Source organism: Tachyglossus aculeatus, chromosome 5 (genome assembly GCF_015852505.1).
Source record: "Tachyglossus aculeatus isolate mTacAcu1 chromosome 5, mTacAcu1.pri, whole genome shotgun sequence".
Taxonomy (NCBI): Eukaryota; Metazoa; Chordata; class Mammalia; order Monotremata; family Tachyglossidae; genus Tachyglossus; species Tachyglossus aculeatus.
Window position 1 is genome coordinate 88,299,910 of NC_052070.1, and position 72,089 is coordinate 88,371,998.

Consider the following 72,089-nt stretch of genomic DNA (forward strand, 5'->3'; position numbering starts at 1 on the left):
AGAGCTCTAAGGCAAGAAGCTTAAGACAGAAACCCTATGATGAGCAAGCTGATTTCATTAAAAAATAAACTCATAGGTGGAAAGTAGCCCTAAACCAGGAGAACAAAAACTCTGTTTGCACAGGTGGAGAGTGAAATGAATGTGTTAGACACAAGCACTTTGGAGATGTGTATGTCAAGCTAAGCTAATAGCTTAGAGCACTCAGAACTTAAAACCTGAAATAAAGAGGCAAATAGAAGTAGGGCAAGATTTCCAATGACTGTACTTCTACCTGTCCATACACACACACACATTCAACCACTCAAAGCGGCTTTGTCCTCCCACCAAATCTGCATTTGTAAGGATTTTTGGAAGTCCACACGGAACCTGAAATGATGAGCACGGATGAACTGGGGAACACATGGCAGAACTGTGGCCTGATGGGTTTTTATTCTATGGTAGGCAAAGCCCTAGACAAAACGACCCAATCTTCAGAAACAAGAGGTTGCCATGTTGCAAAAGAGGAGGAAGTTTCAAGCAGTTTTCTTTTGTGATAACCTAATGGTTTAGGAGTAAATGGTTGGAGAATATATTGGGTCACTTGCAGAGAAAACAGCACATCGGAGTTCTGGCTCCAAGGCAGGAGGCTGGATCCAGTCACCAGCTTGGCCCTAATTGACTAGTGTATTTTTTTCTTCCAGGGACTCGCTTTCCTCATCTCCAAAATGGCTTGAGTAACCCGAGCCCTCTCCCGACCTTTCCCCCACCACCCTGGCCCCACCCCTCTTCCCCTAGCAGCCTTGATGATGCTCATGAATGGGTCTACAAAGTTACTGTAGACCTGTTACAAGCCTTGGTATAGATAAAAGTCCCATGTGGGACTCACAGTCTAAGTAGGAGAAAGAACCGGTACTGAATTCCTGTTTTACAGATGAGGGGACTAAGGCACAGAGAAGTTAGGCAATGAGATCTTAGTAATAAAAGGTGTTCCATGGTGATTGAATATTTCAGTCCAGAGAAGGAGTGAGACCAAGCCCTATGCACATTGGCTAAATTCCAAGTGCCTTGAAACGGGGTGTGGATGGTTTTAAGAACCCCACAGAAAGAATCTGAGGACAGGAGAAAGGGGTCCCATCCTTCTGTCCCTGAATGCTAGTCTCTTCTATGCAGTCTCCTCTGCCCAGACAAGCTGGCAAATGGTGCCCAATTTAATCCTTGCTAATTACGTGCTCCGGGCACGTACTTCACAGCTCTTCTGCAGAGGAGTGAGCTAAAAACACAGTAGGATTGGTTGTTTTTCTTCTGGAGAAAGTGAGGGTGTCATTGGGAACCACAGAGGATTATTTAATACCTAAGAAGGAAAAGTATCAGTTAATCTATCAACAGTATTTATAGAGCGCTTCCTGTGTGCAGAGCATTATAGCGGAGCTTGGGAGAGTACAATAGAGTTTGTAGACATGGACCCTGCCCTCAAGGAATTTGTAATCTAGTGAATAATAATTAAAATGGCATTTGTTAAGTGATTACTATGTAGAAGCACTGTTCTAAGTGCTGGGGAGGATACAAGGTGATCATGTTGTCCCACGTGGGGCTCACAGTCTTAATCCCCATTTTATAGATGAGGTAACTGAGGCTCAGAGAAGTTAATTGACTAGCCCAAGGTCACACAGCAGGCGTGTGGGGGAGCCAGGATTAGAACCCATGACCTCTGACTCCCAAGCCCGTGCTCTTTCCTCTGAGCCACGCTGCTTCTCTAGTGAAGGAAACAAATATTAAAATAAATTACAGGAAGGGGAGATAACAGAGTATAAGGATATGTACGTAAGTGCTGGGAGAGTACGGATCCAAATGCACAGGTGATGCTGCAGAGAGAAAGAATGGGGTGGGAAGATGATAGCAGCATCATGGCTCAGTGGAAAGAGCCTGGGCTTTGGAGTCAGAGGTCATGGGTTCAAACCCCGGCTCCGCCAATTGTCAGCTTTGTGACTTTGGGCAAGTCACTTAACTTCTCTGTGCCTCAATACCTCATCTGTAAAATGGGGATTAAGACTGTGAGCCCCCCGTGGGACAACCTGATCACCTTGTAACCTCCTCAGTACTTAGAACAGTGCTTTGCACATAGCGCTCAATAAATGCCATCATTATTATTATTATTACGATAGATTAGCCAGGGAAGGCTTCCTGCAGGAGATGTGATCTTAGAAAGGCTTTGTAAATATGGAGAGCTGTGGGATGATGGATGTGAAGAGGGAGGGAGGGAGTTCCGGGCAAGAGGAAGGACTTTTACCTTCCATCCTCTGATCAGGCAGTAGGGCCCACTTTCAGAAGTCAAGTACTCCATACCAAAGACAGCTTTCAAATTACCCCACCATTTCTGGAGAGGCTGGGGCTGCCAAACTTCCATCTTTGGGATTTTTATACCCTGTGTCACTTATTAATCCAGGATCTAAACAACCAAAATCCTGTATTTACTCACTGGAGGTGATTATTATCTGGTTTGTGTGAATCCTTTGTTTCTCATCAAATATTACTCCTGCTTTATAGGGAATTGAACATAAAAGCAAACATCTTGGCCCTCTAAATTTCATTAAGCCGGGTGTTTACCTTGGATGTCAAGATATAGCACACCGAATCTGCCTCTGAAAAGCTTCCTAGCCACACCCACTCCATGCTGTCTTGTTCTGCCTTGCTGGTCAACGGAGCAAAACAGAAAATACTTATTTGTCTACATGGCTTGGTTCTTTTTTTATAGAAGATTAAGGGCGAGCTTGCAGACCAGTTACGTTCAACACTCTTCTAGGAAAGCATTTCTTCTCTTCTCCCTGAACCTCCTTTAGCAGGGAATGAAACTTCCCTTCTCAAGGGAGGCTTTCCCCCTACGTAAATCTGTTTCTTTACAGTGTGTGTTTATTGTTATTACTATTATCCTTATTCTCATTCTTATCATCATTATTAATATTTTTAAGTGCTTACTAATGTGCCAAGCACTGTTATAAGCGTTGGGATAGATATAAGTAAATCAGGTCAGATCCAGTCCCTGTCCCACATGGAGCTTACATTGTAGGAGAACAGGTATTTTATCCTCTTCATTTTACAGATGAAGAAACAGTCGCACAGAGAAGTTAAGTAACTTGTCCAAGGTCACACAGCAGGCAAATGGCAGAGTCAGGATTAGAATCCAGGTCCTCCCAGACCTATGCTCTTTCCACTAGACTTTGTTGCTCCTCACCAGGCTGTGCTGCTCCTGTTCAAAATGATTTGTTCACTTCCAAAGTGTGGTTGTGCCCTGGAGATCTCTGGGCATGTGTACTAGATAGCCTGCAAGTTGGTGCATGTTTAGTCCCAAGACACCAATAAAAGACCCCACTGAATAAGGAATGCCAGGGGACAGAGGTGGCTGAAGCACCTAGCCCTGGCCCTGAATACCTTTCCATTTAGACTTCATCTACTCCCAAAAAGAGGAATTCTAGATCTTGGCATTCAGCCTTGGAAATTGCTCAACTTCTGGGCTCCTCTGAGACTCCTGAGAAGGGCAAGGTTGTTTGGTTGGTGTAGAAGGAGGGATGGTCCTGAGCCTTGGAAGAAAAACTTTATTGACTGCAGTTACCATCTTGAATTGCCCTTGGACATGAACTGAAAGGCCAAAGAGCATTCAGAACATTGGTGTAATCTGTCTCGTAGGAACAGAACCCTACAGCAGAATGGTTGCTGCCTTCTTTAACAGATGACCGACTAAAAGGAAATTCATTTATTCATTCATTCAATTATATTTACTGAGCGCTTACTGTGTGCAGAGCACTGTACTAAGCATTTGGGAAGTACAATTTGGCAACAGATAGAGACAATCCCTACCCAACAACGGGCTCACCGTGTAGAAGGGAGAGACAGAAAACAAAGCAAACATTCATTCATTCATTCAATCGTATTTATTGAGCGCTTACTGTGTGCAGAGCACTGTACTAAGCGCTTGGAAAGTACAAGTTGGCAACATATGGAGACGGTCCCTACCCAAAAGTGGGCTCACAGTCTAGAAGGGGGAGACAGACAACAAAACAAACCATATTAACAAAATAAAATAAATAGAATACATATGTACAAATAAAATAAATAGAGTAATAAATACGTACAAACATATATACAGGTGCTGTGGGGAGGGGAAGGAGGTAACGTGGAGAGGATGGGGAGGGGGAGGAGGGGGAGAGGAAGGAGGAGGCTCAGTCTGGGAAGGTCTCCTGGAGGAGGTGAGCTCTCAGTAGGGCTTTGAAGGGATCTCAGTAGGGCTTTGAAGGGACAAGGGACAGGAAGACAGGCATCAATAGCATCAAAATAGTTAACTAGAATTATATATATATCATTAATAAAATAAATAGAATGACAAATACGTACAAATATGCACAAGTGCTGTGGGGTGGGGAAGGGGGTAGAGCAGAAGGAGGGAGTCAGGTCGATGGGGAGGATTATCTTTTGTTCCCAGGTGATTCTCTTTTCCATGTTGTTGTTATTATTATTATTTGGCAAAAGAAGCTGGGAGCAACTTTAAAACAGGCTTTCTGCTCAGGAGGCTCAGATTTGCTATGATGGAGTGAGAATACATCCCATCTTCTGGCCTGCTGCACCAACACACTTATCTCACTCTCACCATCAGCTAACATTTATTGAGTGTCTCCTGTGTGTACTGCACTTATCAAGAACTATGCAGGTTTACATAAAAGTTTACATCTAGAGGGAGAGATTAAATGACTTAAATATTAATTTAAACAAGAACACACATGTGAGTAAATACATAAACCTAGATTATTTATATGTACCTATCATTGTGTAGGACGTTAGAACAAGATAACATTATGAGGAAGAGAAAGATTGGGAGAAGAATCTCACTGTTGGGCTGTAAACCCAATTAAGCACTAAGTAATAATAATGATATTTGTTAAGCATTTGCTATGTGTCAAGCACTGTTCTAAGCACTGGGGTAGACACAAGGTAGCCAGGTTGTCCCATGTGGGGCTCACAGACTTAATCCTCATTTTATAGATGAGGTAACTGAGGCACAGAGAAGTTAAGTGACTTGCCCAAGGTCACACAGCTGATAAGTGGTGGAGCCGGGATTAGAACCCCCGACCTCTGACTCCTTAGCCGGTGCTCTCTGCATTAAGCCACACTGCTTCTACAGCACGAAGAAACATGAATTAGAGAAGCATACAAGAGAGTGGTATATTGGATAGAGCACTGGGCTGGAAGTCAGAAGGACCTGGGTTCTAATCGTGGCTCTGCCACATGTCTGCTGTGTGACCTTGGACAAGTCACTTAAAACAATAAGTGCTCAATAAATATGATTGATTGAGACTCTACCCACAGGTGTGTCCAATTTTCAAAAGGCCCCTGAGCAGATAACCAATATGTTGTTGAACAGAGGAGGCAATGTCGATTGTGAGTTCATTTCAACTCATTCAGAGGAATCTTGGTCCAACTGAACTTTGACTGTCCAATGCATTATGGCAAGATGCCAAAACAGATGAAGAAATTATGGTCTGTCTGCCACCAACTGGGATTTGGGAATTAAGAAATCTAGCATCAATTTTCAAGAAAGCAGATGAATATGTAAAACTGATTGAAGAATGAGATCCTGAGAGAGGAACTTAAAGGTATACAGAAGTGTTCGGGAATTAGTCTGCTACAAGATATTTTATCTATCAGTCAGAGGTATTTGTAGTACACTTACTGTATACAGAGCACTGAACTACGGTTTTGGGAGTGTACAATATAACAGAGTTGATAGACACATTCCCTGACCACAACAAACTTACAGTCTAGAGGCTATTGATCATCTCAAGCTGGGCAAATCCTTCACTGAAGCTGAAAAATCACAACCTCGGTCAGCAAATCAAGCTTCTACTTTGGTAGCTCCTGTAAAGACTCACATTATAAAAGCCTCATTAAGCTTTTATGCTTTGAATTACTGTAATAAAGATTAAACAATAGGGAAGTGATGTTTAATGTTACCGTACATAGCAATTTCACATTACTTTTCCAAACACTTTGGATTGGATTTTAATTTACAATATGTATGTTACTGCAAAAACATACTTCATGAATCAACCATTCAAAAAACCACATTTATAAGCCTGGTGCATCACGGGATATGCCTGTACTTGTCTCATTTTGTCCTTAAAACCTCAGTGTCAGGTAAGGAGAGGCAGACTTTATTATTCCCGATTTAGAGATGATGAATTTGAAGCCCAGAGAGGTTAGGTTACCTGCTCAGGACCACATGGGCAAGTGGTAGGGCTAGGACTAGAAATCCAGGTTCTCTCAACCACAGACTCAAGCCATTTCCACTAAACTATCCTGCCTCTCCAAGTTCCGTTCTGCAGGGTCCAGAGCATCTCTCTTTGGAGGTCAAAAACAGTGGTTTTCTAGTTCTGTTTACAACCCACCCCAGAATCCTCTAAGGGCTCGGGCTGCCCAATAATATAACAGAGAAGAAGCAGTGTTGCTTAGTAGATAGAACCCAGACCTAATTCTAACTCTGCCACTTGTCTGCTTTGTGTGACCTTGGGCAAGTCACTTCACTTCCCTGAGCCTCAGTTCCCTCATCTGTAAAATGAGGATTAATACTGTGAACCCCATGTGGAACAATGACTGTGTTCAACCTAATTAGCTTGTACCTACACCAATGCTTAGTACAGTGCCTGGCATATAGTAAGTGCTTAACAAAGACCATGAAAAAAAAGGAAGCCTAATGTTGGATGTGGGTCATATCTCTTTATTTCCACCCCTCGCCCTGGGCCAGCCCCATTGCACTTATATATATATATATCTGTAATTTGTATTTATTTATTTATATGTGTATATTAACATCTATCTCCCCCTTTAAACTGTGAGTTCATTATAGGCAGGGAATGTGTCTGTTGTTGTATTTTACTCTCTCAAGTGCTTAGTACAGTGATTTGCACACAGTAAGCACTCAATAAATATGACTGAATTAAATTGAATAGGTATTTTATCTCCATTATACAGGTAAGAAAACTGAGGCACAGATAAATTGTGACTTGTCCAAGGTCACAAAGGGGGCAAGAGGTAAAACTGGGATTAGAACCCAGGTATTCTGACTCCTAGGTTCTTGCTTTTTCCATTGGGCCATGCTGCAAGAAGTAGCCCTCTGGAAGCTCACTAATTTTAGGCCAAACCACCTGCAGGGAAGCACTACCGCAGCCAACCCCAAATTCTAAAGATTGGAAAGATGGTTTCTACCAACTGTTTGCTCCTGTGGAGTAGGGAGGAAGGCAGTGGTTGACTGGTCCCAGTAATAATAATAGTAATATTTGCTTAGCCCTTACTATGTGGAAAACACTGTACTAAGGGTCGGGATAGATATGATATAAGCATACTGGGCACAGCCCCGTCCCGTATGCAGCTCATACCCTAAGAGGGAGGGAAAACAGCTATTTTAACTCCCTTTCACAAATGAGGACATGGAAGCACAGAGAAGTTAAGTGACTTGCCCAAGTTCAACAGGCAGACAAGTGGCAGAGCTGGGATTAGAGCCCAGGTCTCCTGCCTCTCATACCACAGAGTGCAGATCTCAGAGCCCTTTAGGGTGCGGCACTTATGGGGCACCTTTCACTGCTTTGGAGACTTTGCCTCTTTGAAGCTGGTAAAGGGGCAATCTACGTGACAATTGAAACAAAGAGGAGGGAAGAGAAGAATCTCCCTATGTTGCCCTTCCACATTCCCTGGTCTGGGGTTGCTACTGGCAGCACTGGAGAATAGTGAGCTTCTTCAGGGCAGCAGGTGGGAGAGGAGCTCTGCTGTTCCCACTTAGCTGCCATCATCTTTGGTCTGTAGAACTTCAAGGAGGTTAGGGCATTTCTAGAGTCAACCAGGGGACTCACATGGGGTTGACAAAGGAGGCTGGGAGAAGAGGGACTCCAGTTTGGATCTGGAGTCCTCCAACACCATCTATTCTGGGTTGACTGCAATTCAATACCAGTCACTTGGATTAGAAGAGGCCTGGAAACATCCATACTGGGCCTTCTCCTGAACGCAGTGGAATGCCTGGACTGGACTGATACCTGTTTTGCTGGTCAGGAGTAAGATTGGCCTCTGAAGACTCAGCCCAGTATTTTTGCCATGGGACATTAGAAGATTTGCTCTTGTTGCTTGGTTAGAGGAGTGTGTGTGTCCTTAAGGTGAACAGCATATTGGTGGAGCTGCTCAGCTGAATTGGGTAGATACCCAGCAAAGCTTCATCAGGGGCAAGTCTCCAACCAGCACCTGTACTAATCAAGTTGGGGAGAACAGCTCGGGCCAGACAGAGGAAGCTATTCAGATCCTTTCTGGGGGTGCTGGGGTAAGAGAGAGGAGGTGAACTGAATCCGCAACTGCCTCAGCAGGTCTGAGGGAGGACAGGAAGCTGGAGAAGGGTGGACAAGATGAAGGTAGGTGCGTGTTATTCTTGAATCCTTTGGAGTTAGAAATGGAGAGATTCAAAGCTTTGCTGGGGAGTTCAGGGCTTTTGGACCCTGTGGACCCAAATTGGTGTGTCTCGTCTCAGACTCGATGCTTTTTTATTCTTGGGCTGTGGAATTGATTGGAAATCTAGGGCAGTGAAATGTCCTTTCTCGGCCACCAATTCAATGATAGGCTTTAAAAACATTGTTTAACTTGGTGGTGTTTCATGTTTTCCTCCTCTTGGGTTTTGGAATTGATTGGAAATCTAGGGCAACGAATCTAGGTTTAATCACATTTAACCACCTGGAGGTACTTCAGATTTCCTGTATAAAATACAGGTGATTACTGACTCTACCAGAGGTCTGCTGGGAAGAGCAAAGAAAAAGGACTGTAAAGTTCTTTGTGGAACATCAAGTGCTATTAACTAAGTCTAATGATTTGTGTCTTTGTTAAAGCAAAGTGATGGTTAGAAAAGTCTCCCTGTTCACTTTTAAAAATTTTTATAAAGCACAGTATTGCCCAATTTGTCTTAGCAGCTTGTATGCCTGCCAAGTCACACTGTGTCTCCTTAGTTTACTGACAGAGAGAACACAAGGGGTTTTTTTGGTGTGGGTTTTTTCTTTTCTTTTTTAACTGCTGTTTATCCTGTTGAGCTGATATAAGTTACTGAAGAGGGAGCTTGTTCCTCTTCTGCCTTGCACATCACAGACTTTGCTGCCAAGTCACACTGGACCTGGCAGACTCTATTGTTGAGGGTGATGTACAGAGCCGGAAGAGAGCAGCTTGGGATTCTAGGTGAGCAAATTGACTGCAACGTTGGCTGGTTCAAAAGGGCATCCTCGGATTGTGTGAGCTGAGTAAGTTTGCCCAGGAAATGATTGCAAGAGAGAATAAACAGAGAGTGAGATGACACTGATAGGGTGAAATAGTCCAACTCTCTCACGGAGCCTTTGGCGATCTCTGGGGCTTGGTAGAGTGGATGACTCTGACCACGGAGCAGCCCCAACAGGCCAGAAATCAGGATAATGTAGCATCCTTCCTCCACTTCTGGCTTGCTGAGATTCCCACTGTTTCAGAATGTGGACTTTTTCCTTGTGGCATATGGATCTGAGGGCATGGTGGGATACAGGGAATTCTCTCAAGCCCTGTTTAAGAAGGGGTCATCTGGCTGATCCAAAGCTAAGAAACTATGTTTCCTACCCCTAGCTCTGCCTATGTGACCGGGCAAGTTATTTCAGCATTGCTGGGCCTCAGCTTCCAGATTGCGCATTCACTACATGGAAATCAATGAGTGATATTTATTACTGTGATGCGCTATGGCCTAGTGGAAATGACACAGGCCTGAAAATCAGAGGACCTGGGTTCTAATCCCAGCTCCGCCACTTGTCTGCTGTGAACGTGGGCCAGTCACTTAACCTCTCTGTACCCCAGTTCCCTCATCTGCAAAATGAAGATTTCACTACCTGTCTTTGCTCCTATTTAGCTGCGAGCCCCATGTGGAACCTGATCATTTTGTAGCTCCCCCAGCATTAATCACATAAGTGATTAACAAATAACACAATTATTATTATTATTACTGTCCACAGAGCACCGTACTAAGTGCTTGGGAAGAACAACATTAAGCTATTTGTGAGAAATCCTGTGTAGAATTGATTGTGAAATGCTTCTTTTTTATGGCATTGTTTAAGCACTTACGTGCCAGGTGCTGTACTAAGTGCTGGGGTAGATAGAAGCTAATTGTGTTGGACACAGTCTATATTCCACATGGGGCTCATAATCTTAATCCCCATTTTACAGATGGGGTAACTGAGGCACAGACAAGTGAAGTGACTTGCCCTAGGTGTCACAGCAGACAAGTGATGGAGTTGGGATTAGAACCCATGTCCTGACTCCTGGGCCCATTCTCTATCTACTAGGTCATGCTACTATGCAAACCGTGTCCCAGAAAAGCTAAATGACCTTAAACTTAAAATTCTGCTTGACACTTTGATTAAATCTTTGAACACGAATACAATGATATGTGCTAGGCCCAGGATGCTTGAACCAGGAGAGTGTTTGAAGCTTCGGTTGAGTTGCCAACTTTCAAAACAGAGAGGTGGGAACAATATCAGCAACCTAAAATATTAGGTTTGGGGTGAGGGAGTGACTGAGGCAATACATTAAAGACCTCCTGCTGAGTGTACATGTGCAGACCCCCAATAATGATTGATAGAATTCCACATACTGGTTTAATGTAAAACGATTCTCAATGGAGCCTCTATCTTGAGCCACCACACTCAACATTCACTGTATTTACTGAACACTTTCTGGGTGCCAGAGGTGGGTTTAGGTGCAGAGGGAGTTTTCAGGAAGATGTAAGAGAATTATTCAACCACCAGGAGGTTCTTCAGATTCTCTGTCTGAAAATAGGGTTGAATGATAACTCTACCAGAGATCTGCTGGGAAGAGCCAAAAAAAAAAAGGATTATAAACTTACTTTTGCTCAAGGACTGAGGGAGATACCACGTGAGAAGTGATATTACAATTAGATGAGTTAACAAACATAAAATGTGGCTTTCCTAAATCTGTTGGTAAGGGTTAAGGTGGCTGAAAGGACATATAATCATTTGGTTAGTGTCATAGCTGGTAACATTGGTAAATTGAAGACATGCAAGATGAAGGCTTTGGATCATATCTCTCTTAAATTGTATTCCTATTCTTACTAACCCCCAGATCAAGTTCTTCCAGATTGAACCCATGGGTCCCATCATGCATTAGTTTATCCACTGCAAAGATGTCATGTAGGATTGGGGAGACTCCCTGAATGTAGGACAGCTAGAAATTCAGTCTCAGACTTGATATCAGATGTAGTACTTCTGAATCCAGAGTGAATTTTAGATTCCCTCCAGCTCAGTGATGGCAGGGAATGTTTTCAACTCTTGTTCTGTCTGGTCGGAAACAAATACACAACGCGCCATTCAATGTCTCTGAGGAAATCCCGTAGCTCACAGGACTGGGGCCAACTGCATATTCCTGTTGCTGACATTTCTTATTTTAGGTTTGTTCTCTGTATTTTAAAAACCCTTCTTTAGGTGGCTTAGGCATGTACAGTAGCTTACTGCTTCTCAGTGCCTCAGGCCCATCTTGCAAATGAGATACTCCATTTCAGTGTGTTCACCTGGAGGAGGACATAAGTAAATAAAGCAGAAAGCCACTTTTCAGCAGAACAAATAGAAGAATGCGAGACCTTTTGTCAGTCCCCAAGAAGGGCAATTCTCCAGTCACCTTTTTGAGTTGCCTTTAATTCTAGTTCCCAAGAGTGTGGCTTGATGCATGGGGTGTGAGTTTTGGAGAAAGTGATTTGCGTTCAAATACTGAGCCTGGGAAATATCACTTTCCAGCTTAGTGCCTCAGTTTCCTCATTGGTAAAATGGCCACGCTAGATGGGATTGTCCCTGCATAATCTATCACCCAAGCTGTGAAAGTGAATCTAGAACTGACCTAGATGGCCTGTTTTGGTGTCCATTCTAAGTGCTTAGATTTTTACATTTGGAAAGTGCTACGAGCACTTTAGAAGAAAGGGAAGCTGGCCTTGAGCTTACTGCTTGACTAAGGAAGTTTTGCAGGAGGAGAAGATGGCTTTATTACTAGTAATATCTCACACTCCAGTCAAGTTGTTGACCTTCATTTGAGAGCATAGTAGTTGTTGAAAGAAATCAACTTTAAGGCCATCACTCTGAAATTAGGCAGTGATTCCCACAAAGTCAAGAGAACTCTGGACTCAACCAGGATTTTTGATAGCCGAGACTTTAGCGTCCTCTCCAAGCAGAGGAAAAGAGATACAAATATATAAATTACTGGTTTACCTAGAGTTCTTTTCTCACCAAGGAAGTTCATTTGCCTAGCCTTTGTTCTCAAAGAGCAAACAAGATTAATCCCCTCTTCCTCACTGACTAGAGAGAGCTGCAGCTATTGAGGAAGGATTAGGGCACAGGGACTTGCCGTCCCCAAAGCAAGGCCAGTAACCTGATTTAGCCTTGTGGGGCTCTTTTGCCAACATTCCTAAAGAATAAGAGGAGCTTGCGTACTGAGGAACTGCCAGCCAGGAGGTACTGGATCTGACTTCCCAGCTCTCTGCTCCCTCCTCTTCTTTCAAAGACACTAAAACCAGTGACCTAGTGGGGTGAGGAAGAACCTGGTTGGTATAGGAAGAACCATGCATTCGGTTCCATTCCCTGCTGCTCCAGATGGGGAAAATGAAATGGATTCACAATTTGGGAGAGAAGACTGGACTGCTCTGTTACAACCCAAGCTTGAACTGAGCAAGTTGGGTGTGTGCAGGGGCAGGAGGAAGGAGAAACAAGGCAGAAACTCCATTCCAACACAGCGCTCATCTCTGAAATTAAGATTCCACATTCTTTACTCCTTGAATGGGACAACACCACTGAAATACACAAACTCACATTGCCACAGTTGCTGTGTTTGACGCTTCTAAGGAAGGATTACAAATACCTGACACTAATAGAGGGGGTCACTGGGCATTTTGAGAATTGACTGTTTGGTTACCTCAAAACTGTGCTTTTGGGAACACCTCTCTGAGAACTTTATTTTCAATGGTGTCACTAAGGGCAATTCAACCCATGAACTCCAGGAGAGAGAGAGGAAGGGAATTTTCCTTTTACATGCCCCGGGTGGGACAGAGAGTTATGAGAAGGGTATTACTAAGTTGGCTCTTGTACTCCTCCAGTATTCTTAGCTCTAGAAACACAAGAAGACAAGAAGTTATTTTGTAGAAGGACAGGAATACTACCTTGAAAATTAATTCCTTAAAGATCTTGGTGCCCTTTGCTCACCTGAGAATGTACAGGGGGACAGATCATTTCTGAGGAGGTGGGTTGAGGGGTACTGTCCCTTTATAGTTAGCTGCTTCCACTAACCCTAAAATTCAACTTTGAAACTACCAACTTTAACAGGAGGGAAGTAGGAATTTGTATCATTGACATTCATTGATCAAACAAATAGATCCTCAAGTAACTAGGACTGTATCAGATCTCTCTCCCCTCTGCCTGATATCTTTTCTTGAAGGGGGAGGGCTTAAACTAAGTGGCTATCCTTTCCCCTGTGATTTCTTCATTTCTGGATTAATTCTTGCTGAACTGATTGTTGCAATTGGATTAGTTTGGTCCTGGCTTGGTTTATGCAGTTTCTTAGATGATTGACCTTTTAAACCATAGCTCTTAAGATTTAAAAGTTGTTAGTGCTTCTAGAAGGCTTTTGGCCTTCTAGTTGAATAAGCAAAATGGGCATATTTATTCTGGTGGAAATTGAATCTCTCGTCTGAAAAGGTGGGGAGCTTAAAGAGTTTGAAACTGTCCCAGGAATTAATACTGTTGATGAGAAAATGGTAGCACAGAGTCTATGTTATTGTCCTGCTGCAACATTCCCTGATTTGGAAAAGAGCAAGACAGTAACAGCTGCAATGCCAGTAACGTCAGAATACATCTCTGGTCTCCTTGCCATTGCTGAAGTTAATGTTTCTGTTGGTTATGCTGTTTCTGCTTTTTCAAGCTAAATAAGTTACACTGTAAAGAACCAAGGGCACAGAAGCTGATGGCTCTTGACCTGAACTGTAACCAGAAAGGAGATACAAGAATGCCTTCCTTGTGGACTGGGAACATATCTTCCAACTCTGATATATTGTACTGTCCCAAGGGCTTAGTGCAGCCCTCTGCACATAGTAAGCACTCAAATATGATTAATTGCTGTGCTAAAAGTAGAGAACATCTTTGACCAAATAGTCATTTTTCTAGGGGCCACGGAATGTTTGTTTTTTTGGTGTTTAAGCATTTACTACGTGCCAAACACTACTAAGTGCTGGAGTACAAGATAATCAGGTTAGGCACAGTCCATGTCCCACATGGGGCTCACAGTCTTAATCCCCATTTTACAGATGAGGTAGCAGACACAGAGAAATTAAGTGAATTGCTCAAGGTCACACAGCTGGTCAGTGGCAGAGCTGGGATTACAACCCAGGAACTCTACTCCCAAGCTCATGCTCTTTCCACTAGGTTGGAATTTGCTACTTCACAATTACAGGGGTTTGGTGTCTGCTGGGATAGTGGGAGGCAAAGTGGTGAGGCAAATGCAGAGCTGAGTGGGAGCCAGAGCTTCTGGCTCAGAGGAGTCTGTCTAAAATCCACAGGAAATAATGTGAGTCCTTGGTCGCGCTCTCCCACCCAGGGATGTGGGAGATTTACTGGATAATTTCTGTAGGTAAAATGCTCTAAATGTGGCACTACATGTGTCAGTTACCATTAACCTAGATTTATATACCGGGAGTTTGAGCAGGGCACATTACATTGACTTGTGAAATGGAAAATCAATCAATCATATTTATTGAGCACTTACTGTGTGCAGAACACTGTACTAAGAGCTTGGGAAGTACAAGTTGGCAACATACAGAGACAGTCCCTACCCAACAATGGGCTCGCAGTCTAGAAGGGGGAGACAGAGAACAAAACCAAACATATTAACAAAATGAAATAGAATAGATATGTACAAGTAAAATAAATAGAGTAATAAATATGTACAAACATATATACATATATTCAGTCTGGACACACTAGACTGAAATGGAATCTCCTTAGCATGGGCCACCTCTTACTGAAGAAAGCTATTGAAAACTCTGAGTTTTAAAAATGTATTTTTGTTTTTCTATATTTTTTCTTTAATTTTTTAAGAACTGTGGAATAAATAGGAATCACAACCACAGGGTCTCTATAGCAATAAATTGCTGACCTCTAGACTGCCTTACTATCCCACTGAAATCCAGAATTTTTGGCTTAAAAGATCTTGCACTGACAAAGTGCAGAGGGCCCTGAAAGGCTTTTTCCACTCTGCTTTTCTCCTTGGACTGGGGATTGTCAACCAAAAACCAATCAATATAAGTTTCATTTTTGTTTTCTGTAAAAATAGTTGTCTTATCTGAAACTGCCTTTTCCAAGAGCTAATAGCCATAAATTCTTGCAGCTGGACATGTTTAGGAATGCCTCCTAGCTATTTTTGTTGATTTATTCTCTTTGTCTGCATTTGTGCAACCAAGCTTTGGCTATGTAGGCAGCCTTGGTCTCCACCGCTGCAATGAAAAAGATCCATTTCCAAGGATTTTGCACAGAGATGTAGCCTCCTGTTCAGCTGATAGGTCCTGGGACAACCTCAAGGGCCCTACAATTTGAGAAGCAAAGAAGTCTTTAGGGGTCTCAGAGGATCTTCTAGATTTCCAGAGGAGTGGAGCTTTTCATATTTACTCTCCTCTGAGTCTGATTTGTGCTCTTAAGCATTCACAGCTTGCCCCCTGAGGTTACCGTGTCTCAAAGAGAAGTCAGTCACTAAGGTCTTAGGAGAGTCTGGAAAGCCCAGAACTCCTGTTTGAGCACAGTTTGTGGTGCCTTAGTTTCCCCTGGTGTGGCAGGATAAACCTTTTCTCTAGATCTCATTTGTCAGTGCTCTGTGATTGTTGCCTGAAACTTTCAGAAAAAGGACTATTATTTTAGGTTCTGAAAAGAAGGCAGAGGGGGGAAGCTGTCAATCTCATTTGACTGGTATGGCAAGCCATTCGTGTGTGTGTGTGTGTGTGTGTGTGTGTGTGTGTGTGTGTGATTCTGTCTGCAGTCACTAGTTACCAAACCTATTTTGGTTGCAGCAAGAAGTCTTTCCCACCCTATTTTGAAGCTGACATAGTCTCTAAACAGTCTCTCTCCCTCTAAAAATGTCTAAGGGACTAACAGTGTGAGACTGTGCCTTCATCCTAAGGTCATACAGGAAGCAGTATGGTCTAATGGACAGAAGATGGGCTTGGGAGTCAGAAGAACCTGGGTTCTAATCCTGACTCTGCCAGTTGTCTGCAGTGTGACCCTGGGCAAGTCATTTCTCTGTGCCTCAGTTACCATATCTGTAGAATGGGGATTAAGACTGTGAGCCTCAAATGGGGCATGGACCGTGTTCAACCTGATTAGCCGATATCAACAGCAGTGCTTAGAGTGTCTGGCACATAGTAAGTGCTTAACAAATACCATTTTTAAAAAAGTACTCAACTGGGAGATCACATGGAAAGCCAAATATCTCCACTTGGCTGTGGAAAAATACCAGCTCAGTGAGGTTTTTCCCCTACTCAGACAATTTCATAGTAGAAGCACTATGGGCTGGCTAAAGGAAGCAGTAAATTCAATCAGTGGTATTTATTGAACATGTACTGTGTGCAGAGCATTGTACTAAGCACTTTGGAGAGTTAAAATACAGTTGGTAGACACAATCCCCCTCAAGGAGCTTACAGTCCAATGGATACCAGTCTAAAACCAGTCCCTAGGCAGGGGACAAAGGACATTTCCATGCAATTCTCCACTGATGAGAGCAGAGCATTTTTCTTCAATACACTACCCACAATTTCTGCTATAATGCTCAGATGGGAGGTCAGTAAATAAGAATGATGAATGTTCAGCTGCCACTACTGATGGCAAGATAGACTGATGAGGACTACTAGTGATAGTAATAGTGTTCATTAAGTATGTCCTGTATGCCAATAATTGCACTTAAGTGTATGTTTGGGGGTGTGGGAGATACACAGGTGTATAGCCTTTGAGTGGTTTTTCCCTCCTTATTCCCAGATAGCTAGTGTAAAGTAACATTTTTAAAAAGAGTCCCTCCAGATTCTCTTCATCTCTACACAGACTTTTCTCACCCATTTCACAGATGGGGGTGTGGGGAGAAACTGAAATATCTAGTTCACATCCTCAAGTCAGATAAAATTATTCCCCCTCATAAGTGTCTTTCCTTAAATGCAGGTCTCCGTCCCTCATCCTCTCCCCACCTGCCTTAGGTTAATAGATCTTTTTTTAAGGAATGCAAAGAGGTTACCTGGTGGGTTTTTTCCCATTGAAGATGACCCCATTTAATCAGCATTCATAACTGAGGGCTTCGAAACCTTTTCCCTGTGAGGGTGCCAATTAATCCCAATGTTAAGAATAGTCTACGCATTCCTCCAAGGAAAGTGAACGAGCAGAGCTAACTCGTTCTCATCGCTTTAGTTTTCAAATGCTGTTTAGGTCAAGTTTAAGCTTTTCTGGCTTTGAACTGAAGTCTGCTTGCCAACTATGTAGTTTATTGCATGCAAATTTTCATCCACAGTTGTGTTGTCAAAGGCCACCTACCCCCCGCCCACTTATTTTGTATTTTGAAATAAATGATTTGGCAGGAAGAAGTGTAAATGTTATGTCAGCATTAAGACACCATTTAGTCTTGATAGATGGCTTCGCGGGTAAGCGCAACGCTAAATTGACAGATGTTAAATGATGCCTGCTGTTTCTAGTAATACACAAACAGAGTCCTGCTTGGAGTGGATTGAAACTTTGTGATTTAATAGTCAGGCTGGGATTGTCTTTTATGTCTTAAATCAGGAGAAAATTTATCACAGCAAGAGAGTGTATTGTCGGACGGGCTGTTGTAATAAATGCTTTAACGCTCGTGGATTATTAGGTTATCAAAACACCCAGCTGATTTTGTCCTTGTACTTTCTGTAATGGGTCAGAGAGAATGAGCTCCGTTCTCCTGGATTAAAAAGTGGTTTTTGATGATGTTGGAGATTCTAACAGAGGGAGGCTGGGTCAGTGGTGAGGCAGGAATGAGTTGAGCATCTGCTTATTCTAAAGTGTGAGCCTCCCCCAAGAACGATTCTTGGCAAGAGCCTACAGGTAACCCCCACACCTGTAGCCCTTGAGTATGTGGACAGTCTGAGCTGGAAGCAAATTCTGAGGAAATAATTCAGAATACCAAGGTATACTACAGCCATCCACGTGGCCTTGAACGAGGCAGATGGGGTTAGTCTATTCCAGGATACGCTGGGAGATTTCTCTAAACGTTTTTAAACTGGTTCCCATTTTCTTCCTTTCCCCATCTAGTAGCCCCCGTGTTCAGGGTTCTTTACTAATTTGCAGTGCCTTCTCATACATTCCTCACAGGAAATCTGTATCACTCTCCTAGTTTCATCAGTCTAGAAACTTTTACCTCAAAAGGACTGACCTATCAACAAACTGTAAACAGTAATAATAATCATTGTGGTATTTAAGCGCTTACTATGTGCTAGGCACTGAACTAATGACTGGGATGAATACAAGCAAATCGGGTTGGACACAGTCCCTTGTACCCCATGGGGCTCACAGTATCAGTTGGCATTTTGCAGATGAAGTAACTGAAGCCCAGAGAAGTTGTGACTTGCCCAAGGTCACCAAGCAGACAAGTGGTGGGGTCAGGATTAGAACCCCTGACCTTCTGACATCCAGGCCCGTGCTCTATCCGCTATGGCATGCTGCTTCTCTACAAGTGAAGTGCCACACCTTTAATTCTGGGGAAGAAGGGAGTCTCATAATCCAAGTTGGATACCTCACAAAAAGGCCCCCTGTGAATGCCCCATTCATTCATTCATTCCTTTCAATGGGGTCTAGACCAAGTTGATTCTTAAAGGAAAATTGTAAATGACAAAAGTCCCTATTGGGAGTCATAGGGGACAGGCTTGGGGGCAGAAGGAATGGAGGTTTGGTGCCTTTGCCTTCTAGATCCAAGATGAGGCCCTTTGATAAGGTAGTCTGAGAATGCTTGCATTGGGGCCAACTCTGTGGCTAAACTGAGAACTCTTCATTTCCCAGGGCTGTCTCTCCATCCCTCTTTCACTGGCACCAAATAAGTCCTTGCTTTGGGAAAAAGACCCTGCTGGCATTTGCCCTGGTGGAAATGGGTTCCCCGAGATAAAATTCAGGACTCCGAAACCTGCTACAACCTTCCCAAACTGAGGTTGCCTTGTCCCAAAAAGGTAGGGAAACTCACTCTGCTTGGCTCCTGTGTTCCCAGGCCTGCGACTGAAAAGTAATCCATCACCTCAGAAGTATCCTCTCCTCTGAACTTGGGAGGAAGAGAGACCACTAATTGCAAAGTGTTGCGATTAATGGAATGTCAGCACACATCTCCGACCTCTGGGCCTCTTTCATTGGTGCTTTCCATTGGATTCACTTCAGCAGTTGAATCTTTCCAGGAAATAGCGGGGAAGAGCAATGAGACAACAGCAGGAGACCCACTGCTATAGAAATGCATCATTGAGAGAGCTCGGTGTAACACAAGAAGATCTAAGCAAAGTTCTTTTTATGGCTGGAACAAGGGGCACGTGACGATCTTATGAAATTGAATGGAAGGAGGGAACCTTCCTCACGAGTTTGTTTTTTTGTGTCATCTATTTAAATATGATTTTTCCCACACACACTTACTCCCTCAAGTGCCTCTATTAAGTGTGCCTTAGTGTTTCTGAGTGGGGCAGGATAGCAAAAGAGTGGGACGGTGTTAAATGCTGGATCTGAGCATGCAGTGGAGGACCCATCTGTGTGAGTGTTGTCATTTTAAGATTAGAAAAAAACTATGGTGCTTTTTACCCAGATTAAGCCCTTTTATTCTTTATGCTATTTCCTTGGAGGAGGAGGGACAAAACCACTGATTCTCAGCTAATCAGGTGTGCGGCACTCCGGCTGTGGGATTTAATAAAGACTTAAACGCTAAGGGTCGAAGACACTTTTTTTTTTTAACAAGTTCTTCAAGAGTATTTTTGATAGTTGTGATTCCAATTAAAATGTGTTACCCTGGATGGAGGAAACATGTGACTATTAAATCATTACAGATTTCCCAGGCTCACCCTCCTTCATACTCTCTTCTCCCACCCCTAAGCTATTTGCTAGAAGCTGGTATCAAACATGGATATAACCAATGAATGTCGCCGTAAACACAGTTTTATCTATAAACCCACAAGGAGGCCTGGAGTAACTAACTGGGTCTCCAACTCCAAGCCTTTGGTTTGACAAAAGGGCAGGGGAAAACTTGGGGAAGCTGCCCCAGAGGGCAGGTGACCAAGAGGACAGGGAAGGAAGGAAGTTTGCACAGGGAGCATGAAGATGAAGGGGTAACTGAGAATTTAGGGTTCAGAGAAAAGAGGAGAAATAGAGGGCAGCATGAGAGGGATGAGAGCATTAATACACGAAATGATGGAATAAAGAATAGAAAGGCAATGTGTGAAAGTTTCACAGGTCTACCAAATCGATGGCATTTGAGTGCTTACTGTGCGCAGAGCACTGTACAAAGGGCTTGGGATTTTGATTTTTTTGATGTCACTCCTGCCCTCCCCCACTTGTTCAAGTATTGTAACTTCCTATCTCTAGGAAACAGTGGAGAAATTATACATACACACACAGGATCACTTTTAATACAGAGCACTTTATTCAAAAAAATTGAAAATTATCAAAATATACATAGAAAAATAACATTTCATATTGGGCTTAGTCGTGTCAAGAACTGACTTTCACTAGATCACAGCACAGTTGCTGCTCTACTGTGTATGAAACCCTGACCCAGGAACACGCTGTCTACCACTAAAATTTAAAACCAGGCAATTTGTTAAAGTGGGGCAATAAGACTTACATTTTTTGAAAAAAAAAAACAAAAACCTTGGTGAACTGGATTGAAACAGGCTTTCTTAAATGAAGTATTCAATGGGACAGCCTTTGTGACTTTTTTGATACTGTTAATCACTGCAAAATAGTGTTTTCACAGATTTAGATTAAGGGCATTTTAGAGGGAGTCAAGAACACCATGTGCTGATTATTGTTTTTGGAGGGTTTCTTTCGGGGGGGGGGGGGGGGGTTGAAAAAATTGTTTCCAACATTAATCATGATAGAATGTTCAGAATTTCATAATTCCCAAATTAAGAATTAAATTTGGAAGAAGGGTAGGAGTCTATCAAAGAATGGATATAGAAAGATCAAGGAGCAATTTTAACAGGTACACAGTTAAAGCCAATCATATTATGGGAATGAATGTGACATTTGGAGAAGGGTTGGAACTCATTTTGTTCCTCCCCCAAGGCTTCAGCAATGTTGTCAAGTGGCTCAACCACCCATCATCTTGTGGCAGTCTTGCTTGCAGAGCTTGCAAATGAGCCCTGTTTCTAGGAGGGAAGTTGGGAAGTGGGAAAACTTCCAAACTAAATGACCCCTTGTTTGAAACCTGTAGTTACCAACTAGAAAATGTGTTTGGATGTCTAACCTACCGAGTCACCTTATAGCAGACATCACAGAGCTGGTGAATTTCTCCTTATCTATTGCCTTCCACTCCTGTTCCTTTCCCTCCAAAAGTCTTGTTGCTGATTCATTTAGGAACTGTTTTATAGACTGTCTCTGTGTAGCAGCCACTGTGGTGTTCCATTTCTTTAAATAAAATGTATAATGTATAAAGGTTCAGAAACAAAATAATATCACTTTCCCAGGTCAGATTAAGCTTCACTATTAACAGGATTCAGATCATTTTTTAAAAGCATGAAAAAGTGCTAATTGTTCCACAGATAATAATAATGGCATTTATTAAGCGCTTACTATGTGCAAAGCACTGTTCACGCTAATATTTCAGGGTTTGGACCTATCTAAGTTTTAGAGGGATGAAAAGACAGCTAATTCCTTCTACTTCTGTGAAATAAGGCAGTTGGGCTGCAAAAGACAGGGGGGTGGTTGTCTTTTACCGGCTAAATTCTACAGAGCTGATAATAGTCTGACAAAGATTAAAACTAGACCAGAGATATGTGTCAAGAATAAAGAATGAGGTGCTATAGCATCACGCAAAATCAGAAAAAAAAATTGATCATTTTGAATGAAGCTAATTTTAATTAGGCCACTTTAAGTTCTAGGTCTGAGGTCTATAAAAAACATAGAAAAAAACCCCTCCCAATTTCCATCAGCCCAACAATGTCCTGCTCCTGTTTAATTCTGGGACTAAAAGCAGGACATTTGGGCTCCCTCAGGGTGGGGAGGGAACATTATTCACACTTCCAGTCATTCTGGGAAAACTTACATGCCTAATAGAAGACTTTCTAGATATTAATCCAAACTGCAGAACATCCACAAAATGTGAGAGTTATAATTTACACTGGAGCTTAGGCTGGAGAAACAGAACACAGAGAAATCAGAGTATGATGCTAGCTAACTCTCGACCAGGAAAACCCAGTTCTGGAAACACTAAATATTATTTTTCAAAATGAAACGGAGCAACATGAGTTTAAACCTCACTAAAGAACACACCAGATGCAGTCTTCAATTTCTAACCTGCCCTGTTGGACGAATCAAGTATTTAAATATTAAATATACAGCATCACAGATTCAGCTAATCCGCCAGTGTCTTCTGCTTACAACCTTCCCTGCGCGTATGACATCCCTCTGCCCCCTCCACCCGTCCTTGACTTTTGAAGCACGAAGCAGGGGTGGCAAGTCCATCAGTCACCACTTAATTGCGGTTACCAGAAAGCGGGACTCCAGCCTCCCAAGCAGTAGAAGTAGGGGTAGTAGGGGCAGCTGTTATACATGGAGATCAGCGCGGCCCTGGACAAGGACTCTTCTTTAAGACCTGGCAGGGTCGAGTTCGGATCGAGGTCTCCGAGGTCAGAGGTGAGCTGCTTTCTCTTGGTCTTGTACCGTCTGTTCTGGAACCATATTTTCACTTGTGTTTCAGTGAGTTTGAGGTTCTTGGCTAGGTGGGCTCTCTCGGGGGCCGACAGGTACTTCTGATGACTGAACTTCCTCTCTAACTCGATGACTTGAGTGTGGGAGAAGGCGGCCCGCGACCGTTTCTGCTGCTTCTGGGTTTTGGGGAGGCCTGGGAAGGCGCTTGGAGTGTTCTCACAGTCCAACAGATAAGTCTCCAAGTGGGTATCTGGGAGAAGGAGAGAAGAGGGCCGGGCAGAAAAGTTACATATTAGCACGGAACAGAATGGTATTAAATCCACCATTATCTCTCCAGCCAGTGAACAAATAGACCACTGTGATCCTGGATGCATTTGTTTATTTTGGGGGGGGGCGGTGGGGAATTTTTTTTTTTTGTTTTTCACATGACCAAAGATTCTAAAAACCATTTATAAGTTTGGCAACTTTGCTATCCCAAGTTATTTGTGGTGAGATGACTTAAGAGCAGGGTTGGGGATTGGGGCGGCGGGGGGAGGATCTGCACATTGGAGACATCTCTGGGCGCTTTTATTCCTTTTTTAAAAAAAGGGGAGGGATTGACTGGCATAATTAGTCGTATTTATTAAAGAACAAGGTGTCTGGTACAATAGCCACCGGCATCCATTTCCATCTTGTGGGACGGGGGAGAGCAAGTGCATTCAGGAGGACAAGGCTACGGGGCGATGTGTAATTACTGGGGGAAAAACCCAGCGGCAAGCCAGCAACTCCTTTCCCTTAATCTCGTTTTTCAAGAGTTGCACTGAACTGCTTTGTAACAAGTGGAGCAGAAGAAAGCCAGCGTGGAAGGTCGGTTAGTGGCTCTCCTGGAGACAGGCGGGGGTGAAACTCCAAACACAGCTTTTTATCGGCCACTCTAAGTGTGAACTGTCTGGCTGCCGCTGCCAACCAGCCCCGGCTTTATTATTATTAATAATAATAGCAATAGTAATAACAATAGAGAAGCAGGTTGTCTTAGTGGGATGGGCATGTGCTTGGGAGTCACAGGACGTGGGTCCTAATACTGACTCCGCCACTTGTCTGCTGTGAGAATCTGAGCAGGCCACTTCACTTCTCTGTGCCTGTTACCTCATCTGGAAAACGGGTTTTAAAAAAATTATTATTAATATGGTATTTAAGCGCTTACTATGTGCCAAGCGCTGTTCTAAGCCCTGGGATAGATACAAGGTAATCAGGTTGGCCCACGTTGAGAAGCAGCGTGGCTCAGTGGAAAGAGCACGGGCTTTGGAGTCAGAGGTCATGGGTTCGAATCCCGGCTCCACCAATTGTCAGCTGTGTGACTTTGGGCAAGTCACTTAACTTCTGTGCCTCAGTTACCTCATCTGTAAAGTGGGGATTGAGACTGTGAGCCCCACGTGGGACAACCTTGATCACCTTGTAACCTCCCCAGCGCTTAGAACAGTGCTTTGCACATAGTAAGCGCTTAATAAATGCCATTATTATTATTATTAATTGTTAAGCGCCTGCCCTGGGGGGCCCAGTCCAACTCCACCCCCCTGCTCGCCCTGCCGGATTCCACTCCCACAACCTGCACATACTTCCAGGTGGAGATGGGGTCCCCTGGATGGGGGTCCACGGCAGGATACCTGTGTTTCCATAATAATAATCATGGTATTTAGGCGCTTTCTATGTGCCAAACATTGTTCTAAGCGGGTTGGGGGAGGGCCATGGGAAGCGGCTGGGAAGTCAGTCCTTCAATCATATTTACTGAGCACTTAGTGTGTGCAGAGCGCTGTGCTGAGCGCTTGGAAAGTACAATTCAGCAATAAAGAGATCCAATCATTCATTCCACCGTATTTACTGAGCGCTTACTGTGTGCAGTGCGCTGTGCTGAGCGCTTGGAAAGCACAATTCGGCAATAAGGAGAGATTCATTCCATCGTATTTATTGAGCGCTTACTGTGTGCAGAGCGCTTGGAAAGTCCAATTCAGCAATGACAGATTCATTCATTCATTTCATCGTATGTATCGAGCGCTCACTGTATGCAGAGCACTGGACTAAGCGCTTGGGAAGTCTGATTCAGCAATAAGGATAGATTCATTCATTCATTCCTTCGTATGTATCGAGCGCTTACTGTGTGCTGAGCGCTTGGAAAGTCCAATTTAGCAATAAGAACAGACTCATTCATTCCATCGTATGTATCGAGGGCTTACTATGTGCTGAGCGCTTGTAAAGTCCAATTCAGCAATAAGGACAGATTCATTCATTCATTCCATCATATGTATCGAGTGCTTACTGTGTGCTGAGCGCTTGGAAATTCCATTTCATCAATAAGGACAGATTCATTTATTCATTCCATCATATGTGTCGAGCGCTTACTGTGTGCTGAGCGCTTGGAACGTCCAATTCAGCAATAAGGACAGACTCATTCATTCATTCCATCATATGTATCGAGCGCTCACTGTGTGCTGAGCGCTTGGAAAGTCCAATTCAGCAATGAGAGACTCACTCATTCCATCATTTACTGAGCGCTTACTGTGTGCTGAGTGCTTGGAGAGTCCAATTCAGCAATAAGGACCGATTCATTCATTCATTCCATCGCATGTATCGAGCGCTCACTGTGTGCTGAGCGCTTGGAAAGTCCAATTCAGCAATAAGGACAGACTCATTCATTCTATCGTATGTATCGAGTGCTTACTGTGTGCTGAGCGTTTGGAGAGTCCAATTCAGCAATAAGGACCAATTCATTCGTTCATTCCATCATATGTATCGAGCGCTTACTGTGTGCTGAGCGCCTGGAGAGTCCAATTCAGCAATAAGGACCGATTCATTCATTCATTCAATCGCATGTTTAGAGCGCTTACTGTGTGCTGAGCGCTTGGAAAGTCCAATTCAGCAATAAGGAGAGACTCAGTCATTCCATCGTATGTATTGAGCGCTTACTGTGTGCTGAGCGCTTGGGGAGCCCAATTCAGCAATAAGGACCGATTCATTCATTCATTCCATCGTATGTATCGAGCGCTTACTGTGTGCTGAGCGCTTGGAGAGTCCAATTCAGCAATAAGGAGAGACTCAGTCATTCCATCGTATGTATTGAGCGCTTACTGTGTGCTGAGCACTTGGAGAATCCAATTCAGCAATAAGGACCGATTCATTCATTCATTCCATCGTATGTATCGAGTGCTTACTGTGTGCTGAGCGCTTGGAGAGTCCAATTCAGCAATAAGGACTGATTCATTCATTCAATCGTATGTTTAGAGCGCTTACTGTGTGCTGAGCGCTTGGAGAGTCTAATTCAGCAATAAGGACAGACTCATTCATTCATTCTGTTGTATGTATCGAGTGCTTACTGTGTGCTGAGCGCTTGGAGAGTCCAATTCAGCAATAAGGACCGATTCACTCATTCCATCGTATGTTTAGAGCGCTTACTGTGTGCTGAGCACTTGGAGAGTCCAATTCAGCAATAAGGACAGATTCATGCATTCATTCCACCGTATGTATGGAGCGCTTACTGTGCTGAGTGCTTGGAAAGTCCAATTCAGCAATAAGGACAGACTCATTCATTCCATCGTATGTATCGAGCGCTTACTGTGTGCTGAGCGCTTGGAGAGTCCAATTCACTAATAAGGACAGACTCATTCATTCATTCTGTCGCATGTATCGAGCGCTTACTGTGTGCTGAGCGCTTGGAGAGTCCAATTCAGCAATAAGGACAGACTCATTCATTCATTCCATCGTATGTTTAGAGTGCTTACTGTGTGCTGAGCGTTTGGAGAGTCCAATTCAGCAATAAGGAGATAGTCATTCCATCGTATGTATCGAGCGCTTACTGTGTGCTGAGCGCTTGGAGAGTCCAATTCAGCAATAAGGACAGACTCATTCATTCTGTCGTATGTATTGAGAGCTTACTGTGTGCTGAGCGCTTGGAAAGTCCAATTCAGCAATAAGGACAGATTCATTCATTCTATCGTATGTATCGAGCGCTTACTGTGTGCTGAGCGCTTGGAAAGTCCAATTCAGCAATAAGGAGAGACTCAGTCATTCCATCGTATGTACTGAGCGCTTACTGTGTGCTGAGCGCTTGGAGAATCCAATTCAGCAATAAGGACCGATTCATTCATTCCATCGTATGTATTGAGTGCTTACTGTGTGCTGAACGCTTGGAGAATCCAATTCAGCAACAAGGACCGATTCATTCATCCCATCGTATGTTTAGAGCGCTTAGAGTCCAATTCAGCAATAAGGACCGATTCATTCATTCATTCCATCGTATGTATCGAGCGCTTACTGTGTGCTGAGTGCTTGGAGAGTCCAATTCAGCAATAAGGACATTCATTCATTCATTCCATCGTATGTATCGAGGGTTTACTGTGTACTGAGCGCCTGGAGAGTCTAATTCAGCAATAAGGACCGATTTGTTCATTCCATCATATGTATCGCGCGCTTACTGTGTGCTGAGCGCTTGGAGAGTCTAATTCAGCAATAAGGACCGATTCACTCATTCAATCGTATGTTTAGAGCACTTACTGTGTGCTGAGCGCTTGGAGAGTCCAATTCAGCAATAAGGACAGACTCATTCATTCATTCCATCGTATGTTTAGAGCGCTTACTGTGTGCTGAGCGCTTGGAGAGTCCAATTCAGCAATAAGGACCGATTCATTCATTCATTCCATCGTATGTATCGCGCGCTTACTGTGTGCTGAGCGCTTGGGGAGCCCAATTCAGCAATAAGGACCGATTCATTCGTTCATTCCCTCGTACGTTTAGAGCGCTTACTGTGTGCTGAGCGCTTGGAGAGTAGCGTGGCTCAGTGGAAAGAGCCCGGGCTTTGGAGTCAGAGGTCGTGGGTTCAAATCCCGGCTCTGCCAGTAGCCAGCTGTGTGACTTTGGGCAAGTCACTTCACCTCTCTGGGCCTCAGTTCCCTCATCTGGAAAACGGGGATGAAGACTGTGAGCCCCCCGTGGGACAACCTTGCTTTGCAACAGTGCTTGGCACATAGTAAGCGCTTAACAAATGCTATTATTATTATCATCTAATTCAGCAACAAGGGCCGATTCATTCGTTCATTCCCTCGTATGTTTAGAGCGCTTACTGTGTGCTGAGCGCTTGGGAAGCCGGAACGGGCCCTAGTTAGCCTGCGGGCCGGGGTGCCGTCGGCGCGGACGGTCCTCGGACCCCCCGCCCCCAGCTCCCGGCCCCACTGGTGGGTAGGGACCGTCTCTCTACGTTGCCAACTCGTCCTTCCCAAGCGCTCAGTCCAGCGCTCAGCACACAGTCAGCGCTCCATCAATACGATCGATGGATTGATTGGGCCGCTCACCTGCGTCCGCGGGCCTGTCGGGGTCCGGGGTCGCGGGCAGCCCCTCGGAGGGGCCCGGCTCCTCCGGCCCCGCGCCGTCCCCGAGGATGTCCTGGATGAGGAAGGAGGTGAGCGGCTTGGGGGCGGGCAGCGCCGTGGGCCGGGGGCCAAGCCCGGACGCCGCCGCCGCCGCCCCGGGGGGACGCCCCGGGTCCCGGCCGCCCTCCGCCCGCCGGGACGGGGAAGGGGACGGGAGCGGGTCCCGGGCTCGGAGCATCCTCCTCCTCGGCCGGGGGGCTCCGCCACCACTTTCGCTTTCCGCCGCGGCCGCCCCTTTTATAGCCTCGCGGCCGGGAGCCGCGCCGCCCTCCCATTGGCTGCCCGGCCCCGGGGGCCGCTTCCCATTGGCCGTCGCGCTGCCCCAGGTGTTCCGGGCTGCCCGCCCAGCCGCCGCCGCGGGGGGGCGGGCCAGCCCTTCATTCATTCATTCATTCATTCATTCATTCATTCATTCATTCATTCAATTGTATTTATTGAGCACTGAATAATTCATTCATTCATTCATTCAATCGTATTTATCGAGCGCTTAATAATTCATTCATTCAATCGTATTTATTAAGCGCTCAATAAATACGATTGTAATTCATTCATTCATTAATCGTATTTATTGAGCATTTAATCATTCATTCAATCGTATTTACCAAGCGCTTAATCATTCATTCAATCGTATTTACCGAGTGCTTAATAATTCATTCATTCAATCGTATTTATCGAGCGCTTAATAATTCATTCATTCATTCAATCGTATTTATCGAGCGCTTCATTCATTCAATCGTATTTATTGAGCGCTTAATAATTAATTCATTCAATCGTATTTATTGAGTGCTTAATAATTCATTCATTCACTCATTCAACCGTATTGAGCGCTTAATAATTCATTCATTCAATCAATCGTATTTATCAAGCGCTTAATAATTCATTCATTCAGTCGTATTTATCGAGGACTTAATAATTCATTCATTCAGTCAATCGTATTTATCGAGCGCTTCATTCATTCATTCAATCGTATTTATTGAGCGCTTAATAATTAATTAATTAATTCAATCGTATTTATTGAGTGCTTAATAATTCATTCATTCACTCATTCAACCGTATTGAGCGCTTAATAATTCATTCATTCAATCAATCGTATTTATTGAGCGCTTAATAATTCATTCATTCACTCATTCAATCGTATTTATTGAGCGCTTAATAATTCATTCACTCAATTGTATTTATTGAGCACTTAATAATTCATTCATTCAATCGTATTTATTGAGCACTTAATAATTCATTCAATCGTATTTGAGCGCTTCATTCATTCAATCGTATTTGTTGAGCGCTTAATAATTCATTCATTCATTCATTCAATCGTATTTATTGAGCACTTAATAATTCCTTCATTCACTCATTCAACCGTATTGAGCACTTAATAATCCATTCAGTCAGTCAATCGTATTTATTGAGCACTTAATAATTCATTCACTCATTCAATCGTATTTATTGAGCACTTCATTCATTCACTCATTCAATCGTATTTATTGAGCGCTTAATAATTCATTCATTCATTCAATCATATTTATTGAACGCTTACTGTGTGCAGAGCGCTGTACTAAGCACTTGGGAAGTTCAAGTTGGCAACATCTAGAGACGGTCCCTACCCAACAGCAGGCTCACAGTCTAGAAGGGGGAGACAGACAACAAAACAAAACAAATTAACAAAATAAAATAAATAGAATAAATATGTACAAATAAAATAGAGTAATAAATATGTACAAACATATATACATATATACAGGTGTTGTGGGGAGGGGAAGGAGGGGGCTCAGTCTGGGAAGGCCTCTTAATAATAATAATAATGGCATTTATAAAGCGCTTACTATGTGCAAAGGACTGTTCTAAGCGCTGGAGAGGTTACATAGTGATCAGGTTGTCCCACGGGGGACTCACAGTCTTAATCCTCATTTTACAGATGAGGGAACTGAGGCCCAGAGAAGTTAAGTGACTTGCCCAAAGTCACACAGCTAATTGGCAGAGCTGGGATTTGAACCCATGACCTCTGACTCCAAAGTCCATTCCCTTTCCACTTAGCCACGCTGCTTCTCTACTTATTAAACGCTTACTATGTGCAGAGCACTGTTCTAAGAGCTGGGATAGATACAAGGTAATAATAATAATGGTATTAAGCACTTACTATGCGCAAAGCACTGTTCTAAGCGCTGGGGAGGTTACAAGGTGATCAGGTTGTCCCATGGGGGGCTCACAGTCTTCATCCCCATTTTACAGATGAGGTAACTGAGGCCCAGAGAAGTTAAGTGACTTGCCCAAAGTCACACAGCTGACAAGTGGAAGAGCCGGGGTTTGAACCCATGACCTCTGACTCCAAAGCCCAGGCTCTTTCCACTGAGCCACACTGCTTCTCTTAAAATCCTTCTCTTGAGAATAATAATGCTGGTATCCATTAAGCGCTTACTATGTGCCAAGCACTGTTCTAGGCGCTGGAAGCAGCGTGGTTTAGTGGCAAGAGCCCGGGCTTGGGAATCAGAGGTCGTGAGTTCTAATCCTCACTCCCCACTTGTCAGCTGTGTGACTTTGGGCAAGTCACTTAACTTCTCTGGGCCTCAGTTGCCTCATCTGAAAAATGGGGATTAAGACTGTGAGCCCCTTGTGGGACAACCTGATCACCTTGTATATACCCCAGCGCTTAGAACAATGCTTGGCACATAGGAAGCACTTAACAAATATTATTATTATTATTGGAAAGAGCACGGGCTTGGGAGTCAGAGGTCGTGGGTTCTAATCCCCGCTCCACCATGTGTCAGCTCTGTGACTTTGGGCAAGTCACTTAACTTCTCTGTGACTCAGTTGCCTCATCTGTAAAATGAGGATTAAAGACTGTGAGCCCCACGTGGGACCACCTGATAACTTTGTATCTACCCAGTGCTTAGAACAGTGTTTGCACAAAGTAAGTTAACATATACCATCATTATTTTTATTATTCTCTTGCCCTCCTTTCCCCTCTTTTGTAGACTGTGAGCCCTTGCTGGGTAGGGATTGTCCCTATTTGTTGCCGAATTGTACTTTCCAAGAGCTTAGTACAGTGCTCCGCCCACAGTAAGTGCTCGATAAATATGATGGGATGAATGAATTGAGCGCTTACTGTGGGCAGAACACTGTACTGAACGCTTGTAAAGTACCACCCAGCAATAAAGAGATGATCCCTGCCCACAACTCTTTCCCCTTTCCTTTCCCTGACTGGCCCTCTAGAACTCAACGGGCAATTCCCTTGAAATAATACCATGAGTATGTTCAGCACGAGTATTGCCCAAGATAATTTCATGTCACTATTCCAACTTGCCTCCAGCTTGCAGAATTTATTCCCAATTTGCCGATGGACAGAGAGATTGATTTTTTTTTTTCAAGGTTACACAATTGCTAATCTATTCATCTCCTTTCTTCCCCAACCCTTCCACATTTCTCTTCCCTAAACGCCTGTCCCTGGGAGATGTGAAGCAACACCTGACGGTGAATTAATAAAGCCTTGTGCTGGGGAGGGAGGTTGGAATCGCCTCTTGGCATCATTTACTATCGTCACAAAGTACACCGTCCATGGCATAACTATCTCCAATGTCAATTAACTGGCTCGCTAACCAGCATCCAGTACAGTACCAACTTGAGACTGATGAATGGGAGTGAATAAGCTGGGGCAGCTGGGATGTCCGTCCCAGAACCCTGAAGTCATCCCGTGATGATGATGATGATAATTATAGTATTTAAGTGTTTACTATGTACCAAGCACTGTTCTAAGTGCTGGGGTGGATACAAGGTAATCTGGTTGTCCCACTTGGGGCTCTCAGTTTTAATCCCCATTTTACAGATGAGGTAACTGAGGCACAGGGAAATCAAGTGGCTTGCCCAAGCCCATATAGCAGACAAATGGCGGAGGCAGGATTAGAACCCATGTCCTCTGACTCCCAAGACCGGGCTCTTTCTATCAAGCCACGCTGTGATTTCAATCAATCATATTTGAGTACTTACTGAATGCAGGGCACTGTAATTAAGCACTCGGGAGAGTACAATACAAGAGAGTTGGTAGACTCATTTCCCCACCCAAAACATGCTTACAGTCAAGAGGGGGAGACAGACATTAATATAAATAAATTATGAATACGTACACAAGTGCTGTGGGGCGGGGGGTGGGGGTAAATAAAGGGAACAAATCCAAGAGCAAGGGTGATGCAGAAGGGAGTGGGAGAAGAGTAAATGAGAGCTAAGTCAAGGAAGGATCTCAGGAAAAGATGACCAAAGAGATGGAAGCCCTGTAACAGGGAGGGTTTCCTCCGCTTTTTTGTTTCAGGTCTCTGTCCTCAGATGGAAGACTTGGGTCCCTCTGTCCCTTCAGAATCAGACTCAATCAATTAATCGTATTTATTGAGCACTTACTGTGTGCAAAACACTTTACTAAGTGTTCAGGCATAGCATTCCCAGCTTCTAATTACCAGGTAATTAGCTGAACCCCTGTAACGAGCCCTTTCATTCCTAGTTTTTGCACCGTCAAGGATCTCGATCAGGATTGGTTGGCCATCCATTTAACCAAAAAGATTCCAGAATTTGTGAATAGTTGCTCAGTAAATACAGTAAGGAATACCTTGAATGACACCAGCAAGTTTTTTTTTTAATGGTATTTAATTACTTACTCTGTCGTGTACCGTTGTAAGTGCTGGGACAAATACGAATCAATCAGGTTGGACAATCCCTGCCCCACATGGGGCTCATAGCCTAAGTATAAGGAAAAACAGGTATTGAATCCCCATTTTAGAGTTGAGGGAACTGAGGCACAGAAAAGTTAAGTGACTTGCCCAAGGTAACATAGCAAATTGTTGGCAGAGCTGAATGGCACTAGGAAAATCAGACTCCTGGTGGTCTAAAACTTTAAAGTTCTCCTCTGTCTGCTCTGTAAATTACATAATGACACTGCCCTTGACACTCCCTTAATTCACCCATCCTCCTAAATTCCTCCTACTAGAGGAAGTCCCCAGTTCCCAACTCACTCTTCATTTCTTCCAGGGCAACGTTTTGGCTATATCTCATTCTCAACTTTCCCACTTGAAGCTTCCCACTTAAGTTGTTGCCCTGGCTTGGAACTCCCTCCTTCCCCAGACCATCAATCCATCAATCAATCAGTAGCACTTACTGTGCACCTAGAGGGTGTTTGGCAAAGTGCTACAGAGGTACACGTTTCCTGCCAACCAAATTTTACAGTCTAGTCGAGGAGTTAGACACTGAAATAAATTTCAAATCAGAGGAAGTAATCCAATATTTAAGATTCATGCCTAAACGGTACTGGGGATTAGGAGTGCTAGTGTGCTTAGGTGGCATGGAAGAGCTGAAGTGGTAGTTGGAGGAGATTAAAAATTAATCAGGGTAGGCCCCATGGAGGAGATGTGATTCCTAAGGGACTTCAAAGTTGCTGGGAGAACTACGTCCTGTTAGAGTTCCTAGTAGTGGGGAGGACAGGGCAAAAGGTTAGTGGGCAAGAGAGACAAGAATGGGACACAATGAGTAGATGATTAGTTTAAGAGAAGCCCAGAGTGAAAGAAGGGGTGTGGTGGGGAAGAGAGGGGCTCAGTAAGAGAGAGAACTGGAGTGCTTTAAAATCAATGGTCAGGAGTTTCAGTTTGATGTAGAAAGGAGTGGATAATCACAAGAGATTTTTTGAAGAGGGGAGAGATTTGCAGAATGACGTTTTAGAAAATTGGTCCAAGTTGCGGTGTGATGTCTGGGCTGGAGAGAGGAGAGCCTAGAAGCGGGAAGATCAGCAAGGAGACTGACAAGGTAGTTAAATTGGTGTGGCCATGTGGATGGAGAGAAACAGATGGATCCTGGAAATACTGTGGCAGACGGATTTGGCGACGGACTGAATATGGGGGTTGAACAAGAGGGAAGAATTGAGAATAATAGGTTGTGGGCTTTGGAGTCAGGGAGAATGATGTGATGGCAAAGTGGAGGAGAGAATTTTGGGTGGAAGATGAGGCAGTCAATTTTGGGCATGTTGAGTTTGAGGAGTCAGCTGAACATCCATGTAAAAATATGTTGGAGGCACAAAGAAATGTGAAATTGCATAGGAGAGGAAATCAGCTATATAAAGGTGTGAGGGTGCTTCTAGCAAAATGCTGTTGGGTTCCTTTTGCTCAATAAATAAATCAAGCACTGTACTAAGCACTTGGGAGAGTACAATACAACAGAGGTGGTAGACATGTTCCCTGCCACAACAAGCTTCTTTCCTAAATGTAGTCATTAAACATGAACCTCCCCCGCCAAGGGAGTGAGTTCAGAATGAGAAGAGAAAGGGAGCAATCTAAAGAGACCAGCTCCTGTTTGAGTGTATTCCTCATATGCCCACAGCCACAAAACTGGAGATTTTTAACCCATGTGAAATTCCCACTTAAAATCAGCTTCATAGAATGCAATACTGGGGAAGGGGATAACTTTTTAAAATGGGTCACCTTATATTTAGCAAATATTTTGTCTTTCCCCATTTGTTAATAGGGGGTTTCTCTCAACTAGGATCTTACAGAATAATAATTTTGGGGCATCTTTCATTTCTTATAAGAAAAAAGAAGGTTGGGGAAATGTGTCTTTAGTTCATTTGAGGATGCTAGATCCAGGACTTTCTGGTTTCTACTGACGCGTTTTCCTGTTCTTGAACCCATTCACCTCGTAATATGATCTATATCTATCAGTCAATTATTTATTCAGCACTTACTGTATGCAGAGTACTGTTCAAAGCTCTTGAAAGGTGCACTATAACAATGTCACAGATTTGGTAGATTATATAAATCTTGCATTCCTTGCTTTTCTTTCAAAGAGTTGGAAATCTTGAATCCATGGAAACATGGATAAGCCCATGAGGGCAGGGATTATGTCTGTGTCCAACCCGACCTGCTTGTATCCACCCCAGTGCTTAGAACAGTGCCTGGTGCAGAGTAAGTGCTTAACAAATACCATAATAATAACTATTATTAACACTCACTCTATTGTACTCTCCCAAGTACAGTGTTCAGTCCAAAGTAATTGTTCAATAAATACAACTGACAGATTAAGAGGTAAATCCAAGCCCCCTTCTTATCTCCCCCCGCAGACATATGGGGATTACAACTACATGTAGTAAATACTGGCACCTGATTTTAGACTGTGAAATGGGATTTCTTGCTATGAAACCCAACCTCTCAAGTTTGCTCTACCAATGTTATGTTCCCATTTATACCGATTTCCCTCATAGGAGTTAGAAGGGGATTAGGGCTTTGGGAAGCTTCAGTAGCAGATAATAATTCACCCTCATTATCCCCCTCACTAGTTCTTATCACCTAAGAAAAGCAATTGGGAAAGATTTATTGAGCAATAGGAACCCAACAGTATTTTCCTAGAGGCGCCCCCACTAACCCTTGGCCCTTTATTTCTAGAGAGCAAGTGAGTTGTGGCTGCAGCCTGCACCTCCTGGAGCTCAGGCTGGACACAAGCTGGGTGGCCTGCAGACGCTCCGCTCCCAAATCTGCTCAATAGTTTAGCAGAAGCCCTCACCTGTAAGATACATCGGGGCTGTTTGTTTAGAGCAAGAGGCCTGACCTTCCCACACTGCTCCCCCTGCCAGAAGCAACTTGAGATTATTTTCTTCTCCTCCTATCCACCCCCCACAAAACTGGCAGATTATTTTGGCCTCTGGTGGTCCTGAAATCCCAGCAGCTGGTCCAGCTTCTGTGCTGGTGCTGGAAAGAATCGCTTACGACAGGGCCCGCGGGTCTGGGGAATATGACTTGGGTGGGAACTAGGAAAAGGTGGCTTTCCAAAAGGAGCACTCTGTCTGTAGCTCTGAAATCAGGCAAGCCCTGTATTAATCAGCCAAGTGACAGTAGCCACACAAGAAAAGGAAAGCTGGGAAGATGACCTCATCTTTTCAGATAAAGGGAGCAGGATTGCTCTATTACCAGCCTTATCTTTCCCCACTATCAGGATCTGGTGGATGGGATTGGATCTGGATACGATGGGATTGGATCTGGACACTGCAGCCAGGGCTTCTTGTTCTGGCTCAACCACCAACTCATGGCCCAGTGGATAGATCACGGGCCGGGAGTCAGAAAGACCCAGGTTCTAACCCCGGATCTGCCACTTGTCCACTGTGTGACCTTGGACAAGTCACTTCACTTCTCTGTTTCTCAGTTACCTCATCTGTAAAATGGGAATTAAAACTGTGAGCCCCATGTAAGACATGGACTGTATCCAACCTTGTATCTACCCCAGTGCATAGCACGGTGCCTGGCTCATAGTAAGTGCTTAACAAATACCATTAAAAAAGCAAACAAACAAAAACTGTTACCTTGGGCAAATCCCAGAGCCTCTCTGTGGCTCAGTTTTCCCATATTTAAAATAAAAATAATGATTACGGTACTTGTAAAGTGCTTACTATGTGCCCAGCGTTGTTCTAAGCTCTGGAGTAGATATATTAATCAGGTTGGACACAGTCCCTGTCCCACAAGAGACTCAATCTAAGTAAGAGGGTGTAGGATTTAATCCCCATTTTGTAGATGAGGTAACTGAGGCACAGAGAAGTTAAGTGACTTGCCCATGGTCACACATCTGACATGTAGAGCTGGGATTAGAACCCGGGTCCTCTGACTCCGAGGCCCATACTCTTTCCACTAGGCCACGCCGCCTCTGTAAATGGTTTTAATAGGAACGAAATCTGCCTCCTCTCCATCCCCCCCAACATTTTGATGTTGTGCTGGCAAGTTGAACTTAGACTGTGAGCCCACTGTTGGGTAGGGACTGTCTCTATATGTTGCCAACTTGTACTTCCCAAGCGCTTAGTACAGTGCTCTGCACACAGTAAGCACTCAATAAATACGATTGATGATGATGAAGTTGAATAGATTTGAAAGGGCCGATGGAGTTTAGGCATTCATACATCCTAGTCTGTTCATTAGCACTCCTGCCCCTCTGGCTCCCACGCCTACCCCTCCTCCCTCCCCCCGTAAACTCCAAGTTAGGAGCTATAGTTCTATAGTTTGGGGGACTTCTGCTAGAGCAAGGAATAACTTAACCAAAGCACAGCGAGGCAGCAGCAGGGCTGCGACAACTGGGCCTCCTGGCTTCTGATGCCTTGTCACTCTGGGGCTTGGAGAATGGAGCTTCTCTGCCTCCCTCCCCTCCTGACTCTGCTCTTCCTGGGAGCTCTGAATGGCCCAGGCTCTTCTCTTGCCAAGGACGCTAGAGCTCATGGGAGGGTAGACCATGCCATTCCTGATGGCTATCTCCCTAGCCCAGGAATAGAAACTGGTTGGCTCCATCGGGGAGAAATGGAGGAGGAAAAGGGTGGGAAAGGGTCTGGGGTGACAGAAGGGGAAAGAAGGAAGGGAACAGTAACTACTCACCCTGTTTCTGAATTTCAGAAGCTTCACTGCTGATGATTTTTGATGAGTTCTTCAGCTGGCCCACTTCAAACCACTCTAATTTATAGGATAGTAAAGATTGACCAGATTTTTCTGAAATGGGCCTTATTAAACTATTAATACATCAGACATAAATAGTCCCAGCTTGGCACACAACTGTATTGGTGTTCACTTTTCTTCTAGTGCTGGGCATGAAGGTTCCCAGGAATCTACCACATAAAAAGTCTAAAGCCTCACAGAAAAGGAGGATTCTAATAATAAAATTTTGATCATTGTTAAGCACACTATTAAGCTTTGGGATGGAAAAGAGGTAATCAGATTAGACAGTCCCTGTCCCACATGGGGTTCACAGTTTACAGAAGCATTGAACAGGTATTTAATCCCCATTTTACAGATAAGGAAGCACAGGTCCAGAGAAATGACTTGCCCAGGTTGACCAGGGATTAGAACCCAGGTCCCTTGACTTCCAGTTCTATGCTCTTTCCACTAGGCCATTCTTCTTCCCCAAGTACCGGGGATTTGAAAAGTTTTGCCCAATTAAGAGTAAATCAGAAGGGATTTGCTTTGATTAAATGGGGACACTGGGGGGGTCCACTGCCTGAATTTCATTTTTGCCTGTGGCTGTGACTTATTGAGTGTCCTTGAGCCCAGTCCTTCCCATTTTCTTGCCTCTCTCCCCTCTCCACTGCCCCCCTCTAAATTAGGGAGAATAACCTTGGCTCCACTTCACTCCTGAGATGACTAAGTGATTGGTATTTGTGCACTGAATTCCTCACTGGGACCACTAGAAAAGTCCAAGCTAGTGACATTGTGTCCAAGAGAGGCACCATGCTGGGGACAAATGGGGTTGGGGTGTGAGACTGGAATAAAGTCTCTGAATTCACTGTTTACATGCATGTTGTCTGCAAAGAACATGGGGTAACTGATCTCTATTTTTCTCCCTCCCCCACATCCCAACCCCTTATCATTCATTTAGTTGTATTAAGCACTTACTGAGTGCAGAGCACTGTACTTAGTGCTTGGGAAAGTATAACAATAAACTGACACGTTCCCTGCCCACAGAGCTTAAAGTCTAGTGGGGAGACAGACATTAATATAAATAAATTACAGATTTGTACGTAAGTGCTGTGGTGCTGGGGGTGGGTGTGAATAAAGGGAGCAAGTCAGGGCGATGCAGTACAGATTTACAGGAACAGGACAGAGAATGCAAATGTGGGAAAGAAGACAAGTGAGAAGGTTGTGATCAGATAAAGGGATTTCAGAGTTGGGAAGGGTAGAGATTGAACAGTGGTTAGAGATGATGAGATCAAGTATGTGACAAATTGGTGAGTGGGCGAGGTGGAGCAGGAGGTCAGTGGAGCTGAGGAGTGATAGAAGGTGAGCAACAGAAGGGTCATCAGGAACATCTTTGTGGATATTGAAGTCCCTAAGGATCAGTATAGGCATGGAGAAAGAGAGAAGTAATGTGAGAAAGGGATCAAAATTGTTAAAGAAGTTGAGGGTGGGACCTTGAGGGCAGTAGAATCTGGAATGGGTGTTTAGAGGCAGATGATATAGGCTTTAAAGGAAGGGAGAGAAAGGGATGGGGAGGTAGAATGATGTGAAAGCAGCACTGGGATGCAAGAAGGAAGCCAACACCTCCTCCTTTCCCAGTGAGTCTAGAGTGGGAGGAGATGAGGCCACCTCTGGAGAGAACAGCAGGGGAGACTGTGTGTCTAGGGAGAGCTATGTTTCAGTGATGGTGAGGAGGAGAAATGATTGGGTCAGGTACAGGTCAAGGATGAAGGGAAGCTTCCCTATGAGGGAGTGGGAGTTTCACAGGCTGCACTTGGTTGAGGTTGTGTGTGTTGGGAGGGAGGGGTTTGGTGGGTGGGAGCTTGTGGGGATGGTTTGGATGGGAGTGAGTTGACGGGGGCTGGCACAGGGAGAGGGGGATGAGGGGCTGTGCTGGGACAGGATTATGGGGATGGGTGGGGAGGAGGGGTGGTGGGAGGGGAGGATTGGGGTGGGCTGACTAGAGTGGGGAATTGAAGGGTCATGGTGGCCTCGGTGAAGTTTAAGCCTTGTAGTTGAGGTAAAAAAAAAACCCCAGCAATAACTAATTAATCCACTGATACCCTGAGGAGATGGTTGAATTGTCCTTGAGTCTTTGAGAGTGAAGAGGCCATTGTTTAGGAGAACCCTGAGTAGATGGTTGAAGTGTCCTTGGGTCTTTGAGAGTGAAGAAGCCAGTGATTAGGAGTAAACAGACTGGGTTGGTGTGGATCTCAGAGAAAGCAGAGACTGACTAGGTGTGAAGTCCGGCAGCCACTGAAGTCTATAAATGTATGAACCTGGGCCTTTGTCATCTGGGGGTTAGGCAGCTACACTCTGATCTAACTGCAGGGAAAGAGGGAAGATGAAGATAATGGCCACTTCTCGGCCAAAGCAGATCGGTTAGTGAGTGAGGAGTGAAACCTAGGATGTAGAGGGAGTAGAGAGAGGAGATAAAGAAGGAAAGAGCTGATGAAGTCAATCAATGGTATTTATTGAACGCTTAGTGTGCAGAGCACTGCTCTACGTGCTTCAGAGGCAATAGTTAGTACACACAATCTTTGCCCATAAGAAATGTCTTAAAGTCAATGGTTAGGAGTTTCTGCTTAATGCAGAGAGGAATAGACAACCATGGGAGATTTTTGAAGTGTTATGAGAGATGTGCAGAATCACATTTTAGAGAAATAATTCAGGCAGCAGGTACGGATGAGACTAGAGACAGGGAAATCAGATGCAGTAATCAAGTGCCTTGACCAGGGGTTTTTGGATGGAGAGGAAAGGGTCTGTTCTCGAGATGGGGTTTTTGTTTTTTGTCTTTTTATTATGATATTTAAATGCTATGTGCTAAGTACTGGGGTAGAATTAGGACAGTCAGATTGGACACAGTCCATGCCCCACATGGGACTCACAATTTTAACCCGCATTTTAGAGATGAGGTAACTGAAGCACAGAAAAGTGAAGTGACTTGCCCAAGGTCACACAGCAGACAAGTGACAGAGCCAGGATTGGAACCGGGAAGCAGCATGGCCTAGTGGATAGAGCACAAGCCTGGGAATCAGAAGGTCATAGGTTCTAATCCTGACTCTGTCACTTGTCTGCCGTTTGTCCTTGGGCAAATCACTTACACTCTCTGTGCCTCAGTTGCCTCATCTGCAAAATGGGAATTAAGACTGTGAGCCCCATGTGGGACAGGGACTGTGTCCAACCTGATTAGCTTGTATCTGCCCCAGAGTTTAGACCAGTGCTTGTCACATAAGTGCATAACACGTACTAATATTATTAATCCAGATCCTTCTGATTCCCAGGCCTGTGTTCTATCCACTGGGCAATGCTGCTTCTCAAGTATAGTGGAGGTACTCTGAATATGGGAATTGAAAGAGGAGTTGAGGGTATTACTTAAATTGTGAGCTTCAGGGATGCGGAGAGGATGCATCGTCAATTCTGATGGGATGGGGAGAAGATTTGGAAGGCCAGAAAGCTCATTTAGGGAGATATTAAACAGGTGCTGGCCAAGTATCCATATAATGATGTCCTTGAGTTAAGAAGAGTTGCAAAATTGCAGAGGAGGAGAGGGACTGGGGATAAGGAGGTTGATTTGAGAATTACCTCTGAAGTAGTTGAAGCTTTGGGAACGCATGAGCTCTCCAAGGGAGTGAGTGAAGAAACTCTAGAACAGAACCTTGAAGAACAGCCACTATTAAGGGGTGGAGGGTGGAGGAATAGCAGGTTAAAAGATGAGAAGCAGGAGCCAGAGGGTTAGGAGATTGCTGTCAGAAAAAACCAAGGTGAAAATAGTGTTTCTAAGAGAAGGGAGTGGTCCACAGGGTGAAAGGCGGCTGAGGAGGATTAGGATGAAGTATTTTAGACTGGCAGGCAGTCTGATACACTGTTGGAAGGTTACAAGTTCAGTTGATTCCAATCAGAGCTTATGTAAGAGGGCTGAAGCAAGTCTGGGAACAGAGTATGCGGGGACTTGAGAATCTCTGATGCTAATCGCACAAGGCAGACAGGCTGCCGTGCTCTTTCCAGGGTAGATTTGATGTCAAGAGGGTTCTGCACTGTATTGTTTGGATGACATGAAGGCTGGGAGCATAACACGGTCTGCCTTTAGCTCTCTTGGGGCCGGCAAGGCCCGAGTTGGGAGGAATTGGGTCAGGGGCCAGGCCCGTCATCTGCGCTGCTGCTGGGGCCAGGGAGGGGGTGGTTCACACTGAGGCTCTTTCCCTCACTCTGCCCCTCAGTTTTCTTCTCAGAAAGTGGCCACAGTGGCTGAAACCCCACCTGGCTGAAGGATCGTTAGGCTGATTTCATGAATGTTTAAAATGTGGTTAGCTGACCTTGGAATTTACATTTCATCCCCTTTGTAGAAATAGAAAAAGCAAACCTCTGCCTTCTTGAACTTTGGGGAGGAGGAGAATGGGAAAATGTTTCTAAAGCATTTTCCTGAGAAATCACCAAGAAAGGAGTAGTGGAAATTGATCAGCACTACCTGGAGTCCCCCTTCAAACCAAGGGCAGAGGTGGAAAGGAAGCTAACTTTCTCTGGGACGCTTGTCTAATAAATCATTGGAAAACTGTGAAATGACTGGCACCCAACTGGAATAAAATCGAATGCCCCTATCTGACAGGGAAAGGATGTGGGTTAATGAATGATAGAAATGCAAGCATGAAGCAGGAAGTGACCAGGAGTCCCAGAGGGAATCAGGTCAAATTCTGGTGCCTTGTCCTGACCCCGGAGAAGTGGCCAACAAGAACTCTCCCCGCCCTCATCCCCAAATTCAACATTCTCTCATGTGATTTTGGAGGTTGTCATGGTATGAGGCAGTCAGCAAAAGCAGCATCAGGTAAAGGTGGAGAAAATATCAACAGGCTTGATGTTGTAACTGAGTCACATGCTCTTGTGTGTCCAACCTGACAAACTTGCACCTACCCCAGCACTTAGAACAGCGCTTGACACAGAGTAACAAATATAAAAATAATAATAATGATGATAACGCTAATAATAATCATGGATTACTACCACCTCTGTCACTTTCATTGCCTCCTCCACAACTTCAGGGTCTGCCAGACTAGAGGCAGGGCAGTTGTGAAGCAGCATGGCATAATGGATAGAGCATGGTCCTGGGAGTCAGAAGGCCATGGGTTCTAATCCCGACTCTGCCACTTGACTACTGTATGACCTTGGGCAAGTCACTTACCTTCTCAGTTACCTTGTTTGTAAAATGAGGATTGAAACTGTGAGCACCACATGGGACAGTGATTTGCTTGATCCACCCCAGGGCTTAATACAGTACCTGGCATTTAGTAAATGCTTAACAAATACCATTATTATTATTATTATTATTATGCCATAAACCTCTGAAGAGCAGCCCATACCAGTGGTCACAATGAGCTTGAGACAGCAGTGGTGGCAATGGAGGAGATTGGGCAGGACTCGATCAGTTTTCTTTTCACTTACCTGCTGCTGCCTACACCCAAGATATCATCTAGATATGTGTGTGCTTATGTAGAAGCTCATCACTCCTGCCTGTGATTTATCTGCCAATCTCTGATCACCCCCTCCCTCTTTTCCTGCCCCCCACCTCGAATTCTTTAACTCAGCTGTCCCACTTGGAACTCTGGAAAGCACTGTCCCTTTAGGTAACCAGGTGGACTATCTCTCAGAGCACAAATGAAGCCAGAGGTTTTTTTTTTTTTTAATTCCTAGGGAAACAGATCCTTTGCAGTATTACTACCAAGAGTAATGCCGTCTGCCTTCAATTAATAGCCATCTCAGTGAGGTTATGCTCACAGATCAAACCATCTGTGGTTTTAGCAAGAATCAAAATCGTTTTAGAATAAGGAAGCAGTTCTCTAACATGGAAAGCTTAAAATTGAGGAACGTCATCGGGCTAAAATCGAATAGAGGTTAGAAGCGAGATAAGGAATGGAGGAAATTCCCTAAATTAAACTGGCTGCAATGGTGCCCCCTTGTGGATACTCTGTATTAGACGCAATCCAGGGCCGAAGGACTTTAGCTGTTCATTGTGTTTTCCATGCGTGTCGCAAGAGACACTTCGGAGGAACACAGCTGCCAATCAATCAATCAATCAATCGTATTTATTGAGCGCTTACTGTGTGCAGAGCACTGTCCTAAGCGCTTTGGAAGTACAAGTTGGCAACATATAGAGACAGTCCCTACCCAACAGCGGGCTCACACGACCAAGAGTCAAACTCAGGGTTTGGGAGATGCTCAGGGAGGGCACTTCATTCACCCACTTTGCTGGTGACTCCTATGTGGACCAGGATACGGATCCGTGGACTGTCAATATCAACTTGAGAGAAACCAGTATGAGAACCAAGTTTTAAATAATAATTATGGTACTGGTTCAGCGCTTACTATGTGCCGGGCACTATTCTAAGCGCTGGGGTAGATACAAGTTAATCAGGGTGGACACAGTCCCTGTCCCACATGGGGCTCCCAGTCTTAATTCCCATTTTACAGATGAGGTAACTGGGGTCCTGAGAAGTGAAGTGATCTGCCCAAGAACGCACAGCAGATATATGGTGGAGTCGGGATTAGAATTCAGGTCCTTCCGACTCCCAGGCCTGTGGTCTATCCACTAAGCCATGCTGCTGACGCTAGCAACTGACAGCCTTAATCTTTCCCATCTTCCCTGGTCTGGTTTCATCAGTAAGGAATGTGTCTTCTTATTTGGTGCTTAATTTTAAGAAAATCTTGATTTTTAGAAATCGTATTGGGCTGGTATGTATTCATTTTGGGAGATGCAGGAACCACCTCACAGAAGGAGGTTGATAGATGCTTTAAACAAACTCTCTTCTTTGAAACAAACTCCTAAGACTTGTGACTCAAACACCCATTGTTTCTTCTAGTAAGGGAGACTCTGACCGCATAACTGAACAAGAAAGGAAGAGTGTTTAGAGCTACCCCATCACCCGTGGCTCTTTGCTATAAAGTTCTAATCACAAACGCCTCAAATCAATTGGAGGGTTTGAAAGATTAAAGTGTCTGGTATCGCTGAAGGCAGCTTGGGAGGAAATCATAAGGGGCAAGGCCGTTTAAAGATGTGCCATTCACCGTGCGTGATGGTTTTTTAAGTGTTTTCCCTTAATTTGCATAATCAGGTTTGCCGTTTCCCCTCAGGGAGTATGATGCAGGAATATAGGAGCTTGGCTCTGTCACTTGGAGTGAGTTACCCGGGCAAGTGACTTTCCTGTTTTGAGTTTCCTCTCCTGTAAAACAGGAATAATACCTCTTGCTACCCTCCTTCCTCCCTTCAGAATGATGGAGGTGAATGACGAGGTGACTTTCACGAGACTACATGATCTATGGCTGCCTCATTTATAATCATCTTCATTTTCATCAGGGAAACCACTGGGAAAAACTCAGACTATAGCCTTTACAGCTTTTGGGTGATGGAAAGGGATTTGTCCAGGGATTTTCTGGGCTGTTCCAGTTGTCAGCCTATACCCCATTGGTGTAGTGGATAGAATATGTGCCCGGGAGTCAGAAAGTCATGGGTTCTAATCCTGGCTCCACCGCTTGTCTGCTGTATGACCTTGGGCAAGTCACTTCACTTTTCTGGGCCTCAGTTACCTCATCTGTAAAATGGGGATTGAGACTGTGAGCCCCATGTGGGACAGGGACTGTGACCAATCCGATTTGCTTGTATCCACCCCAGCACTAAGTACAGTGCCTGGCACATAGTAAGCACTTAATACCACAATTATCATGATTATTACTATTACTCCAGCTCTTAGAACAGTGCATGGCACATAGTAAACACTAAAGAAATACCACAATTGCTATTATTATTATTATTATAATACTCCCTCACTGAGTGAGCCTCACCCCTTCAAACCTTGGCTCAGCCTACATAAAATGAGTTGATCTGAATTTACTGTTATATTGTACTCTCTTACTGTGGTCTGCGCACAGTAAGTGCTCAGTAAATATTATTGAATGAATGAATCTGAAATGCTAGTAGAGCTGAGGCTCTGTTAAGGACTCTGGTTTTCAACTGGGCTTGTAATTGTGATGCCAGGACAGAAGCCACCTGATTTTTCAAACCTAGGGCCTGGGGGATGAGATTAGCAGAGAACAGATCTTTCTTGACAGACTCCCCCTGTTCAACCCCCATCCCAACTCCCCAGCCATTCAAAGGCAGTCAACCCTGTGACCACAATAGGACTTGTGACAAGAGAGAACAGGCATCAGAGAAGAGGCACCAGCCACTAAACAGTTGACTGCCACCAGTTTTACACAGACACTCATTTTGATTGGGGGTGGGGGAGAGAGAGAGGAAGAACTGGGGTTGAAGGAGAGGAGGGGCTCTGCTGCTGTTGGTACTGAAGCCCACTGTTCAGCTAAGGTTGCTTCTGGGATGTATTTTTCTTTTCTTAAAGTGGAATCTGGACAATGTCATCGTGTCCACATCTACGCCTCTGATAGGTGGCTCAGCAAATGAGTCTAAACAGAGAGGTCAGTGAGGATGGCTAAGTGACTTATCAGGCGGTTCTCTCTTGTTTGGAGGTGGGGGAGGGGAATGGGAAATAGGAACCACTTGAAAATGTGAACTGGGTGCTGGCAGGGTGCATAAGCAAAATGAGCTTTGAAGGCTCACCTGGGTAGGGAAGGATGAGTGTGTGTGTGTATTTATGATATACCTCTTTTCCTCCCACCCTCCACTTGCTTCTTTTAATAATGATAATGATGGTATTTGTTAAGCACTTACTATGTGCCAACTCGGTTCTAAGTGCTCACTTCTTTTCTGCCCCTGAAAATGCCAAAACCTGGATGGTTCTGCCTGTACTTTCAGGAGGGTATATTCATTTGTTGCCCTATAGTGCACCACATTTTTTCCTCCATCTTTCCTTTCCCCATCTGGCTCCCTATCAATTTTCACTTTTGGCCCATTTAAAAAAAATGAACGAATTCATGAATAATACTTTGAGCTCTTCTGGAAGACAGGAAGTCTAATGAGCAAATATTCAAGGGAAAAGTATTTCAAACAATATAGAGTAGGTGTGGGAGATAACCCCTCCAATCAGTCAATTATATTTGTTAAACTCTAACTCTATGCAGAACACTATACTTAGCACTTGGGAGAGTACAAGCGATTTCTGCCTTACAGAGTGGGATTCTGAAATAATAATAATAATAATGATAGTATTTAAGTGCTTACTATGTGCCAAGCACTGTAGTAAGCACTGGGTTGGATACAAGCTAATAAGGTTGGATGCAATCCCTGTCCCACATGGGGATCACAGTCTTAAATCCCAAATTTACAGATGAGATGAGATTTAAATATGATTGAATGAATGGGGTATGTGAGATAGACAAGCTACTCAGGTAATTCCCTGACTGGCTCAGACAAAATCATAACCAAAACAACAACAACAAAAAAACAACAACCCACAAACCCTCTAACAAATTCACTGATGCGTGATTTCTGACCTCAGGGTCTTACTGATTTAAATGCACAAAGTGAAAGCGGGATGACCCACACAAATTGATTTCATCTTTTCAAAGGGAATGGCAAACTGGCTAATGAAAAAAAAAAAGAATCCAGAAATCGCTAACATCCCTTGGGTCAACTGGAGCCAGAGCCGAGATTGAAGCTCCGATCTGATTCAGAGATGGGGACTTGGGGTAAGGGGAGATGGCGAGTCAGGAAGTCTGCAACTTTATTGACTTATCCACCTGGCCTAGGGGAAACCTCTAGCCCTGGGACAGCCGGGAAAGGAACCTAGGCTATCTCTCCGAGAGCTTTTTTGTTTTGTTTAGAGGTCAATTACTTCCCATTTGGGGAACTTGTGAACATTGAGAGGTGACTAGAGGAATGGGACTGAGCTGGATTAGAGAGATAAAAGACTAATTGCCTCCAGAGAGTCTCCCCTGAAATGCTCTTACAAGGATAAGGAGTTGTCGGGAAGGGCGCAAAAAGGGAATAGCTTTCAGTGGAGAGGAGATTACAGTGATGGAAAATGGGCAGCCGGGGATGATCTGGGATGGGATGCAATTTAAACTAATCCTGGCAGACAGAGAGGGTGGGGTAGGGGAAAGAGGGTCTTCCGCCCCCTCCTTCCCTTCTCTAGAGCGGTCGGGCTCCAGGATGGTTTCTCTGATGTCGTCCTGGATATGGCGGCCCCCAAAGCCCAATTTTTCTAAGTGGAAAATATTCCGACGGCAGAAATTTCCGTAGCATGTGGCGCTAGGTCAGTTTCATACATTCAGTCGTATTGAGCGCTTACTGTGTGCGGAGCACTGTACTGAGCGCTTGGAAAGTTCAATTTGGCAAATTGTACTTTCACAGCTTTACAGTTTCACAGCTGGTTTCCCAGGACTCAAGTGGAAAGTTAAAAGACCTTGGGTGCATCTTATAAAAACGAAGGCTTCTGCCAATGAATGACGAATTTTCAAAAGGCTCCTCTACAGCCTTCTATTGTTTAAATAAGGTAGGTTCCCTTTGACGTTCGGTTGGTCCATTTTCCTTTCTCTTTCCCGAGTAGCAGATGTGACACCCATTTTGCCCAATCCTTCTCCAAGGTCCCCTAGTAGTTATTCAGGCACAAGAATGTTCCCCTCCCGTTTTACCTAGTTCCAAATCTGATGCCCAGGGCAGCTCTTCCATTTTTTTTAAAAAAAAATTTTTACTGGGGAGTGGTCTTTGGACGAGCCCTGATCAGGATAAATGAGCATAGCAAGCCCATATTTAACCACCTTTTCTACTCTGGCCGACCAGATCCCATGGCTACAAGTATCAGCAACACAGTAGAGAAGCATTGCATATTGAAGGCTTAACATGCGACACGTTAAGGTTTTAAAATATTACACCCTTTTTCTTGAGAGATTTTTACTTATTCCAATTTCGGTCTCCGAGTAACCTGCCCTTTTAAAACCTTTTCCCAATGAGATCATTGGGAGTAAACAAAGCACTCGATGTTCCTTAAAAATAGGCAAGCAAGCAGCAATAATAATGGGTACCCCTCGAGATGTGGCTGAGTGGAAATGAGAAAGATAAAATGATGAGATCTGGAAGAAAAGGGGTGGGGGGGATGGAAATAGTAATTGAATGTTCACAATCCTTGAACCAGCCCTTTAGTTTTGAGGGGGGCTGAATTTTCTCCAAACACTGCTCTAAAAAGATCCACCAGTTTTAATGTTAGGAATAAATTTCGTGGTCCCCTCAGTTGTGTGGAGAAAAAATCACGATAGATCCAGACGCATCATAATACGGGAACAAAAGTTTTGGATTATTTTTTTTCCAAAGGGTGTAACTTTTCACCGGTGCTAGGGTGGAAGCATCCCTGTCTACAAATGGCACTAAGCCCAGACACACTCTCATGCGTTCAACCTCATTCGATCCTATTTTTCCCCGTAAAATGCCACTGAGGCTTAAAGGGACCTTCAGGAAACTTCTGGGGATCGGTAAATCGGCCACCAAATCCGTGCTCACCATGGCATTTCCTGGAGTCTCAATCACAGCCCTGCCAATGAAATCGGGAGTCACTGCTCCTATTGCATTCCCGTTTTCTCAGGCCGAGAGGGAAAACACACTAGGTTGAAATATCTTGAGAGAGAGAGACTACCGAAACAAGAGGAGGGGGGAAAGAGAACGGATTCAATCACCCTAGAGGCTCGGATAATTAGGCTTTCCCTCGCAAATCTTTCAATAAAGCCCAGAGACACCCAGGACGTAACTACGGCCGGCCGTTTGAGGTCTGTAGATTGTCAGCTTTTCGAGGTGAGCGATTTGAATGTTCCCAACACAAAGGTGTGAACATCTATTTTGCATTTTTACTTGCGAGATAATTATACAAGAAACAAACGAGGGAGCCGGGGATAGAACGATGAAAATAGAGAGGGCTATTTTCAGGAGGGACGTAACAGTTGAAGTTAGGAAACTCTAGAGGCTATGGTCTATTTCCCCAACTCGGCGCTTTCTCCAGAAAGCCACGGTGGGAAGGACGATTTGGGTCTTCCCCAGCTGAAGCCGGAACCAAGCAGAATTAGCATCTCTGGCGCCCAGTGTGAAACTGTTGACTTCCCTGGGCCTTCGCTCTCATCTCCACTCTGTCCCTTATGACTTCTCTTTATCCCTCGACCTCACAACCCTCCCGGTTGGAGGCTGGGCCAGGAGTTCGGGTTCCCGGGAGGGGACCCTGGTTTCTCTGGCCCTTCCCTCTCCCTCCCAGAGACTAGAGAAGCAGCGTGGCTCAGTGGAAAGAGCCCGGGCTTGGGAGTCAGTGGTCGTGGGTTCTAATCCCGGCTCCGCCGCTTGTCAGCTGAGCGACTCTGGGCAAGTCACTTCGCTTCTCTGTGCTCAGTTCCCTCATCTGTAAAACGGGGATGAAGAGTGTCAGCCCCGCATGGGGCACACATGTATGTATGCTGGTATCCTCCCCAGCGCTTAGAACAGTGCTTTGCACATAGTAAGCACTTAAATACCAAAGTTACTATTATTATGGAAAGGAAAAGAGCGGTCACCCCGGACCCGCCTCCGTTCTGCGCGAGTCCTGAGTTCTATTCGCGCCACCGGTGGGCTGGGTGACATTGGCCTAGTCACTTGCCCCTTGACTCCTGCCCGGAGGAAGAGGCTGCAGGGTCAGGCTGGTCCTTTGTGAGGAGGGTGGCACCGAAACGCTTTGCCAGTGCCAAGGCGGTGCCCCTCTGGGCCGACGTGAGCCGGACCCCGGACTGGTGGCAGGGTATGGGAGAGCAGGTCCTGTGGGGGTGGACTCGGTTTCCCCCCTCGAGGCTCTCCAGCTGGCCATCCCCCCTGGGGCGAGGTGGACGGGGGTGCGTTTGACCAGGCCTCGATTTCCTCGCGGGAGAGTGGGCACGGGCCCAGGGCTGCACCCAGGCCTCACCAGGCCCGAACCCCCTGCAGGGTGGCTTGCAGATGTCCCTGCTGGCTCTGGGCGGCCCCGGCCACGCCGAAGCTCACGTTGACCAGGTGGGCCGGAGGGGCCGGCCCCGAGGGGGCCCCGGGGTAGGCGCAGCCGTAGCCGGGCCCGTAAGGAGCGCTGCCGTAGCCGCTGTAATAGGAGTAGGGCCCCACGGCCACGTTGTAGGGGGCGGAGTAGGGCTGGGCCCCCCCCCAGGCAGGGCTTGCCATCCCGCACCAGGACGGGCACGGCCACCCTCCGAGGGGGCGGGGGGTGCCCCGCCAGCTCCAGGGACTTGTCCTGCCTCTGCCTCTTGCATTTGTAGCGCCGGTTCTGGAACCAGATCTTGACTTGGGTGGACGTGAGCTGCAGGGCGCCGGCCAGGTGCTCCCGCTCCGGGGCCGACAGATACTTCTGCTGCTTGAAGCGCCGCTCCAGCTCGTAGACCTGGGCCTGCGAGAAGAGCACCCGGGGCTTCCGCCGCTGCCGCGCCTTGGGCCGCTCGCCTTCGGGCTCCTGCCGCCTCTCCCCGGCCGCCGAGGCCGGCTCTGAAAGCAGAGGGGAGGGGACGGGCCGACAGAGAAACGCCACAGCATCGTCAGTCCGAAATCCTGCCACCGCTTTCCGACCCGGCGCTCCCCCTCCCCGCCCCAAGCGTGAATCCTTGCGCTCCATAAAAGATGATGATGGTATTTGTTAAGCGCTTACTATGTGCAAAGCACTGTTCTAAGCGCTGGGGGGGGATACAAGGTGATCAAGGTGTCCCACGTGAGGCTCACAGTCTTCAACCCCATTTTACAGATAGGGGAACTGAGGCTCTGAGAATTTAAGTGACTTGCCCAAGGTCACACAGCAGACATGTGGCAGAGTTGGGATTCGAACCCATGACCTCTGACTCCAAAGCAATAATATCCCCCCACCCACCACCAACACACACCATCACCTTTATTTGGCAATGCTTGTACTTGATTTGTACTTCCCGAGCGCTTAGGACAGTGCTCTGTACACAGTAAGCGCTCAATAAATACGATTGAATGAATGAATGCGCCCCCGCCTTTCTTCCACCTTTATTTGGCAATGCTTATACTTGATTTGTACTTCCCGATCCCTTAGTACGGTGCTCTGCACACAGTAAGCGCTCAATAAATACGATGGAATGAATTAATGCGCCCCCGCCTTTCTTCCACCTTTATTTGGCAATGCTTATACTTGATTTGTACTTCCCGAGCCCTTAGTACGGTGCTCTGCACACAGTAAGCGCTCAATAAATACGGTGGAATGAATGAATGTGCCCCCGTCTTTCTTCCACCTCTATTTGGCAATGCTTATACTTGATTTGTACTTCCCGAGCCTTTAGTACGGTGCTCTGCACACAGTAAGCGCTCAATAAATACGATGGAATGAATGAATGCGCCCCTACCTTTCTTCCACCTTAATTTGGCAATGTGCCCCCACCTTTCTTCCACCTTAATTTGGCAATGCGCTCCCACCTTTCTTCCACCTTTATTTGGCAATGCATGTACTTGATTTGTACTTCCCGAGAGCTTAGGACAGTGCTCTGAACACAGTAAGCTCTCAAAAAATACGATGGAATGAATGAATGCGCCCCCACCTTTCTCCCACCTTTATTTGGCAATACTCCCCCACACACACATTTCCTCCTTCCCCTCCCCGCAACGGTGAAAACACGGATACATATGGCACACACGTGTATCTGTATATACTCTTGTTTTATTCCCGGCTTACGATGTGTATACATCGCCCTCGTTTCTAACGCCTAGTATATACACACGCAATATTTGTGTACTCGAATTTTGTATATACAGTAAGTGTGCCTCCACGCGGATGAGGAAACCTGCGCTGTATGGGTGATTCCCCCGGGGTCTGGGATTCTGCACGACGTAATAAGGTACGATTCGATTCTCTGCGAATTTCAAGACTTCCCCCCCGCCCCCCGCGTCGATCCATGCCCCCAACTCTTCCCGGATTTCTCACTCTCCCGGCCTGGATGCTACTCGGTTTTCCAAAGCTGCGGCGGTGGGAGAAGGAGTCTGTGAGCCCGTTGTGGGCAGGGATTGTCTCTGTTGCTGAATTATACTTTCCAAGCGCTTAGTACAGTGCTCTGCACACAGTGAGCGCTCAATACAGAGACCGGTGAAGGTTCCAATCCGGAAGGAAAATACATTCTAGGCAAGGAGAAAAGAAACATCGATGCCCGGGGCCTAGAAGCGCAAAATCTCTCCAGGAGACATCAGGTATGGCTTTCCTCGCTGCAGAGAGCAGACCAGCCTGCCTCTTGGTGGGGGAAGGCAACGAATCCCGGTTCTGTCGCTTGAGAACCTCCTCCAGTTTTCCCGGCTCTTGTCGCTTGCAAAGTTCCTCCAGTTTTCCCGGCAGGATCCTGATTCGAAAACTGCAATGTTGGGGTTCCCCCGGCTTCACGGACAGGCCCTGGGGCCCGTCTGGCGTTTGCATCCACCTTTCTCTGGGATCCTCCTTCTGCCCTGTCCAAATTGGCCTTTTCCCTCCCCAGAAACAGGCACCTTTCCCTCCAACAAGTTCCATGGCTCCTCCAGAAGTGTATCCGTCTTGCATATCCATTTGGGATCCGGGTCACCTCGAACGTCGCTCCTTTTCCAGGGTCGGTTTCTGAGCTCCTTCTCACCGTCGGCTGCAGTCAAAAGGACAGGTTTCCCTTTGTGTCCAAGGCGTTTTCCTCCCTTCTCCCCCTGCCACTCCCCGACCCAATCCTCCTCTTCCTCCTCCTCCTCTTCTGTGTCTCTTCGTATTCCCCTTGCGCCCGATTCTGCATCTTGTGACTTGGAACATTTTTCTTTTTCTTTTTTTAAATTTCTGAGTGACTCTGCGGATTTAACGCCGGAACTGGGTAACGATCCTCAAAGCTGCTGAATGAAAAGGCGCTGTGACTTTAACGTTGAAATTTTAAATTGGGAAGAATAGGAGTTGTTTAGTTTGACTGCTCTGCTCAGGATCAGTCATCAAACACATGGATTTCAATTTGCTGGGTGCATTTGAGCGCCAACAATTTCTATAGAGGCCTCCCATCTGATTTCCAAGAAGGACATGGAGTGTTGGATTTTAAAGGCGCACTTGGAGAGGGGAGAGAGGGGGGAGGAATTCGGTAGTCGATTACAATCGGTTTGGGTTACAAGTGGCGAGGGAAATCAAGCGAGGAAAAAAAATTAATTTCGTGGGAAGATATATGGATACGTTATTTGTAGCAAGTATGCTAAGCCCAGATTTGAGGCACCGGGTGATTTGGGACAGAGGATTAGGGCGTATGATTTTACTTTTTTACGCGTGAAATTTCTTCGTTTTATCCCAACTCCATCTGTCGCTATCCAGAGAGAACGGGAACGCGCGCACTACACATACTCACACGCACACCTACATACAGATTCCGTTCTTCGTAATAAACCAACCGATTTTTGTTATTCAAAAGTCTCCGGGTGCAAAATGAACTGGAAGCACCCTTGTTTAGGAAAATGGCCCCGTCATTGTCTTGGCTCCTGGCTTTAAGGACTCTCGTCAGACAGTTTTATATTTGTAACATACTAAGCTTTGTAGTGTGATTCCATTTAAAAAAGGGGCAAAAGAAACGAAATCGATTCGGAAATGTGTTTGAGGAGCTGGAGAAAATCCCTCACCTATCTTTTTCCCCTTCGTTTTGACGTCCAATGCAAGTCTGCTCCGAACTATAAATTCCCCGAAAGTCGACTAACTTTGGAACGGGTTGTTTCCAAGGCGGCCTGGTGGTAGTCGTGTCCGACGCTTCGTTTTCCTTCTGGTTTTGGCGGAGACAGGATCACCCTCCGGGCCTGGAATTCTGACGGAGTTGAGGCTGTAGCTCGAGATTGCCGGTGTTCGGATCGTTGGCCAACAAGGCTATTTATTCTCGCCCCCACGCAGTCCCGGAGCCACAGCTGCTGGTAGGTGGCCCCCGGAGAAGTTCCCTGGCCCAGGATGCTCAGAAGGTCTTTTGAGCCCAACTATCGCTGATGGGCCCAGGATTTCCACCCTTGCCTCTCTAGCCTTGTCCTCGTCTCCTACAGTCCCACCTTTTCTCCCTGGCCAAGTGCGTTGCCCACCCTCCTCGGGATGGTGGGAGAAGGGCGATATAGCCTCTCAATAGTTGCGATTTCGGGAAGTGAAAGACAGGGAAGAAGCGCGGGCGCCCCGAGGGCGAGGATCCCAGTCGTGGTAATGGAAAATCATCATCATAATGATGATAGTTATGGTATTTGAGCATTTAAGCGCTTAGTACAGTGCTCTGCACACAATAAGCGCTCAATAAATACTATTGAGTGAATGGATGGGCCAGGCACTGTGCTAAGCGCTGGATGGATACAAGCAAATCGGGTTGGACGCAGTCCCCGTTCCACGTGGGGCTCACACTCTCAATCCCAATTTTACAGATGAGGTAACTGAGGCCCAGAGAAGTGAAGCGACTTGCCCAAGGTCACGCAGCAGATGAGTGGCGGAGCCGGGATTAGAAATGGCCCTGGTTTGCCTGAGCGTTTCCTTGGGAATAAGGCTTGGAGTGGTGTGTAGTTGAGCCCAGGAGAAGAGTATAGGATGAGGGAGGGAGAGGGGTAAATTACGGGGTTGGGGAAAGGGGATTGAAGAGTCGGGATGCTCATTAGGACCCAAGAGGAGAGATGATGGCGGGGAGGGAGAACGGAGGATTCTGACAGAGGAAGGCGGGGTGCGCGAGGAGGAGGAGGAGGTTTGGGGAGAATCCTTGCCTTTTCCAACCCCAAACCGCCTGCTTACGGAAAGCTCCCGGCTTACTCACTTGGGTCCCCCGCCGTCTCCATCTCCACCTCCACGTCCAGGGCCGTGTCGCAGGGGCTCCCCAAGGCCTCGAACTCGTCCCCAATCCTCCTGCAGCTGCCCCCGGGGCCGTCTTCTCCCTGGGACCCCAGGTCCCCCCGGAGGTAGGCGCCGCCGCCGCCGCCGGGGCTTCGCTCTGCGCCCAGGGCGCAGGAGGGGAGCAAAGAAGCCGGGCCCCCCAGCAGCTCGGGCGCCAGGTAGCCCGGGGCGATGGCCGCCTGGCAGCCCTGTTGCTGCTCCAGCCTCAGGATGTCTTTGACCGAGAAAGGGGTGGAGGTGACGGGGCTGGGGAGCATCCTGAAAGTGGAGGGGGGGGGGGGAGGAGGCAGAGGAGGAGCCCCCGGCGGGTGGATGGTGAGCCCCCTGGAGCGGCCGCCAGTCACCTCCCCCGGGTCCAGGGCTGCCTTTGCCCCTGGTCCCGTGGCCCCCAGCTCGGTGACAGGCGCCTAGTGTCCGAGCCCGCCTGCGCTTGCTGCCTCTCAGACGTCCCCATGGGTTTTGGGCGATCCAGAGGTTGGGAACCGGGAGGCAGCCTGCCTCATTGGCTCCCCCAGGAACCACGTGAACCCACCCTGCACCTTCCCGCCTGGAGCCTTCATCCCCTCTCCTCCCCCCCATCCCACCCCATCCCGTCTCTCCCATCGCTGCTCATTCCCCGGGGCTTCATTCCCTCCCCGGAGGCCTTTACCGCTTCGCCCCAGGGCGAGACCCCGTCCGCACAATTTCCAGGAAAGGTGCAAAGTAGGAAAAAAAGTGGGGGCCCTCTTTCCTGCCAATTTCCCCCCTTTCCCATCTCCCCCAGAGTAAGGAGCAGGTGGGAGGCTGTAGGACTAGCTTAGGTCTGCCCTGCTTCGGCTACAGGAAGGAGGTGGGAGGATTCTGCCTTCCCAGCTCGGATGCTCGAGACAGAACGCTTCAAGAAAGGCCCGCCGAGTGGGGCCGGTAATTCTTTCCTGGGGGGACTTTGGCCGCTATTTTTCACATCAGCCGTGGGGACAAAGGGGAAGAGGGAGAAACGGAGCCACGAAGCTGTCTGAGTTGGGAAAGGGGAGCCAGGACGGTGATCAGGTGTCCTGATTTCCAGAGTGGCAGCCTCCCTCCTAAATTAAGCTTTCTACGAATCCGGGGGAGGGCTCGGCTTTTCAGACAATTAGTATTAGTTCGGTGTTCCCCAATTTCCCGTCTTACCCACCAGATGCTTTCCTTGTCCATTTGCACACTATTTTAACGTCCGACTCCCCCCTGTAGACTGTAAGCTCCTTGTGGGTGGGCATCGCGTCTACCAACTCTTGTATTGTACTTTTCCCAGACACTTTGTACAGTGCTCCACGCACAATAAACGTTCAGTAATTAGCGTTGATTTCGTGATTACACAGCGCTAAGCCTAGGAAAGAGTTGGGCCTGGGAAGCACCCGCGGCCCAGTGGAGAGAGCACGGGCCCCAGATGACCTGGGTTCTAATCCTGACTCCGTCACTTGTCTGCTGTGCTGCAAGTCACTTCACTTCCCTGTACCTGTTACCTCATCTGTAAAATGGGGATTAAGACTGTGAGCTCCGTGTGGGATGTGGACTGGGTCCAACCTCATTAGCTTGTATCTAACCTAACACTTAGTACGGTGCCTAGCGCTTAACAAATTCCGTTAAAAAAATTGGAGAGGGATTTTCGCGTCTTTCGGTGCTGAAACGCGATGATGAAGCATCAGGGGCGAGGCTTAGAAGAGATGAGGCGGGCCAAAGTCTGGGAGGGGGAAAGATCAGATCCAGTCGCCAGGGGATCGGGGAGTCGGGAGAAGATAGCGGTATTGTTTATATTTGAAAGTCAAACGACACCCATTATCCCTTTCCAACCTACGCTAAAAGGAGACTGGATTTGAGGGCGAGGAGCGCGGAGGCTCAGAGCCCGGTTAAAGAGGCCAAAATTAGGAGGCTGAGTAGTGGCCACTCCACACATCCCTCCCTCCCTCCTTCCTTCCTTCCTTTTTCTATTACTTTCTTTGCTCTCTGCCCCTTAGACTGTGAACACCGTTCGGGACAGGGACTATGTCCGATCTGATTATCTTGTATCTAACCCAGTGCTTAGCACAGTGCTTGGCACATAGTAAGCGTTAATACTCATCATTATTATCATCATTATCTCCATCATCTCTCCTTTCTCTTCCACGTCCTCAAGAAGCAAGCTCGTTGTGGGTAGGGAATGTGTCTCTTGTTGTACTCTCCCAAGTGTTTAGTACAGTGCTTTGTGCTACTCATTTATTATTGTCATCATCATCCCCATCACCTCTCCTTTCTCTTCCATGTTCTCAAGAAGCAAGCTCGTTGTGGGCAGGGAATGTGTCTCTTGTTGTATTGTACTCTCCCAAGTGCTTAGTACAGTGCTTTGCACTACTCATTTATTATTATTGTCATCATCATCCCCATCATCTCTCCTTTCTCGTCCACGTCCTCAAGAAGCAAGCTCGTTGTGGGCAGGGAATGTGTCTCTTGTTGTATTGTACTCTCCCAAGTGCTTAGTACAGTGCTTTGCGCACAGTAAGCGCTCAATAAATACGATTGGATGAATGAATTCAGAGTGACCTGTGTGCCCTATCCTTGGCACATAGTAAGCGCTTAACAAATGCCACCATTATTATTATAAGGGTCCAAGGAAAAGGCCTGTCGTCCGTTGCAGCGGCTAATGAAACATTTATTGAGAGTGTTTTTGATTGCTATGCTAAGAAATGTTTTCGTGCATCAGAGGATTTTCAAGCTTGGGCAGAAAGTAATATGATTGCTTTAGTTGTTTTTAAAAGTTGTTTTTAAAAGCCGCCTTCCAAAGACGGCTCTTTCTGGATCTTGAAGGTAGGAATCGATTTGTGTAGTGGGACCCAGGACAGGGCAGGGAGGCAGTGTGTCCTAGTACGAGCCTGAGAGTCACTTACTAAGCACTTACTGTGTTCACAGCTCTGTACTAAGCGCTTGGGAGAGTACAAAATAACAGATACATTTCCTGCCCACAATAATTTTATTTATTTATTTTCTGATGTGTATATATCTATAATCCTATTTATTTATATAGTTGCTATTGATGCCTGTTTACTTACTTTGATGCCTGTCTCCCCCCTTCTAGACTGTGAGCCCGTTGCGGACAGGGATTGTCTTTTCAAGCGCTTAGTACAGTGCTCTGCACACAACACTCAATAAATACGACTGAATGAATGAACGAGGGTTTTAATCCCTAGCTGCACCACTTGTCTGCTGTGTGACATTGGGCTAGTCACTTAACTTTTCCGGGCCTCAATTAGCTCATATATAAAATGGGAAATAACTGTGAACCCCACGTGGTATATGGACTGTGTCCAACCTGGTTACCTTGTTTCTACCGTAACGGTTAGTGCAGTGCCTGGTACACAGTAAGTGCTCAACGAATACCATTTTTTTAAAGGCGTGCTCTGGTGGGAGGGTGATGCGTGTCGACCCTCCTTTCTTGCCGCGCAGCGTGAGCAGACAGGATCAGTATGGGGATGAGGAGGCAAAGCCCAGCCCAGAGCCGACTTCGAATGCGCCAAGGATGGCGACTGTTTTGTCTGGAGATGTGAAGCTTGTCTGGCTGTGGGAGGAGGGGAAGGAGGGAGAGAGAGAAAAACGCACCAATCCTTCACCAGTTTGCCCCTCGTGGTCCGGAGCCGCCCGAAATTAGATTGATGAACTCGGACTTTAAGTGGGATGGTAGCCGAGTGGGAGAGGGAATGTACTGGTTACAAGGAAGATGTCACAACTGATTGGACTCCCTGAAAGGGAAGAAGCATGTCTCTATCTTTGCTTCTCTCCTCCTCCTTCTCAAGCCTGTTGATGCCTGTTTACTTGTTTTGATTCCTGTCTCCCCCCTTCTAGATTGTGAGCCCGCTGTGGTTAGGGATTGTCTCTCTTTGCTGCTGAATTGTACTTGAGAAGCACTTAGTACAGTGCTCTGCACACAGTAAACGCTCAATAAATACGATTGAATGAATGAAGCCCGAGAGCAATCAGTCAGTTCTCCCCTCGCCCTGAACGAGGGTGGGTGAGGCTGTCAAATGAAACCCAAGGGTTAGGCCTCCGGGAGGAATCCGAGCCTCTCCTTACTGGAAATCTTCGCTCAAGATGCCGGGGAGAAGAGGGGCTGGGAGAAGAGTGGTGCGGCGGGGACTCAGGTGTTCTGATTTTCCCCATCTCCATTTCCCTCTGTCCCTTCCGCGGTTCTGTCTAGAGTCAGGGGAATGGACTAGGGTGGAAGGAGTTCGTATCCTCACATCTCCCCTCTAAACTGTAAAGTCGGTTGTTGTTGTTACTGTTGTTTTTTTTAAGACAGTTAAGTGCTTACCAGGTGCCAGGCACTGAACTAAACTAATCAGGTTGGACACAGTCCATGTCCTACATGGGGCTCCCTGTACTGATCCCCATTTTCCAGATGAGTAACTGAGAAGCAAAGTTAAGGGACTTACCCAAGTTCACACAGCAGACAAGTGGCAGAGCCAGGATTAGAACCCAGGCCCTTCTGACTCCCGGGCCCATGCTTTCTCCACTGGGCTAGGCTACTTCTCTTTGTGAGCAAGGAACTTGTCTACCAACTCTGTTGGTACTCTTCCAAGTGCTTAGTACAGTGCTCTGCATATAATAAGTGCTCAATAAATCCCATTGATTGATTAATTGATTGAAACTGGCCGAACTAGGGAGGCCAGGGGAAAGCTGATGCGGTCAGCTGTTGGGAGCCCTGGGGATGGGGTCTGCTTTCTGACCAGTGCTATCCTGGGCCGGCATTGCCCGACCCCTACCTCTCCTGAAAGTTGACCACTCAGGAGGGAGAGAGTCCTCCTCCCTTCCCCTAAGCCTTCCGACCGAGATGGAGGAGGAGGAGAATTGGGTGGGGTAGTGGGGGGGGGGGGGTCATAAAAAGCATCAGACCGATTTAACTTCAATTAAGATCGCATTAGCCACTGGATTTCCTCGATAAGGGCTGAGAGAGTGCAGGGCCTCGGGCTTTCAGGATCACCCGGTTCAGGGGGAGGAGAGGGCAGTGTTGGAAGAGGAGTTGATCGGCTGAGGCCAAGATGTGGTGGGAATGAGTAGCCTCTGAATGGGAGAGAAACCTTCTAAGGAAACGGAAACCTTTGGTCCTGCCAGTGTGTGTGTGTTGGGGGGGGGGGCGGGGGGAAGGGGTTGTCACCAAGGAGTTAGAGTGAACTAGGACAGTGTTTGTGCATCCCCACATAAACAACATGCATAAACTGTCAGTAAATCTAAATGCTCCTTTTCATTCATTCATTCAATCGTATTTATTGAGCATTTACTGTGTGCAGAGCACTGTACTAAGCGTTTGGGAAGTACAAGTTGGCAACATAAGCATATGGAGGGTGTGTCATGTGTAATAATCATATTGATGTTTGTTAAGCACTTACTATGTGCCATGCATTGTTCTAAGTGCTGGGGTAGATACAAGGTGATCAGATTGTCCCCCGTGGGCCTCACAGTCTTCATCCCCATTTTACAGATGAGGTTGGTAACTGAGTCACAGAGAAGTGAAGTGACTTGCCCAAAGTCACACAGCTGATAAACGGTGGAGTTGGGATTCAAACCTAAGATCTCTTACTCCCTAGCCCGTGCTCTTGCCACTAAGCCATGCTGCTTCTATGCTCAATACCAGATAACCTAATATATCATGGGATTCCAAATATGCACTGTAGTTTACACCACTTATATGTTTTTTTTTTTTCCACTATGCTTCCCCCAGCCCCAAGGCACTTATGTACATATCTGTAATTTTTTTTATTTGTATTGATGTCTGTCTCCCCAACTCTAGACTGTGAGCTTGTTGTGGGCAGGGAATGTCACTGTTTATTGTTGTGTTGTATTTTTCCAAGCACTTAGTACAGTGCTTTGCACACAGAAAACTCTCAATAAGTGTGACTGAATGAATATATATACCTCTATAGATATATAGAGGTAGCTATAAATAATGATATTCAATTATCTTAAGTCACAGGAGTGGCCAATGAGTCCTTTCTGAGTCGTTTTATCCCAGGCTCCCGCAATGGTAGGAAATCCGGTCCTGGAAGTTCCCACCAGAATTAAGCCTTGAGTATATATTCATTATAGAGAAGCAGCATGGCCTATTGGTTAAAGCTCAGGCCTGGGAGTTAAAGGACCTGGGTTCTAATACCCACTCTGCCACCTGTCCACTGTGTGACCTTGGGCAAGTCACTTAACTTCTCTGGTCCACACCTCATTCGTAAAATGGAGATTAACATTATGAGCCCCATGTGGGATATGGACTCTGTCCAACTTGATTAGCTTGTATCTACTGCAATGCTCAGTAGGGTGCCTGACACATAGTAAGTGCTTAACAAATACCATAAAAAAATGAGGGGAGCAAAATATTTTAGGTAAATATATTGCATCATATATCTATATGTAAATATAGATAGTGTATATACACATATCCTATATTAACCTGATAATAAATGCAGGATTGATGTAGTAGAAAACATGAAGTACGATTTGTACATTGTGGCAGCCATTTGCCAAATGGAAATGTTTAATTTTGCATGTAGGCAAGTTCATTTTTCTCCATTTTATTTTATGTAGAGAGGCTCTGCGTCAATAATACCCTCACTGAATATGTAATCTCTATTCTCAGTCCTTTTGATCATACAGATCTGACTGATTTGCCTGGGTATTTTTGTAGCCTGTCATCTTCTGAGCCTGGCTTTAGTTCCTTTGAGGATTTTTTTTTTTTTTGTATTGCAATGGAGGAAAAAAAAAGCTGAAAAAGATTTCTTCAATGAGAAGTAGTCCACTTGCTATTTCTTAAAAGTTCTTATAGTGCTATTTGAACTGTTGGCAGGATTTTGTTCTGCTCTCACTTCCACTCACCCTCTAACAAAGCTCAGACATGGTTGTTTAGTCTCCCCCGACAAACTTCAGTGGCTAACCTCCTCGAGCAGTTTTCTTACTAAGATGGGCCTTGGTTGTCAATTATCACTGGCCTCTGACTTATTTCCTGAGTCATCACCCATGACAGCCAAGAGGGGATAAGACTCCAGGGTCTCCTTCCTAGTCTTCCAGAGACACTCCTTCAAAAATACAATTTAGGAAGTGAAAAAAATAACCCTGGCAGTCCCCTTGCCTTAGTCACCTTCGGCTTTTTAACTCCCAAGAAGTTGTAGATCAAATTGAGTTAACTGCTGAGCTGTGAGGCAATTCTCGATAGAATCCCATCTGAAGTCCTGATAGGAGCCTCCTTATCTCGGCTGTTACTCGACTGAACATCCATTTCAATTAAAATTCCAAGCTGGCTTCGGAAGGCTCGGTGTGTGCTGATTGTACTGACAGAACAGGGATGGGGGTTGGCCTCGCTTTTGCTGATATCTCTCTATGCCACCAAAATAGCCGGATTGGACTATTAGGGAAACCCTGAAAAAATAAACTACAGGGACCCAGGCCGGGGGAAAAGAGATTCAGAAACCAGAGAGCAAATAAATACTACAGCCAAGGGAAGAGGCAGTGCAGGCAGTCACTGAGTTAGCCCTAAATTTTGACTTTGGATGTACTGAATTCAACTGTGGCTCCCTGAGAGTGGGTTCAGGACTGGCATGAGGAATGTGAAATTTTGTATCAGTCTATTTATTGAAAATTTCCAGACACATTACATACCAGCTTCTCCATTACACTGTGTGTTTGGAGAATAATTTTTAGTAAACCGAACTGGCATTTTCACAGAACTCCTTATACACTGTACATGGTTTGAATAATTGCAATGGATATTATATTTAAGCAAAGAATGTAATAAAGTACTTAACCTCCTATACAACTCCATATAAAATGCATTCACACATATAATGACCTTGAGGTCTCTTTGGCTATTTTTTCTGTGATCCTTTAATACAATATATAAACTTTCACATTGAGCGTGTGCTGTTATTACATATATCAACCATACTGAATGTAGGAGCAGATAACTTGGAAGATTCAGTGGCATCTGTGAGCATGGGTGGAAGAGATTTTTAGCTTTTGCAACATTCTTACTAATGTAAATTTAACATCTTTTTAAAGAAAAGTCAAACACTTAAAAACTAGAAATCCTGTTTAATTTTAACTCTATATTCATTCAATCATATTTATTGAGCACTTACTGTGTGCAGAGCACTGTACTAAGCATATGAGAAGTACAAATCGGCAACATATAGAGACGGTCCTTACTCAACAACAGGCTCACAGTCTAGAAGGGGGAGACAGACAACAAAACAAGTAGACATCACTGCAGTATACTAAAGAGAACTGTGCACTCTGGAAATACACTGCTTTCCTCCTTAAAACCTGTTCTCAGGCTGCATCTGTGGACTGTCACTTGACCCAAATAATGAAAGCAGTATATTCATTTTTATCCTGGCTGGCTTTGAAGTGCATTATGAACACTAGTGCAGAGAGAGGTACTTTAATGATATACATTGTAAATATATTTAATTTTTGATAAATAGTGTTCTGAAATGCTTATGTTTATTCTACATTTATGCACGTGGAACTCATGTCATTACACAATTGCACACACACTTGTCCATGTACGGAGAATCTTAAAGGCTTGCACAAATAACAGCTCTTACAAATTATTCCATTAGCCCCATGGAGTTCTAACAAACAAACCAAAAAAACCTCTACAGGACTAAAGGGAATATTGTGAAACCTCTTGTTAAGAATGGTGTTCAGCTCCCCACAGTTCAAACTGAGAAGTTCAGCAATAATGATGAGGAACACTGTAACAGAGTTATACAATGCATACACGACTAGGAGGACATAAGATAGGGTCGTGTTTGCTTTAAAAATAAGAAAATAAATACTTTCTTAGTATACACACCTTTCCTGGAGGGTCAAAAGTGAAAGTCTTTCCAATTCCTTATGTTTGGAACTTCTTGGGCAGCAGGGACTTGGAAGAAGTATCTTTTGGCTTTGACAATTGATTCCATGGGGTCAGTGACCATCCATGGTTGTATGTTCCACCATAATCTGCAACTGCATTTTTGAGAAGGGCCCCCGGATTCCTGGGGTTTCCACTTTCCTGGTGATGAGGTGACATCCTCTACATTCTCTGACCACTCTTTACTTTCCTTGACCCATGCTACCACTACGGTTCCTCTTCCCGTTAAAGCTGCTGTAAGTTGTCCTTGGATTAACACACAAGCTAGTCCTGATCCGGGAGGGAGTATTTGGGATAGAACTGTCATTTTTCTCTGTAGGAAAATAGAAATTCTCTAAGTAGATATGCATCATGTGTGTGCACGCATACACACACACACACACACACACATACACACGCAAAGTGCAGTTCCTCAACTTCAATGATGTGACTGAATAAGATTTTATCCATGTGTGGAAATGTGTCTGACAAGACTATTTTTGACCGTCCATCCTTCTCTGTGCACAAAAGGAGGGCATTCTTTGTGATGCCAGTGCACTTATAATCTGTATTGCCTCGTATTGTTTTTAATTCTGCCTCTTTGAATCATGGCCTCATGGCCTTCCTGAAGGTATCAGTAGAGAAACACAGCCCATTGGGAAATATTTTCCAATTTTTTGATGATCTGACTAGGGAGTTAGAAGCTGGTTTGTAGCAATTCCTGAGTAGATCAATTTTCAGAAAGGTCCACTCATCCCTAGGAGAGTCTCAGTTCCATGGGGACAGTGAGGGCCCTGTTCCAATCACAAGCTCCACAGGCCGTTAGTGATGTGCTAAAGTAGCATTAAAAAGAAACTGGGACTGGGAGCCAGAAATCTTGAGTTCTAATCTTCCAGAGACCTTAACTCTTCTGGACCTGTTTCCTCATCTAGTACAATGGAGATAAAATATTTATTTTCCCTAATACAATTGTAAGCCTCATTTAGAACAGAGTTAGCACCTCATCTGATTGTCTTATAAACACCCTAGAACTAAGCACAAAGTAATAGTATAATTGGGCATTTTCATAACTTCACTGTGCCTTAGTTTCTTCATCTGTAAGTGGGGAATACCTGGTCTCTATCCCCCTTAGGCTGTTGGACAATCACTGGGTCTAACCTGATTGTCTTGTATCTACCCCAGGCTTTCTACATTGTTTGCCTCTCACCAAGCTCCTAATACCACTATTATCATGTGCCTAATTCTCAGGTATATATAAGACAATCAGATAGATGAAGTTTCTGTTCTTCCTATTGTTTTAATTCCTCATCTTTGTATCATGGCCTGCCTGAAGCTATGAATAGGGAAACACAGTCCGTTGGGAAATATTTTCCAAATTCTTGATGATCTGACCAGTGAGTTAGAAGGTGGCTTCCTGATTTCCAGACCTGTGCTCTTTTCCACTAAGCCACTCTGCTTCCCCCGGAAGCACTCAAAAATAAATACCACAACTAATTACTATAAGCTCTGTGCTCAAGGTTCCACTTCTCCCATCTCCAACAAGACCTGAACTCTTCTGAGCAGGGCTGGAAAAGATCTAAGAGTTTTTGAATGGGACTGAAAAGATTAGTCTTCCTCACTTGTCTCCTTGAAATTTGCCTGTTGCCTCTGAATCCCATCCTACATGCTTCCCCAATAAGAGCAGGACCATCTTTTTGCCTCCACACTCAACAGGAAAATTTGTTTGTAATGCAAAATGCTGTTTTCAATTCTTCATTAATGCAATCAGGCTCCAGTATTCTAGCAGTAAAATCTATGTCACTCTCCAAGGAAGTTTCTCTCTCGTCTATAAGAGTATTGTCTGCTCTTTCCTGTTTTGCAGCTTCCAAAAATATTTGCTTTTCTGTCAGGTTTACTCCTTCTGATAGTTTGGTTCTATACATATGTGACCCAGATAAACTTTAGTCCAAATTCTCCATATACTGCAGACTAAAAGCTTCCATTCATCTAATATTCCAGAAATTGAGGTAAAAAATATTATTGGAATCTGAATTATTTGGATTATTTACTTTTGTAGACATAACCTGAATAGAATCATTACCGTGAATAATTTCTTGGAAAATCCAGGTGGTTAGTTAAAGGCTCTGCTGATGTTAGTCTGAAAAGGAAATGCTTGTTTCCAAATCTAATTTTGAATCTGTTTCTTAAATGGCCAAGTGTTCCCAGCTTCCTTTTCACCCAAACTGAGAGGATTGATGAAGTATTGCTGTAATATTTTAGGATCAGGCTGAATCTTATCTTTGGACTGAGTTAGCATGGGTATTTGCCTATGAGATTGTACATGTCTCCTGATTGGTCCCTAAATCTACCAGACTGATAATTCTTGCCCAGGAGAGGGGGGTGGTCTACTCCTTTCTGCCAGGTTTTCTGGACTCTGGAGGCTGCCACGAGAATCTCCAGTGAGGATAAGGGTTTAGGAGGCATAGGGTTTAAAATTGAACTCGCCCTGAAATGGAGCTTGTCAATCAGGCAGTCATGCTGACACCAGTGTCCAAGGGGTAGTGGAAGCTAAAGTGGTAGGTGAGTTTACAAATGTAACTTCCATCTGTGAATTATCTCTCTGAAATTGTTAGTTTGGAGTCCTTCTGTCTGGTAGATGCTGATCAGAACAATAACATTTTCACAGTAACTTTCCCAAAATATCTTTGCCTCAACCAGATGAGCTGTTGTTGTAAGAATCTTTTTGTCTCACAAAGGGTTATTTTTTATTTATTTATTTATTTATTGGTCACAGGGGGAGGAAACCTTTCTGAAGGTGGAGGTGGATTCAGAGGTTTATATTGTCTACTTACCCCAGAATGTGAGTCAGCTCGGAGTGATAAGGACTTCTGGGTTTCATTCTGCCCAAGGACCCAGTAATCAGTGGGCATATCATTCCCTTTCTTCCTTTGCTTCATTTTCCTCCTCTAAATAATTGCATTCCTAATCTCGAGCCTTACCTTTCTCCTGGGGGTGTACGTGAGAGAAAATGAATGAAAAACCGTAGGTCAGGGTGCACTTCAGGAGAAGAAGCTAAATACATAGAGGAGGATTTTTGCAAATTCATTAATATTTTAGAGGATAGTTTGTTTCCCTGAACTTAGAAAGGTGGTAGGTTGGCCAAAACTCACTCCAAAGGTTTTCATTTAAATACACTTCACCTTGTTTCTTTCCATGGAATAAATAACAACCAAACCCAGTCCTGGCAGTACTGGATGTACTAAGATTGTTCTTGTTTTGTGGCACGTGATATGATTTTTTTTAAATCAGAGGGAGTAACTGTAGATGTGTCAGTCCCTATTTTAGGACTCTGGAAGATGGTATAAGACACGTGCAGCATTACTGCCTTATCTTACTCCTGGGGCTCAGAATGTATAATGACTCAATATTGATATTTACAATAATAAAGAACAGGACCAACAGCAATAATATTCACAGTATGGGACAGTACAAACTGCTTAATCACGAGAATTCATCAATCAGGAAATTGTGGGTTTTGGAAATCCCCAAATGCCCCTTGTTACCAAATGAATGAGCTCACTAGTGTATGATTTGGATTGATCTGATCAAGAAGGGTGGCTTTAGGGATCCAGAAGGTGACTTTAGAGTTGTCTAGGTCTGTTTCAGGTTGACGATCACTCCAGCTCAAACGTCTTGTTGAGAGGGAGAAAAGAAAGATGTTTTGCAGCAAAAATGAAAGGCAATAATTTACCTGTTTCCACCTCCCAGGCTGTAGGTCCTGGAAGGAGATGGATGGGGGTGTTGAATAAAACCCTTTCTGATTGATCTTTGACTTTCGGCTAGGAGGCGGCGATCTCAGCCCCAAATGACGATGACGCAGCGTTAAGGTGGTGGTGGGGAGGGGGAATATGTTCAACTTGATGGAGGACTTCGAACACTTCCTTTTCTTAGTCAGCTACTTTGTAGGAGTGAAACAAGGCTGAGGAGGACCAAGAAAATGGGGAGAGAAAGAGGCTAGCAGGCAGTTTCATTCATTTCCCCCCTCCGCTGGCTGTTTTTAAGCAGGGAAGATGAAATGAAGATTCCTGGGGGCAGGACAAAAAAAAATCAATTTCTCTGCCCCGAAATCTCCGAATAATTACCTCGATTGTCCCGAAGGCAGCCCCGGAAGATGGGAAGGGGTTCCTGCACCCCTGTCACCGCGTCCAGGGAAAGGCTCCGAGGGCAGGCCGGCCTACCTCCTGACTCCAGAGAAAATTCTCCAACCTCCACTCCAGCTCTTCCCCCATCCTAGGAACAGGGCCCTTTTCGTTGGAAAAGCAATTGTGCCGAAACCCAAGAAACACCAGTCCCTAAAATCAACTTCCCAAACTCCCCCCCACCAACCAACTCCCGACCAAGGAATAATTAAACAGAATTTCACCCAAAAGATGGATTTTTTTCCTGGACCATCCCGGCTTTCCAGGGCCAAGCGGGGAGTCAACTAGATGCCTGAAAGCTGAGAGGGTGCAGGCAGAGAAGTCGTGGGAGGAGGCGGTTGCGGGGAGTTCTGGAACCCCAACCGGTCTGCAAATGTCCGGCCGAGAGAGGAGATGGGCGAGGGATAGGGGGTGATGACGATAATTATGGTATTTGTTAAGCAGCTTAGCTCAGTGGAGAGAGCACGGGCTTTGGAGTCAGAGGTCATGAGTTCCAATCCCGGCTCTGCCAATTGTCAGCTGTGTGACTTTGGACAAGTCACTTTACTTCTCTGGGCCTCAGTTACCTCATCTGTAAAATGGGGATTTAGACTGTGAGCCCCCCGTGGGACAACCCGATTACCCTGTAACCTCCCCAGCGCTTAGAACAGTGCTTTGCACATAGTAAGTGCTTAATAAATGCCATTATAAAAACAGTAAGACTTAATCCCCGTTTTACAGATGAGATAACTGAGGCACTGAGAAGTGAAGTGACTTGCCCAAGGCCACACAGCAGACACAAGGCTGAGTCAGGATTAGAACCCAGGTCCTCTGGGGATTTAGACTGTGAGCCCCACTTGGGACAACCTGATCAACTTATATCCTCCCCAGCGCTTAGTACAGAGCTTTGCACATAGTAAGCACTTAATAAATGCCATTATAAAAAGAGTAAGACTTAATCCCCGTTTTACGGATGAGATAACTGAGGCACTGAGAAGTGAAGTGACTTGCCCAAGGCCACACAACAAACACAAGGCTGAGTCAGGATTAGAACCCAGGTCCTCTGGGGATTTAGACTGTGAGCCCCACTTGGGACAAGCTGATCAACTTATATCCTCCCCAGCGCTTAGTACAGCGCTTTGCACATAGTAAGCTCTTAACAAATGCCATCATTATTATTATTATTCTAAGCGCTGGGGTAGATACAAGGTAACCAGGTTGTCCCACGTGGGGTTCACAGTCTTAATCCCCATTTTACAGACGACGTAACGGAGGCACAAAGAAGTTAAGTGACTTGCCCAGGGTCGCACAGCACATAAGTGAGGGCTCTGCCCGGTTGACACTGCCCCTCGTCGGCCTGGCTTCGGCTTTCAGCAGCGGCCCAGGCTGGCACAACAGTCGGACTTTGTGAGATGATCTCCTGGATGGGTTGTGAGGTGGTCTCCGCTAAGGTCACCAACTCCGGCCTCCCGGGCAGTGCCCAGCTTTGGAGAAGATGGGTCCCCTGGTTGCCCGGTCCTTTCCTGGAGACCCTCAGGCCAGCCGCCGAGCTGGGAAGGGCGGACCTCCTGATTTCCCCATTCAGACCGAACCTTCTCAGGGAAAAACTAGAAGAAAAACTCGGAATCCTTTGGCTGGTTCCGGTCTCCACCTCGGGCAGGATCGCGTGGCCGTGGGCTGGTTCCAAACCTCTCCTTTCCGGGCGGCTCGGAAAGCGCGCATCCTTTTCTCGCCGAGGCAGATGTTCATTCAGTCGTATTTATTGAGCGCTTACGGTGTGCAGAGCACTGTACTAAGGTGGTCAAGAATTACGAGTGTTCGCCGTCCTCCTCTCTCTTTGCTTCCCTCTTTCCCCCTGCCACTTAGAGGGAAATTGCTGGTCTGTTAGATAAGCTCTACTCGTCGGAGCATCGCGGCTTCTTTGCCCTTACCTCCGAGGCTCCTCTCCCTGAAGCAGACACTAGAGAGAACAGCTTGGTTTTTTGCATTCATTCATTCAATGATATTTATTGAGCGCTTACTGTGTGCAGAGCACTGTACTAAGCGCAGCGGCCGCCCCCGTTCCCTGCTCCTTTCCTCCGCCTCCAGGCAGGGAGAAGGTCGGGATTCAGGGCCGAAAAAGTCGAATTTAGGGCTACACTTTCACTTAAAAAAAAAGCGGTCCGTGCGGGGACGATAACGCCTCCCGGGAGTGGTTACTCACCTGTTCCTCCGGCGCTGCCCCAGCCCATTTGCAGTGACTTTTAAACCTTTAAAATGCAAATTCCCAGAGTGGAGGCACACGAATGGTTCGGGACACGCGGATGAAGCATGCAAATTGCTTAATCCCGGCCATCCCCCCGTCCATCTCTTCCCTCTAGTTTTAATGACTCGAAGACTGTAAATTCCTAGCAATAATAATAACAATAATAGTAATTGTTAAGCGCGCATTGTTAAGCGTGTCAAGAACTGTACTAACCGCTGGGTACATATAATCAGGTAGGACACCGTCCCTGTTCTTCAATCTAAGTGGGAAGGATCGTGTCTTCCAATTCTGTTGTAATGGACTCTCCCAAGAATTTACTACAGTGCTCAGCACACAGTAAGGGCTCAGTAAATACAGTTGATCTAAGCTGCAGGGTATTCGTGAATTGTTATATGGTATCATCATCATCAATCGTATTTATTGAGCGCTTACTATGTGCAGAGCACTGTACTAAGCGCTTGGGAAGTACAAATTGGCAACATATAGAGACAGTCCCTACCCAACAGTGGGCTCACAGTCTATAAGGGACTCTCCTAAGTTCTTAATACAGTGTTCTACACACAGTAAGCGCTCAATAAATACCACTGAATTAATGAATTGCGGGCAAAATGGGTGAGCAGATACAGGATTTTTCCATAAACGACCTTCCTACGTTCTGAACACCTCGTGGCGACCGTCTGAATTTGTTCGTAAAAATGCGGTATCAGGGCCGGTTCCTGCCCTGGGAGAATGCTTCCAGGATAAATTCAATCCTGGTCCGAGTACCCTGGGCAATATTTGACCTTCCATTATATAAAACATAGGGACGTGCGCGGTCCAGACTGTAGCTCTGGACTTCGGAATATACGCGGCCTGAAACAGCCTCACATGGGCTCAAGTCGGACCCCGTTTCCCTGAGATAAGGGCTTCCAACCAAACCACCCCTCTCGAAAGCCCAGACTCGGGGAAAACAGCAGTTGGCGAGCTCCGGGATTTGGATTTGTCTTCGGGTTCTGTAGAGGGTGGTACTTACCGCGTCCAAGGCCATCCGGAGCTGTGCGCTGGGTGGGGAAAGTTCTCGGGGGTCCCAGACATCTTCTCTAGTCATCATCATCAATCGCATTTATTGAGCGCTTACTGTGTACAGAGCACTGTACTAAGCGCTTGGGAAGTACAAATTGGCAACATATAGAGACAGTCCCTACCCAACAGTGGGCTCGTCCGGGTCCCGGATAAAAAACCGGAGTCCGCTTTCTGGGGACGAAGACAGCAGCCCTGGTGGGTCATTTCTGAAATCCAGGGAA

The 72,089-nt window shown here is 45.5% G+C and overlaps 2 protein-coding genes across 2 annotated transcripts; both read right to left on the bottom strand.

Annotated features, from left to right (window-relative positions):
* Positions 1–20,692: 20,692 nt before the first annotated feature.
* NKX3-1 (NK3 homeobox 1) lies at positions 20,693–28,724 on the bottom strand. Its single transcript, XM_038747345.1, has 2 exons — positions 28,262–28,724; positions 20,693–23,193 (listed from the first exon to the last, which is right to left on the bottom strand). The coding sequence occupies exons 1-2, from the start codon at positions 28,722–28,724 to the stop codon at positions 22,778–22,780; spliced, it is 879 nt and encodes a 292-aa protein (XP_038603273.1). The 3' UTR covers positions 20,693–22,777.
* Positions 28,725–50,542: 21,818 nt separating this feature from the next.
* NKX2-6 (NK2 homeobox 6) lies at positions 50,543–55,840 on the bottom strand. The gene is given in 3 exon segments (XM_038746918.1): positions 50,543–50,860; positions 50,862–51,196; positions 55,465–55,840. Coding segments are annotated over 3 exon segments (903 nt in total). The 5' UTR covers positions 55,799–55,840; the 3' UTR covers positions 50,543–50,626.
* Positions 55,841–72,089: the final 16,249 nt, after the last annotated feature.

What these genes read in the sequence shown, in the direction of transcription:
- NKX3-1 (XM_038747345.1), bottom strand. Translation starts at nt 28,724, where the DNA reads ATGAATGAAGGGCTGGCCCGCCCCCCCGCGGCGGCGGCTGGGCGGGCA. An exon ending in CGACAGGCCCGCGGACGCAG is followed by an intron (nt 23,194 to 28,261) that starts GTGAGCGGCCCA and finishes TCCTTCTCCCAG; the next exon opens with ATACCCACTTGGAGACTTAT.